General features: G+C 28.8%; 2 protein-coding genes and 3 long non-coding RNA genes across 7 annotated transcripts; 3 read left to right on the forward strand and 2 right to left on the reverse strand.

The window, feature by feature from the left end:
• Nucleotides 1-13,553: 13,553 nt before the first annotated feature.
• LOC113558547 (transcription factor glial cells missing-like) lies at nt 13,554-31,836 on the forward strand. 2 transcript variants are annotated; one of them, XM_026964037.1, is made up of 6 exons: nt 13,554-13,984; nt 15,146-15,266; nt 16,561-16,810; nt 18,629-18,879; nt 29,346-29,460; nt 30,392-31,836. In XM_026964037.1, exons 1-6 carry the CDS (start codon nt 13,971-13,973, stop codon nt 31,573-31,575), a joined length of 1,935 nt encoding a protein of 644 aa, XP_026819838.1. In that variant the 5' UTR covers nt 13,554-13,970; the 3' UTR covers nt 31,576-31,836. The 2 variants fall into 2 exon arrangements, with proteins under 2 accessions (XP_026819838.1, XP_026819839.1); XM_026964038.1 differs by lacking the exon at nt 13,554-13,984 and adding an exon at nt 14,085-14,158.
• On the reverse strand, nt 31,438-39,319 carry LOC113558548. The gene is made up of 6 exons (XR_003405654.2): nt 39,098-39,319; nt 37,712-37,856; nt 33,621-34,363; nt 33,270-33,559; nt 32,285-32,417; nt 31,438-31,721 (listed from the first exon to the last, which is right to left on the reverse strand). It is a non-coding gene; the product is annotated as an uncharacterized LOC113558548 (long non-coding RNA).
• Nucleotides 39,320-45,015: 5,696 nt separating this feature from the next.
• Nucleotides 45,016-48,608, forward strand: LOC113556202. Of its 2 annotated transcripts, XR_003405460.1 has the most exons (5): nt 45,016-45,152; nt 45,220-45,338; nt 46,618-46,724; nt 47,671-47,951; nt 48,036-48,608. It is a non-coding gene; the product is annotated as an uncharacterized LOC113556202 (long non-coding RNA). The 2 variants fall into 2 exon arrangements; XR_003405459.2 differs by lacking the exon at nt 47,671-47,951 and having other exon boundaries at nt 48,036-48,525.
• A 5-nt stretch (nt 48,609-48,613) lies between these two features.
• Nucleotides 48,614-51,805, forward strand: LOC113556201 (tigger transposable element-derived protein 4-like). Its single transcript, XM_026961011.1, has one exon. The coding sequence runs from the start codon at nt 49,707-49,709 to the stop codon at nt 51,240-51,242; it is 1,536 nt and encodes a 511-aa protein (XP_026816812.1). The 5' UTR covers nt 48,614-49,706; the 3' UTR covers nt 51,243-51,805.
• A 9,856-nt stretch (nt 51,806-61,661) lies between these two features.
• Nucleotides 61,662-65,217, reverse strand: LOC113557160. Its single transcript, XR_003405575.1, has 3 exons — nt 64,963-65,217; nt 64,700-64,806; nt 61,662-62,675 (listed from the first exon to the last, which is right to left on the reverse strand). It is a non-coding gene; the product is annotated as an uncharacterized LOC113557160 (long non-coding RNA).
• Between the last annotated feature and the right edge of the window lie 2,095 nt (nt 65,218-67,312).

A 67,312-nucleotide genomic window follows, 5' to 3' on the forward strand; every position in this document is an offset into this window, starting at 1 on the left:
ATGACATTTGTCACCATTCGATCAATAAAAAACCAATGAAATTCGAAACGTATGGATCACGAAAGAAATATCTTACAAAAATCAACCGGAAGTCCTGAAATGTATATAATATATTTTACAATACACTAACACATTTTTGTAAATATTTATAATATAGTTAAATTAATAAAATACTAAAATGATATCATTATACCTACAAAATAGTCACCATTTACTATTACATCTACTGCTTATATTACTACATTAAGCCATTATTATACTATATGTTCTATAGTCTACAATATAATATGCAATTAAATTATCTCTATATAATATTAAATGTTAATTTGATATAATATGCTATTAATTATAATAAATTACATAGTTCAAAATATTTAAATTTTATTATTTATAAGTATGTTAAGCTAGCACTATGATTACTTCTTTATTTATGCTACAACTTGTATATTTTTTTATTAATAAAATATGTAAATGAATAAGATCAATATGACAATATAGGGACTATAAGGATCATTGTTTTACCACATTATTTAGATCGCAAGTTTTTATAAAATCCACTGATCCTGTAACAATCAGTATTTTTTATCGTCCCTGCAACATTTAAAACCAAGTCCTGCATGTATTGACTCGCCGGGCATAATTTTAATGTGAAAAAAAAAATACTTAATTTACTATAGCGATTATGCTCAGTAGCAATACAAATTGTTCGAATAATATTCATGTAAATACAATTGCATATTTTAAAACGGTTTTAAATATCACATCAAATAGCCGTTGTTTGCAAGTCTGTGAACTGCTATAGTACATACGTCCTAGCTGGTACAACGGTGCATAATATATTATTATCTACAACCAAAAAACCCGTATAGCATTGGAAAATATGCCAAATTAACTCCAACAATACGTATTACTAACACAAACTGTAATATTCTCAGTGTACCGTACGCAATACCGAGCACACCATTCGTATGCGGTACGATATACTATTCATAAATATCATGTCGTACGGTCAACGTAAACACGACCAACGTCGGGCAACGCGGCCGCGTAGGTGTTTGTCGGTCGCCGTGTTTATATTTCTCCCCGCGCCGTCGTGTGTTGTCCGCTCGCTGTTGAAAATAATAATACGACCGTTTACGCGGTCCCGAGTGATTATTCATTTAAGCAAAACAGCCGTACGACAAAAATGACTAGTAGTTACAGTAACAGTACTTGGATAGAGTAAATTAAAACCAATAGACCGCGACTGTGATTTACTTTTACGGGTCCATGGGAACCAGCTGAACTGGCCGATGATTGATGCGCGCGGATAGATCTATCCGTCTCTCACTCTCTCTTTCTAGCGCGCGCGCCCTCTCCCGGTCACTGGCTCGCTCGCTCTCTCTCTCTCTCTCTCTCTCTGTCTCTCTCTGTCTCGTATAATAATAATAATTATTATTATTATATCATGATACAAAATACACCGCGTGTACATCAGTGTACGACGACCGCGACGGCGGCGGCGGCGGCGGCACGGCACACATAGTCAATCAAAACACAATGCTCCCGCCCCCGCAATCGGCGCAGCCACCGGTTTTGTATTATGTTATGCACACGACCCAGACGGGTTCGGCGATGTTAAACGGGCAAAGTCTACACCGCCACCACCGCCGCCGCCGACCCGGCACGAGCCGGATATGATTGTACACCTGAGGACATGTGCCACCGCCGCCGCACCGAAACTCATCCATCAGAAACGTACGTACGATATAGTGTGGTACCTACCCATATAAATACTATGAACACGCGCGCACGCGGCAGATGATACGCAATATTATATTTATTAGACATCATTTGAGTGTGTGTGGCGTATTAAATAATAAAAAAAAAAAAAAATCGTTAATAACCGTAAAACTACCGCAAGCATAGTTTACATGTTTCACAATGATTGCGGTCGTGTACAGCAAAATATTCACACGAGTATTTTACTCGGTTAACGATATAATAGGTAGTATGATATGTAGATGCCTATTTTAATCGTCAATCCGTCGGAGAATAAAATCATTGTCAAGAGTGTGGATTTGTTTCAAAAACCTGCGACAGAATTAAAAACTATTAAATTCGAAATCGTGCATTTCTTTTTTTTTTTAAATATAATTTTATTTGATTTAAAAAAAAATATAAACATTTTCACTTCTATTAAAGTACCAATCCAATTAATCTTACAAGCCAGCCCATTCCTACTTATAGTTTGTACACGATTCTGCCGACGAAGAATGATTTCAGGTGTATAAACAACGTCAATTTAATAAAACAAACAATACATTATTGAATAATATTTTTTAAGTGTACGTATATAAGCATAATATAATAATAGTATGCATGACCTAAAATAGGTAATACCGTAAATTACATTTTTACAGATTCACTTATGAGTCGTCAACGACAATCGAGGACCTTCAATTATAGCAATCCATATCGTAATAATTTATATTATGTGTACGGCATAAAATTTGAATAAAAAAAAAAAAAAAAAAAAACATTAAACAGCGTAAATTGATAGAAGACTACGCGTGTTTACCATAATTAAAGGATATGATAAACGACTCAACTACACTATGTAATAATAATATATATAGTATATATTATATTACACTCGTAGCGTGATGGTGTGTGTACGCCGACGACGACGATGATTCCGAAACGCATGCGTCCATTGTTTCCGGCGCGGCGTTGCGCTGTGTTCGGATACGCTCATTTAAATACGCATAATTATCGAGTTAAGTGCGTGGAGCACGTGCCTTGATATCATTTTATATTTTTTTTAAAACACTACCATACCCTTTTGCTTTTTATCTTGGACACAAGACTATAACAATAACATTAAAATATATATACGAAAACATTATGATAAACGGACCAAACATCCTGGTACACAAAACGGTCATTTAGCGGCACTTTATATAGAGTGTCATATTATAAGTAGATAGGTACTTTTGAAAATATACTCCATTTAAATGCTAGCGGATAGAAAAACGTTTTATTCCCGTACGACACGGAATTCAGTTGTGGGAAAAATAATTATTATTTTTTATGCCTAATGATTATGATAGGCACGTAGGATACGTTTCAGAAAATCTGAATATGACGCACAGCGGTTCGGAATTACAAAATACTGTTTTAAATATTTGACGTTTAAACCGGATCAAATAAAAAAAGTCAAAACGAATTTAATGGACTTACCTATTTTGGTCAATCAAACCTAAACTTCCAGTAAGTAGATACAAATAAAAGTAATGATTAAGTAAAATATAACGTAGCAATCATTTCTAATTTTAAATAAAATAGCTAATAGTATAAATTATTATTTATATTATTTATTATTTCCTATAATATATTACGATAATGTAAACACAATACTTTATAATAACATCTTATAAATAATAAATATTTTTAAAAGCACAAATCCGTTAAAAGTCGGGTTCCGTGGAAAAATTATAGAACAACTTCAGCACTTATATATATTTTTCATACAAAGTCCTCAACCCTCGATTAAACTTTAATATAGTTGGCTATATAATTGTTTCAACAAATTGAGGCAGGTTCTGAATAACTAGTTTGAATATATTTTAAACGCACTTAAAAGTACAGTTCTTCATCAAGATGATTTTACGGTACTAAACTACAATTTTCATATAGTTTCATTATACCGACGGTTTGGACGTTGTTCAAGGAGATGCTTTAAGAATTCTATTAATCATAACACATAATTGTGTGTACATACTGTTGTACACATTCTGTTAGACTCTTTTACGTTATGGGTAAAAATAAAAATTTACGAAAAAACGTAGGTACTGTACCCGACGTACAACCGTGTAATGTAGGTACCTGTTGTCGTCTTTTGGATTGTTTCATATAGCTAATAATCTTGTCAACACGACAGACTGAGTAATCAAACAACATTGTTTGAACGACTGAGTCTTACAGGACGACAGAAGAAGCGAATGTGAGTTTTAACACAGCTGACTCGCGTTCCGTTTTTCATGTCTTTTGTTACGAGGGGAAATTCGTGTATAGGTGTATACATATACTTAATATACGTTGATATGTATACACGGTTGTTTGATTTTGTTTGATTGCTTTTGAAAAGAGAACACGCATACGCGGTTCATGGGAAAAACGTCGTATGCAATTTGCCTTCGCCGTGTTTTGTCAGTGTCCAAATAAACCAGAGATTCCTCGGCTATATTTCGCTCCAATAATCACTAATTAGCCAGTAACGAGGGCCTCTTTGAAGAGTTTACAACAAAACTTTTTACTCTCGTCCCCGGCACTTTCATAATACGTATTTTCAACGACCGTTTAATATTATTATTCCACCCCTTGTGACATCAGTGCGTTATACAGATAAGAAATCGTATGCCACAACCGTCGCGCGTCGAGCGAGATATTGAAATACGTACAGCATTACAATAACGACTGTGATATTTTAATATTTGAAAAAAAAATAAAATAATAATCAATTTGCAAATTCGAAGATTTTAATATCCAGCACGTAGTTATTCGATCGTTTATTCCAAATTTAATAATAAATCTATTAACTGATTTATCGACAATATTATTATGTACTGCTACGTGGAATTTTATATAGAATATGATGCATAAACATGAACTATTTAGCTTGTCCGTCGTTCGAAGAAAGACAAACCGAATCAAAACTAATAAAATTATAATAGGTCGGCGAATTACGGAGATTTGCTTTTATCGTACCGGACGTACCGTGTGTCAATTTATACCACATATATAGTAATCTAATTATTACATACTTTTGTTAATATTAGATTTACAGATTTGTATAAAACTATAAAATATAATATAATATTACGCAATAATTAATAAGTCGATAAACGGTAAATTGGTACATAAATTAATGATAACAAGAATTGTGTACATTTACTATAAATACCTCTTTTCATGAAAATATACAAACATTCTATTAATTATGTTTCTGCATCTCAAAGTACATTGAAAACATCGTATCGTTCATACGAATGGAGTGTGACGTTGCGATGAATATACTGTAAAGATGTATTATCATTATTATTATTTTAATACGATGAAATTTAACTTTTTTACAAATCGTAAAAAGTACAACTAATCATTTACAGCTTAAATACATGTATTATAAAATCTCAGTTAAAAAAAAAATGCTGGTATTAATAACGTTCTCGTTTGCAAAACAACGTTTAAAATATTTTTAATATAACATTCTGTTCTTGGTAATCCAATAAAAATTGAACGACCTTTGTACCACTGGTACAAAGGTTATACAAAAGTCATTATGCAGTGCACTGCTTGTATAAAATGCCACTGCCCGATATTGTCGAATGCTAATAAGTAATAACAATAATAATAGGACCTGCCACGTATATCGTCCTGTTATTGTTGTAGATAGGGGTCAGTATACAAATTAGGGACCGCAATAATCGCCCGGGCGGTCAGCTTGTCACTCTGGATTTTGTCCATAGCCATCTGCCCGACGGTATTAGCTTTATCACAAAATATAGTTATTGAAAAGACTAAAAAAAAAAATATACACGTTTAATCGGTGCGAAATATCGTCGAGCACGTTGCACGTGCATATCCTTTTTAAATTTTGAACTAATGATATAATCAACCCCGTGTACATAAAAGACAGACACCGGCATAAAGTGATTGAATTGTAGAGTGCACACAGTAATATTATACATTATAAGTTTAGAGGGGAAATTAAATTGTTAAAGTCTAAACCATAAAATATAGATATTTAATTCAACGTTATAATCTATTTTAAACATACATCCTTATCCGATGTACAAATACTAGGCGTTTATAACCATCACATTTTAAAATCGATTTTGGGCGAAGTCTTTATTTATAGTCTCAAACATCTCATCTAATACAAAATAGATACCTAATTATATTTTATAAGTCATGTAGGTTACATTGAATAACATTAAGATTTAATTTAATTCACGATCAATTATACAATATACACTCACTTAAAAGTAAATAAATTTTGAATAGTCGAAAATAACTTACAAAAAAATATATTATATTATAAGGTATTTATTTATAGGTTGAGCATAAATTCTCAAGTGTATTAATCTTTATCATCATAGGTATTTCAATTCCGTTTTTATCGTTTATAATTGTTTCCAAATAATTAACTGTAAAATCATAATATTATAAACTTACCCTGTACTATATTATACACTTAAGTATACTATACTCAATATTTTGTATGTGATTTACTGACATGTATTAATACGTTATAATAACATATTAACAGTGTTTATAGTGTTTGTGTAGGCTGTAGGTACACACTGAATTTGAATAAAATTTAAATAAAAACATTAAACTTGATAGGTATATATTTTATAGGTTTAAATGTTTAATCGTGTTCTATGAGTTCTATAGTAATTATTATGGCTACCGTACGGCGTCAGTCAATCGCTGACACGGCACGAATAACGAATCACGAATAAACGTGTCGTGATTTGTTATTTATATCATATTATATTTTATTATTATTGATATCGAATATTATAATTTTTATTTACACGAGCGACTTTCGTTACAGTTACATTTTGGCTTCAAACTTTGCGCTAATATACAATGTCACCTGTAAAATGTAACACACTAAATATTTGGATAGCCGTTGCCAGTTTGGACACGGCGTGTGATCGATGATCGGGCTACCGCTTTTAAATAATCGTTTCGTCGACAAAAGAAGAAAAAAAATTGATACTTCTACCATGTATCATACAATATAATGTCATTATAGACATAAGTATATGCGCACTTATGTATAATGTTATTTTATATAACAATTGAAATGGCGTGTGGCGTGAGTCGAATTTGCATATCACCTTCGGACCACAAAGACACGTAAAAAAACATATATATATATATTATAATACACGCACGCGCCACGCCAGTTTTTTTAATTTTATTTTACACACAGGCCCTGGTTACACCTATATATACCTATAATATGCGTGCGTTTGTCGTGTGTGTGCGTTTCGTATAATATATAATATCTCTACCTACGCCACAATAACACCTATCGCTATTCCGCGCGCACTCGACTTACATACTATCCTATGTCAATTAGGCAGATGTTATCCACGGGTGCCTGGGCACGAGCCCTCTCGCTAAACACCGCACACACACACCTCATCGTCGTCATCATCATCATTATTATTATTACATAATATATAGTAATATACCACCTAAAGTAGGTATATATTAAAAATATATAACCTATACCTACGTCATGGTTTTAACGTTTATTTTGTGTTTGCTTAATGCGCCATGGCCGATGTGTTTTCATTGGCAAAAAATGCATTACAATGACGTAATCAAACTCGCGTCTGTGTTAATATCGTATACACATAGGTATATATATATATATATATATATATATATATATATTGTATAATTGTATATATGCACAATGTGTGTGTGGTACTATACATGACTACTGTGTTATTGAAATCCTTTATCACCCTAAAGCCTTGATCCCTTTCACCCTCTTTATCACTCGCTCACTCTCTCTTTATATATCTCTCTCTCGCACACACACACACACACACACACTCGACAACCGGTTGTACACACATCATTTTTTTCGTATAATATGAATATAAAAATAGGTAGGTACAGCAGACAAGACGGCCGGCGGACCGGACGGACTGTTTGCATTACTAAATAAATATAGTGTCTAATCGAGTACTGCAGTACAATTGTTATTATTAAAGTAGTCACGGCTAATTATTGTTAAATAGTATACGTAATTTACGTAAATACCTAACACGCATTTAATTTTTATTTAATAAATCATTTTGGTAATACAGTCATATTTTTTTTTTTATCAATTTTATAGATTATTCTACTTTATATAAGGACTTTTTATTCGTGTCCAAAATTTTTTTTAAAACCGAACATTCGATAAAAAAATCTTCACAAAATACCAATTATTCAATATTACTTTTAATAATAATATTAATAACAAATCATTTTGCTTACAAAACCACTATGTTACATGAAAGTACCTGTTTTTTCTTATTTCTAACCTGTATTGACATGCAATAAACTGCATAGATATTATACTTGAAAACTTTTTACTGCTTAGATTTATTTATAATATTAATATAACTTTATGTTTGACGCCTTGACGGTACTGCGGTAGGATGTTGAGTGAGTATATCATGAAAGCGCTAACGGCTAACCCCTAGTATAGTTAAACTTTACTGACTGCTGTTGTAGTCGTGACATTGTACTGGCTTTATGATTTATAACAAAGTTTAAAAATTCCAATTCCAAGGTGTCCAATAACTCGTTTGGGCAAGTCTATTTGGTGACGACATTTTTTAAACCGACGGCACAGCGTTTTATTATAGTTATGTATATTTTAATTAGTTTTTAAAAATTTTATTTCATTTTGTATTTTTATGATATTTTTAAATCATGTAATTTAAGTTAATTTAATAGACCACTTAAGTCATCAAGTTATAAGATTTTAATCTATAATATGTATTGGTTATTATCAATTTCATCATTATAGTCGGCTATACTATAATTTATAAGAGTTATACCTTATACATAATTTCATTTATCAATAGTTGTATTGTTCTATTTGTACTTTCTTCTTTAAATAATAATGCATAACATGATTTTATAAACCTAATGTTATCATACTATTATTAATAATATTAATAATTATTATTTGATATTACGTCATGACAGACGATAGTTAGATTAAAATAACTGTCTTCTAAATGTTTAAAATGTATACAAAACGTATATGTTTAGATAAAGTATAAAATATTCTATGCAACAAACATTTCCATCCACGTAGATCCTTACAGATTTTCAATTTGAATGTATATTAAATGCCATAGATTTATATTATACTTCAGTGATATCATTGATTGTAAAAATCACCATTTATAATCAAAAGTACATATGCATCAATGCATAATTATACATCATATGTTGTACGGTGTTTGGTTTTATATAAAAGCATCTTAGTACAATAAAGTATCAATGATTTTTTTAAACGCATGTAAGTATTATTATTTTTACTTATGTACGCTTATAATTTAATTATTCTAGGAACATAATATATTATTAGTTATTATAAAATCAACGAATAGTCATAATGCACATGTTATGAAAAATTATAATACAGCAACAAAATTAAAGTTAGCGGATTTTCCCACTGCCCAGTTCTCTAAAAGTCGAAATGTCTGACACACGTCAGTTGATACTCGGTAGTCAGTAAATAATAATAAATTGGTGTATTACAATTTATTTCAAACCTGTTAGGTACCAATATAATCCAATATAATGTGTATTTTATTCTTTATTGCCTGTGTAACGATTTATGGTTTATTTCATCTCAATAATAAATCCTTATATTGAACCTCTCACGGAGTTAACCAAATTACCAAAGAGAAACACAAGCAATAACAATATGTCTGTACAATATTATTATCAACAATACTGATAGTCTGACAATGCTTATTACTTATTAGTTATTGCATATATGTTAAACTATACGATAGGTATTATGTTTATGTACTATATTACGTAGTATGTACTGACTACTGGGGTACACCAGGGTGTCTATTTGGCTTATCGGGTTCAATTTCTGGTAACTTGACTGGAGACCGCCTCGTCTCTTGACGTTGAATCATTGGTCGCAAAGCATTTTATTATGTGCTAATATTGTTCAACTGTGAAAATGTAATTGATTATTGAACCACGCGTTATAAATCACTAAATAATTATCAGCAAATACGCAAACTAATTTTAGAGATTTACCCATTAAACGAATTATATAATGCATTAATATAGGCCTTCAATTGTAAATTGTGTACTATAGAGATACATATTTTGTAAGTAACCACAATATTTTTAATCATAAACGTAAAAATTAAAAGTTTTTATACGTATTTAAAGATTTTAATGCATTATTCATTAGGTAATAGGTATAATAAAATAAGGAAAAAATATTTTTTAATAATGATGAAGAGTATTCAGTCCCTCCAATTCAAGTACTGGACTTGTATCGTTTTAGTTTATTGAAATATTCTTATAATTTAAAATAGAATAGAAAAATAGAAAAAAGAAACAAATTAATTGGTACCTACTTATATCAGGTACCTACCTACTTCTTATTGTTAGCTCAAAAATCTAAAAATAATGTAGGTGTTTAAATATTATAAGAAAAAGCAGTGTAATCTATTGATAATGTCGGTGTAAAAGGGCTTATAAACAATAATGTTTCGACAAAAAAAATTTAACAATCCATTTTATTACGCGATGATAAACATCGGTATGCGGGTGATCACAGGAAGATGAGGTCTCACTTTGGCGCCACATTGTCACCCTGTAGACAACTTTATAAACACTCTATGGTATCAGGTTTTTATTTCTACCAATAAGATATCCATTTCACGTATAAGTTACTTGTAATCAAAGGGGTAACATACTTCATCTAAAACAATCAATGAAGATTATCAAAACTAGACTCTTTTGTTAAAGAAACAACTGGTCAGGTGTGCAAAATAAAAAAATGTTTAATAAAAAAACTAAAGTTACTGTTATAAGTTTATTATTTACATTGACTATATTTGATTCACTGTAAGTTTTAAACAAGTAAAATGAAATACTTATAAAGTTGAAAAATTAATTTAAAAAATAATATAATAAAATATAAGATTTATGATATGGATTTACGTACCACGCACAAAACTACAAAGTTATACAGTAAAATATTTTTATCATGATTTATATTTTATAGTAATATTGCTTAACTTGTACAACAAGCGTTTCCTAACCTAGTTCTCAATAAATAAATAGATATTTACCATAAAATATACGAAACAAATTATAGTGGCACGTTTATAATATTATCATAGTAGGTAGTAAAACATATACAATATATACTATATACTACCTATATGTCATAAACTTAAAAATGAGACAGAGAAAAAGGATAACTGAATAAAATACAGTGGTCGCGATAACTCGAAGTTGAAGGAAGATAAAAATTCGCTTCGAAATATGTATTTTTCGAGATATCTAACTCAAATTTATATTAATTTATAATTCTAGTTTTTCGAGTTATCGCGACTCGACTATATATAAGCGCAGTAATATCTTAGGGATAACTGAGATTTAATAGTTAATACAATATTGTATATAATATGCTTGTTGAGACTTTGTATTGTATACATATGGAAGGAGATATTTTTCCTATCATAGGCGAGAACAGAGAATATTCGTTCGACTTATAATGTGCACTGTACTATAGCTGATACATTTACCTATTACCTATATAAATTCTGTATGCCTGTACGTATAGAACTATAGATATTGTTGAAGTAGGTGCTAAGTGTTACTACGGCCTACGGGTGTCCTCCGATTTCGGCCAAAAGTAATCTTTTTTAATTTATTGTATCTCAATTGCAGTATTTACAAAATAGGTAGGAATTACTGTTTTCAGTGATTATTAAAACTAAATAAATACCCCGATTGGATCTTACATATTCAATGTAAATATAATACCGCGCATTCACACTTCGCACAAGCTAACAATATTCGGCGTGAGTGGTGCTTATGGTCAATTAAAGATACGAAAGCCAATAAACTGTAAGATTGCAAACAAAAAATATCTAAATTTTAGTTAATACAAAACAACATACACATTATAATTTGTAATACATATATAATATGCCTTTTATTAATTTGACTATATTTATTATAGTAAGTACTTGTGATGCGTTAGTGTATACCATTAAGGCCAGGCGCGTAGCTAGCACTTTTTATGGGGTGTTTTAATTATATATTTAAATATAACATGTGGAGAGGCTTTACACACTTAATACATTTTAGTCATCAATCTTCATAGTATTAAATATGCAATAGAACCATATGACAATATATTTTTTAAAAATCTAATTCATATACCTAATAAATATATTTTTTATATAAATACGGTCAATGAACGAAAATTAACACACTTAAAATATTCAAAACCTCTCTCCGGGCTACACCATTGATTAAGATATTTAAACATATGATATTATTATTGATTTGCTCCGTGAAAAGAACCATTTTTAAATATACTAAATACTAATTATACTACCATAGATTGACTGTACTATTAAGTTATATTATTAAAAGTTTCTAGCTATTTGTGAAATGATGTGTAAAAAAATTAATCGATGATAATATGTTTTTATTATTATAGGTAGCTATTATATTTATACGTAGATACGTTATTTTGAGAACCAACCTGTGTTCGGACGCAATAGAGATATTTACATTAGGGCTCTATACATGAATTCAAACTGCAATCGGACATCACCGCTCACTGCCACTCAATAAATATTTATTAAGAGTCTAAAATGTAAAATGTGTGTCCGTGATAAATCTTGATCTGTAGCGCATCAAAATACCTACCCTTTAACGATGTTTGTCAATCGCTCGTTTACACACATATTTATTTTTTTTATTGTAAATGTAGACGAATACACGATTAGCAAATGGGGGGGGGGAGATTTACGCGATCGCATTATTTTTACGATATCATCCGTGCTTCCCCCCCCCCCCCGTTAGGTGCAATATTACACTATATTATTATTCGACAACGTGAGCCTTTTTTTATCCTCGCTTCTAACCTGTATTATGTATGGATATAATATATTTTAATCGATAACGGCGGTATCTTTGTCGTACACTCGTACCTGCCCGCGTAAAAAAAATAAAAAAGACCCACCAAGAAGCGGCGCGTGGCGCACACACATCCATTGTGGCATTGTCCATACTCCATAATATTCACCTATATACCTTACGACTTGCGAGCGTATACCCAGTGCAGTCCACATTATCACGTAATAATATTATACACTCACTCGTCCGACGACGCGGTGTGGGTATAATAAATAACGCGATGTGTGTGGTAGTAGGGACACCTTTTTTTTTTTTCCTATAATATACCTTTGCGAGGCACAAGTCTTACCATACATCGTAATAATATCACGTACATATATATATATATATGTATAGATCGTACAGAATAATAACAATAATATATGATCTATAACTCGTCGTCGACGTCATAGATCATTACTATTGGATTCGATACGAAAAAAACTTAAAAAACACATTATACTAACGCGAGTACAACGTTTTACATATCATATATTAATAATAATGTTATAGAGGCACGATAATGACATAGGTACTACCCGTGCGACGCGTCGTCGGCGGCGGTAACGGATTAGCGGCGCCGCGCGCGTAACTACCGTTTTAAAATCGGTGGGTTCGGTCTGCGTTCCCATTGGCCGACGTGCGTACGGCCCAAAATGCAAAACCCGAGGGCCGCCGCCGCCGTCGACGCCGCCGCCGCCGCCGCCGTCGGTATAACTCCGTCCGGACCAGCAACAGGATCGACGCCGCGTCGCCGTCGATCAGTGATCGTTTCGCACGCATCGCGTCCGTTCGTCAGTCCGCGACCGCGCGCCTGCACGCCCGTCCACCGGTCTTTCTTTTTATATTTCATTTCTGCTCTCGTCTTCGTCCCGTTTTCGCTCGGACGACCGCCGCCCCGACACACGCACAGAGGCCGATCGCGAAAAAAAATAATAAAAATAGTACTTATCGGGACCGAACTGGCAATTATATTTATATGACGTGTACGCGATAAGAACGACACGGTGTGTCCGTCCGGCGACGTGTCTCATTATCGGCGGTAACGACCACTCCCGACAAACGACACTAACTATCACCGTCGTTTTGAATTTACACCTCGTGTTAGACAGGCGGGACCGTGTCCTATCTCTGTCCGCGATAACAAACAATAATTATCGGTACAGCCGCCGCGACGAGCAGCACGCGACCGCCGACGGAGGACAGCAGCAGACCGTACTTCGATTATGGTCGTCATTTTGTGAGTAAACCACATTGCATTGCTTCGGCGCGCTGTCGTCGTGACATCGTATTGTTTGTAGTGCGCTGTGCACTTAATAGTATATAATACAATATATTGCCGATCTTTTCGATTTATTTTTTCGTCTCATTTCTGGTGACTCGATGATAGCGTGTCTCGTGTATAGTATCACAAGTAGGTAGGCAGACTAATATTAATAATAATAATAATATGCTAATATTAGGTATATGTGTTGAGGACATTTGTGTGCCTAGGTATTTATAAATAAATAATATATATACACGTAATATCTATAATTATTAATAAGTAAATTTATAATGAGCTTGTTGTGGTAATAATAGTTTTATAGGTATTATTATAATATTAATATATATATATATATATATATACTATCGTTTATCATATTATACCGTAGCTCTATTAATTGTATATACAAATATATCGTCGTGCGTCTAGTACAATTATTTAGAGACGTTGGCATTATAAACGCGTTTACGTGTGCTTATAAATTAATATTAATCATTTTGAAAATATCGACACGCTATTTTTCGTGTAGGTAATCTCTATGCGAGATGCGTATGATCTACCAATATATATGTATATAGATTACCTACTTCCTACTTGTCTAGTTTTAAATATATATTATGTTTATATAAATTCTCTTAGTATAGCCATAGTTATAAATAGTTTATAAATATTAAATCGTTAGTTTTTAACAAATCTATAATTACAATTTACACCGTTTAACTGCCGATTTCCTATTATCGAGTAGGTATATACATTTTTGAAACTACCCATTAAATGTATTACATATATCACGTATTAAGTGTAATTCATAATAATTTGGCACATTTTCATTCCACGTTTTTTTCAGGCTAAACCTGAAAATTTCCTCTTAGCTATTGTTATATATTTAAACTGATATTCCCGAACCTCCGACTTGGATAATTATCGTTATAATAGTATAGCAGTAGATATTTAATACCTTATGGCTAATATTCTTCGAAGTCTATTAATATTTTGAAAACCTAAGATCTACAATATTACTATTACTCGTTAACAGTCTGAAATATAATATAATATTGTAAATTTGTACGACATATTTCTTGGACTTTTATAAATAACATATTAAATTATAAAGTTTTATTTGTGATATTTTAGTAAACAAGAATACGAAAATCAAAGCATGAGCAATGAATATAGTTACTCCCGCGGAAGACCTCCTGCAGAATCTATTTCTCGAATCGCAGATTGGGACATTAACGATTCGATTATTCCAAGGGTAAATTTGATATAATATATATTTTTTTATTAGTTATTAGTAAAAAATGTTGTTTTGCGTTATTTATTTGTATGCTTTTAAGTAAACTGTTGATCAATGTAGTCCAAACATATATGATATATAATACGTGATGTTTCTTATTTTTCATATTTATTTTAATTGTGACGTTTTAAGTTTTGAGAACTGATAAAATCTTAAATTTCTATAAAAACATATAATTTTATAATTTATATGTGTATTTGAACAAATATGTACGTTTATTATCAGATAAAAAAACCAATAGGTATAAATTATAATAAATAAATAAATTACCTATGTGTTGAAAAAAAAAAGTTTTAATTGATATTATTATTTTATAAGTATTATATTAAAAGCATATTTATTAATTTTAATCGATTATTAAATTATTTATTTGGCTATCAATTGCATTTAAAAATGAAAAAAATGATATTTTTATATTCAATCGGTAGCTTCGACTTTGAGAGCGTCCTTGTACAAAAACACGATTTTCAGAGCTTTAGGTTCTCCTTGAAACTATGTACATAAAACATATTATATGTGATATATCGTGTAATGTGTGCCGTATGTACATCGTACATATTTTGAAATTCTATAAATATTAAATATAATATCAACATTATTATCAATGAGTTAAACATTTGATTTTAAAAAAGTTTGTATCTTAATAAATGCTTTTTTAATTTAACTTTATACCTAATTAGCAAAAGCCCTGAAGTAGCTTTAACGATAAGTACTTATTACATCACTGTGTTTAATATTAATTATTGTCCAACAAGAGCAGTACATTAGTATAAATGTAGTTTTGTTGAATATTGTCGATTCAAAGAAAAATATCGATAAGGTATCGATGTATTATTTAAAATTAATTGATTAAAATATTTACATTGTAATTGAATAAACAGAATAGGTAGATTGATAATTACATATTAATAATAAGTAATTAATACTTTAATAATAATTAAAAATTAGTGCTTACTAATCATTCGTTTTGATAATGAACAATTATTTTTATGCCAATATAAATGGACATCTACTCGTATATCTTATTAAACTTGTGTATGTTTTATTATTTTAAAATCTGTTATAACTATAGGTACTTTATTATAATTTTTTTCTTCTATATTATATTATAGTGTTTACCTTATAATTATATAGTAATAATAAATTCATAAGATATTTTATCTTAATGTTTTTGAAATTTAATTTTAGGCGAGATTTTATCTTAACCGAAGTACATTTAAATTAGTAGTATTTTTTTTTTTTTTTTTTGTAGGTGAGTAACTTCAATTTATGGGAAGAATGGGCTGACGGGCATTGTCGCTTGGTATACCCACCTAATTGCGAAGAAGCAAAGAGACACGCTTCTGGATGGGCAATGAGAAACACCAACAATCACAATGTGCACATACTAAAGAAATCATGTTTGGGTGTTCTGCTATGCTCGAGAAGGTGTATACTTCCTTCGGGAGACACTGTTCACCTAAGACCTGCTATATGTGACAAGGCTCGAAAAAAACAACAAGGTAAATGAATATTATATTAATAAATATAAAATAAACAAACATTAAAAAAAAACTAATATGTACTAGAAAATCCTTCAATTTGTAGACTTTTTTATTCATTATCATTGTAGGTAAATTGTTTTTAAGTTAAAAATATTTAAATTTAACTATCATTAAGCACCCGTAGAAACGTTAACATGAGTTATAACTATTAAATATAGGTTATTATTTAAATGTATAATTTATCGGACATTTGGACATATGTGGACTTAAAGTATAATTATTAAGTTTAATAGGGCTAAATACATAATTTATGTTATATATCTATTTAAATTTTGGGTATTTATATTAATTTTTATTTTCTACACTTTTATGATTAGCTATTACTTGGTTATAACATTTGCAATATGCATACATAATATCACAACTTTTTTACATTGAGATTTCTACAGATCTATTAAGTTCGGACAGCGATTATCACAAATAACTATTCCGAATGTACGATGATAAAATATAATATATAGATACTTTTTTTTTTATTATTTAGAAAAAGAGAAACTATTCAATTTATACAAAAAGTTTCGTACAATAATCATATTGTGTTATGAAAGAAAAAAAATGTCAATGCTTTTAAGATAACCGTCCAATTGACTGAACCTCCCGTGACTAGTTAAGTTTAAGTTATGAGGTTTCTGCGCCATTTTTGTAGTAGTCGACGAGGTGGATTTTCAGGGAGATAATTGAAAACCAAGGATTAGAATATTCACGGAATCAACTCTGAATTTGATTACAAATAGGTATATAAATATACCTACTTAACATTTAAAAAAAACATTTGAATATAGTACAATTTATTTTTAAACTATTTATATATTAAAATATTTTAAAAAGGATGCTATAATGAGTTTTCAAACATAATGTTAGTTTTGTTTGAATACATCTCCACGTATTTTGTAGCTATGCATGAATGTCACAGTACCTAACAATGATAATTATACAAATTAATAGTGAGAAAATTCTCTTAATATTCAGACGAGCTTTTTAATTTATTTATTTTTAAATCGAATGGAAACCAAGTTTTTAATTACATACCACGTAATTTGACGATAAATTGTCATGCATAATATAATTTTATGATATAAAATATTTCGAAACCATTCTAATAAAGTGAAATGAGCATTATACTTATTTATTAAACTCAAAGACAAATAAGACCACTAATTATGTATGAACTAGTATTTAAATTAATCTTTTCCATTGTTTGATGACGCGAATTTTAGTTGAGATTATGAAGTTTATTTTAACAATGAAGGTTAGATTCCTAGATTAATTATAAATCAATATCATTATAATAATAATGTCACCTCGTCTGGTTAACGGTTGTCCGACGATAAAAACTATAACATAACTTCAGCCTACGACTACGGCCGGTTTCAATCAAACACGCTCTTTACTTTGTAGTACATCTAATTTGTTAACTCTAAAAATCCTTCTAGTATTACAATTTTAGCTTAACAATATTAATTGTATTATTCTATTGAATATCTGTTTTTATAAATTTCCATTTAAATTTTGTTGTTTCCATACTTTTAAATTATATTATGTTACTTAGTACTTCTTCTTCCAAAGAATTTTTGAGGGAGGAGGGGTTCATAATATTATATAATATAAACAACAATTAAAATAAATACTAAATACAATTTATCACTAGATATAAATCCTTAGTACGGCGCTAGAAAGAGGGCTAACGATCTGGGTATTAACCCGCTGGTGGTGCCACTATACCTATCTGACAATTTACAATTGTGCATATAATTTACCACTAATAATCATTTCTAGGTAAACCCTGCCCGAATAGACAGTGTCATGGTCACTTAGAAATAATGCCTTGTAGAGGACATTGTGGTTACCCTGTCACACATTTCTGGAGGCATACAGAGTATGCAATATTTTTTCAAGCCAAAGGTGTTCACGATCACCTGAGACCTGAAGCCAAGTCTACTTCAGAAGCACGAAGAAGCTTTGGCACCAGCCGCAAGATTCGAAACTTCGGCATGATCCTATCTCGTGATGTTCCTTTCAATAATAAAGTAAGATTTAATTACAAATTGCAATTTACAATTTAAGATATGCATTCAACTATCAATACTTATTCAGCATAATAATTTAATATTATTTATTATTTATTATTTTATAATATATATATATATATATATGATGTGCATTATACATAGCGATAAAATTCTTATTTATATTCAACAAAAATAATATATATAGCCTAGTAATTAATACAAACTATAAATTAATCTCAATAGTCATATGCTATCAAAACAGTTTTTGATGCATTTTACAATCTCGAATTCAATGAATTTTAAATTAATATCGTAATAATAATCTTATACAAATATTATGACAATTATTTATGTATATTAAAAAAAAAAATATTGAATAATAGTTGCTACTTTTAGTTTACATTTTATTTACTTTCAATTTAACTCATAAATAAAATATACCTAAGTATGCTTAATAATCATATAATATTTTGAAAGTAAAAGTATGCTTAGTAGTTAAAAATGCAAGTCCATCAAAACTTGTGCAATATCTTTGTATAATAATTACGTCTACATGGCTACAATGGTGGTGTTGATTATGATTTTTTCAATTGCTCTCGAAAATACGTTTAAATAAATTCTGACTGAACTATGTATTTAGTATGAATGTTTATGTTACTGTTAACAATAATAGCTTATTGATTAATGAAACAACAAAATATGTATTGTCGAAGATTTAGGAATACCTATTGTCAGTATATATATAAAAAAAGTAGTAATAAAAACCAAATATAATATTATGAGATACACACGGTATGTAATATATGTATATATAATATTATATAGTAGGTCTGCAAACGTGTACAGCGGTCATCAATAACATAAAATAACAATAATTATACGATATACAGTGGGCACGGACAGCATAATCTGTCTATTCAATAGCTTGATCATTATCATTTCAGGCTATGATTGTGTGTGTGTGTGTGTGTATAGTGTTGAGACGCGTTGTAAATCAATGATACACACAATGACGAAAGTGAAACCAATGTTCACAAAAAAAAAAAATAATGCTCGGTTTGTTGGGATGTTGGTTGTGTACGTTGAAGTTGTTTATGCACAAGTTCAACCGATTTTTCTCTTAATATCATTTTCGTAATGCGGATCGGACGTTAGTGTCACTAAAATTAATTAAAATGTTTTTATTTTTACGTAATATTCTAATATAAATTTATGCTCAAAATCAATAATAGAAAATATAATTCTGGAAATCCATCTCCATCGATAATATTAACGTTCTTGCACTAATTAACCGGAAATACACGTCCCTAGTGGTTAATAATAACAGCTTTATGTTATATTCGTTCGTATTGGTAAAGCAATTCTCCGGAATCGGTTGATATCACGGACATTTTCGTAACTAAACATTTTTCCATAAATGTAGGAAACATATTAAACACACTTATTTTAAATAATTGTCATTGCTGAAAACGGTATATTAGTATCTAAACTTATTCGCGCAATGTTTTCTGAGACGTCGACTCGATTATGTTAAGCCAATCGCCATGTGATATTATAAACTGGCGATATATTATAATAATTGTATAAGAACAAAATAATCTTATTAAACATACCAGAACGCCTATATGAAATACTTGTACCCAATTATGAAAACTCCTACAAAATTTTAACTTTTTTAAAAATAATCAAACTTTATAACCCTTTTATAGTTAATATGTTTTTTTTCTTTTTTGCTGTTTTCCTTTTCTACATTGTACATGCTAAGATTACCCATATCGTAATATTGTAAAATTCTACATAGTATCCTAATGTATTAGTAATATGTAAGCTAATAACCTTAGTTGTTGAGGCTTAAAAAAAAATAATTGTATACAGACATCGCACGTCATCTTTTTTCATAGGTTCGTGTTTTGCGTGTTCGTTTGAAAACGGTTTTCTCTCCGGTATGTTTATCTCGTCTCTGGCGTTATATCGCGTTGCAACCGCCGCCGCGTGCATTTAACAATAATTATTGTATTTTCTATAGTGCAGCAGCATCACAATATGGTGTTCATAATGCACGTAATAATCTGATGGATTTTTGAGCGAAATCCTGCGAATGAATTTTATGCAACGCGTACTCGACGACATAATATTTATTATCGCTCGACTGCGGCCTTTCGCGGAGACGCTATGTAATTATAGGGCGAACGCACGCGTAGCAGTAGTGGGTATGTTAATTCAATATTTGTATGTGCCGTATAAATCATTTCGACGAAAACTCAAGTCGTCGGTGCACTCGTGGTGGTTGTGGTGGGCGGGGTGTCCGTGTGATATGCAGAAAGGTAATACATATGTATTATTATATTATAGTTTTGTGTGCGCGATTATTTATACGATTTGGAGAATATCGCAACGCAAATAAAACGCTGTACACAATTTAATATTATTATATTATTAGATTGTTTATAAGTTATAACTTTCGATGATAATTGTCCGCGCAGTCCGCCCGAGGTGGTCTAATCATGTTGTCGACCGTCTAATTATTATCGTCGTGTACGTGTATTAATTGTTGTACTGAGTGCAATCGTTATAAATATATTATAAAAACCGTGATTGCGCACCGGCGACAACCAGAGATCCGTCCGATCGCGTCGATGGCAAATTATATTGTTTCACATACGTGTAATGAGTAATGATAATACGACTGTGTGTGCTGCTGATACCTGTAGATTTAAAGCGCTATGGGAGGTGTAGTGAATTGTCATTGCTAATAGGCGACTGCGCAATCCTTCGACGACGAATGTCCGTGTTGTGGTTTGTAGACGGAGATTGGTTGAAGAAATGGTTGATGAATGTCAGTATTGCATGATTTACACTAGTAATTAATTTAACAGAAAAAATATATTTTACATAACAAATATTTTAATAAGTTGGAAAATGAATTACTAAACAGTGGGAGAGTGAACTTGTGTGAGCTGCGATGCGGCTGTGACGAAAGTTCGCGCCTCGAATAAGCTTCTCTAAAGGTTGAGAGGATCTTGTTGTTTGTCATTGACATAATATTCGTATTAGAGTTAATCTTTTCGAAAATACGTATTTTTTTGTGAATCGGGTATCGGCCGCTGTTGCGTGATGCAGTTGCATTCGTTGTAATGCGGCAGTAGTGGGCGCGAGGGGATTGAAAAATGACGTTGTTACGTACTGTTGAATTGTGTGTGCATTCTAAGTATGCATTTTGAGTTACATTTAAATATTAAATTATTCTATGTAGTGTGCGTTTAACCCTCTTATAGACAAATCGGTTTTTCAAACGATACGTTTACGATGAGACCGATACCGTCGTTTCGGACAAATCTGATTGCGCGGCGGATATTAATATTTATTAAATGTTATCATGAGTGTGTGCCGCACATAATGTTATAAAAACAAAGCTGTGTTTTTATCCTCTTTTAAAATTCTGTCTGATGAACCCAAGTGATGTAAATAATATGTATAGGTAAACAATATAAAACAAAACTTTTATTGAAATGTTGTTTATTCCACTGACATCAATATTATGGTAACGGAGTTAAATTAACGATGCAATAATGTCACAGTAGAATAACGTTTTGATATTATAAAGTTGGCGAAACGTCATTGTTGTTATGTTGTTTGTTTATTGTATATCAGTAATTATGTAATGGGCAAAACACTCGAGATTTCAGTTTACCAGTCCCTGATATTTTTTAAAAATTATTTTAAATAGTATAACCCGCCAAAGTTTAGGAAAAACTGAGTAAGTCTCGATAAATATATTAAGGATGTTTTACTTTTAATGTGTATTGTTTGAGAGGAGGGTCTGGATGATTTGAAAGGGGGCAGTTTTTTTTAACTTCACACATTTGAGCCTCTAGAAGTCCAGAGCACCTCGTAAAGCAGAGGTCGACAAGTAATCTATTGTAGTCCGGAAGATACAATATAATAAACAAATGAGATTCAAACAAAAAAAAAAACTTTGTCAAATCATTATATTAGCATAATCTACTTGAAATATTTTGATGGTCCAGTTTTCTGTCTTGCAGTCCGCCAGTTGCCGACGATTACTATAAACTAAAATGTGGTAATTAAATTAAATCTTCTTTCACGTATTTAATTACTAGGGCCCAGAACTTGATGACCTAAAAATCTTTAAAAAAATGCACACAAAAAATGTTAAAATGACTATAATAACTTGACATTTTTAAAAATTTATGATTATACAATAAATTCGTTTTCCATAAATCGTAATTATTATCAATTCAATTTTAACACACGTGCGCACCGGGCCTCAAATAGAATATCTGCCTACAGTTTATTAAATTATCTTAGATCACGACAACGAATGATAATGATAATGAATGTCGGTAATCGACAAGCTAATGGAAACTGAATGCGTTACAATAAGATGTAACTTTCAACAAGAAAAATTCAAATATATGTAAAAAAAAAAAGTACAAAAATGAATATAATTCCAAAAAAATGACTGTTAAGTATAAAATTCCTTAAAAATGCAAAAATAGCAAAATAAAAATTGTACCATTCAATTTTATACTTACGAATCGAATTTCTGTAAAGACAAGCCTCGAATGCGAAAATTAGAAAAAAATATGAAAGTGCATTAAGTTCCGAGCCCTATAATAATTACCTAAATGCATTGTATATATTTTTAAGTTTATAAAAGTATTTAGTATTAAAGTCCTTATTATACATTAATTTAATTAATATCTTATTTTTTCATTAATATAACATATCTGACTGCCTAGGATATTTTTTATTTTATTATTTTTCTTGAATATTGAAATTAAATAATTAAAAAAATGGTACATTACTATTAGTACATTAACTATAATTGTTAAATATAATTATTATTTATTGTTTTTCTAATTAAAATTAAAAATACCGACTATAGTATACCCATTATACCGAAAAAAGTTTGGTCGTTCGTTATACCTATAATTTATTGGGCGTGTATCCATTCCGTCGGCTCATATATTATATTATTAAATTATTAAACAAGTAACTGATATCTGTAGTAAATTGTTAACAAAATAACGTTGACCGCTGTAACATTTATATATAATATATATATGTATATTCCAGTGGAGATCACGTATCGCATAGGATTCATATCGTTATCTGTATATTATACATATATGTTTGATCGAAAAAAGATTAATTAGACGTATATTCTTGTTATAAGAAATAAAAGTACGATTAGTATCGAATATCGATTATATTCTTAACATTTTCCAATATTATGTTCTCGTACCAACACATCACTTACTAATGCACATCCTAATATTCGTATATAATAGCAAGAGAATTAAACACACAAATTAAATCAATAAAACCTTTTTAGTTTTATAAATTGAAAAAAATATATATTACAAACTATACCTATTTATAATAATGTTTTAATTTTTGTTTTGTTTTTACCATGTATCATCCCCATCGTGGATGACAATATTTTACGGTAATTTAAATAAAAAAGCTAATAGTCACTGTCCTATATTGTAGACAAGTATAATATAATATAATATTATTTAATGTATATTCAAAATATGTGGGAGTATTTTAATATTAACATAGGTCAGGTCAGTGATGCCAAACGTTCTGAGACGGCAACAACAAATTTTGCTTTAAAAGATCGCCGCACGCGCAGGCAGGGGTTCCGTTGGCTCTGAGTGATTCGGTGAGAACCGAATAGGCACGACGGTCGGATTGTCACTTTAAAGTGACAATCGTAGTACGGGCCTAGTGTTTCAAATTAGTGTAAATTTTATGTTTGTTTAACACCTGAATAAGAGTGTTTCCGACCAATAAACCTGAGTTGGAGTTTTATTTCAGTCACTTTTACGTTCTTACTTTCGATGGAAACAGCGCTGGGATAATATACGTACAATGTGTCAATGGAGTTTTAAGAAAACTGAATAGTGCCAAGGTATATTTGTAATCTTTGAGTCATTCCAGCCGATAAGGAACGAACGTAGAAATCGAAAAGCGTGTTGTACCATTGTACAACTCGCGAGTTAACAGTGCCGTTCTAAATTATGTTAGAGAGCAGAGTACAAAGGTAAAGCGCAAGTGGTTTAATTGTGTGTGTCACTCTATAGCAGAGGTCGGCAAGTCATTTCTATTGGAGTCCTATAGATTAAAATAATAAATCAATGATCTATAGTTATTACAATTAATTTATATTAAAATTATACAATATTAGTAGTAAGAAAATGAAAATTATTATCTAATTATTACAATCAATTTAAATTAAAAAATAACGATATTAGGAAAATAATAATAATTTTGTGTAATAATAATAATAATAATAATAATAATTTATCCAGTAATTTAGTGCGAAAAGTTGCATTTATTTTCCTTAGCTAGTTTTTTGAAATCGAGAAATCGTGGAGAATAGCTTATGCGCAATGTGTCCTCAAGGTGAGAGTCTGATAATTTTGTCCGATATTTGTTTTTCAAAAAATTAATTTTATATGCTATATACCTACTAATTACTAACTAATTTTGCCTTCCGCGGTCCATCAGTTGCTGCCGACCCCTGCTCTATAGGGAGATACCACAGCACTAGAGTTATATTATTTTGTTTATTATACTGCCGGTGGAATCGACGTGTACAAATAAATAAATAATATTGTGATTTTAATATCACCGGCAGTGTACATATGAGTAAATCGCGTCCTGTATAGCCTCCCGATAACGTGGTTTCCGGAAAAAATCATTTTGAAATTTATAGTCATTTTTTACTGTAAATTACATAAGTGTGTGCGTGTTTTTTTATGGAAATTAAATTTTTATTAAATGACACACAAGTGGTTACTGGTTAACGTACGCGTCTCGTGTAGGATTGGATTCTGCTGTCCACAAGATTCAGCTGATCGAAATTTCTTATTTCGGAAATCACTGTGTGTGTGTGGAGTGTGAAGTCGCCTTTGGAACGGTTGAAACGAATACGGCTCACGGGTTTCTTTCACTCGGCATTTGTCGCACAGTAATAATATATACATGACACTACAACGCACGGTTAACTAACACGAAATGATATTATCGCCGTTGCCGAACCGGAATAATCGTATTTTCGCCGCCGCCCGTAATAATTACCTACCTACGACGGTGGTACTCATATGATACGATATCAACACGAGTGACTGCTGAGAGTTTCGGCCCATATGATATGATATTGTCTCGAGCGCGATTGTAAGACTCTCTTAAAAGGGTCCCGCGAAACGTACGTAGTTTAGTTATGCGGATAATAATAATAACGTGTCGGCGGCGTAGACAGCAGCCATACACACGCACGGCGAACAGTGTGCGAGTGCAAACGAGACGCGCTAATTTCATCCTCCGTCGCGCATCTTACGCGTGCGTGTAGTAACGCGATTATAGCGAAAACTCCGCCGTTTAAAAATAATAATATATTATATTATACAGGGTCCGGCAAATATCCTCCCTTATTTAGAAATAGTGTGAGTTGTGGTGGTGGTGGTACAACAGTGGAGAGGGGAGGGTATCGATGAATAGTGGTATACGTGCCAGTTTTAGTAGATGTAATATTGTAATGGCAAGGAAAAAAAACAAAATGAAATAAAAACCAACAAAAAATAATGAAAATAAAATGTGATTTTAAAAAAAATTTCTAAATTTAAATTTTTTAACGTGATCATCTGTGATTACGTTCTTTGAGGATATTTAAAGGCACAGTGTACGATCATCGCCCCTCGTCCCTACAAGCACTTAAGGAGCCAATCACCAGGCATTGACCTCCATCACACGAAGAGTTATGGAAAACTATCGAGAAACTTAACCGATATAATGTTTAAAATAAATAATTAAAAATGGCATAATATTTATAAGTATAACTAATAAAAGAATTTTTTCTATTTCTTTGTTTGTTTATTTGCAAGCTGCTTCTTATTGAAATATGGGAGGTTTTTTTGCCGGACTCTGTAGTATTATCGCCAATATTGTTTATGATCGTCGTTACGCGACCCACCACCGTCAGTGGGTGTAAGAGGTGTGGTGGGTGTCGAACGGGGCTGGCTGTACCCCGCCGGTAAATGGCACCTCGGGGGCAAACGAACGATTTGTGCGCCCTACCATCATACATAATTAATAATTATATTACACAAATATCGACAGTTTGATTTTCCCGCCGCCGTCGTTGTTGTTATCCGTTTCGATAATATTATAAATTAAATATCGATCACGAACGACCGCCAAAAACTTCGTCGTGTGTGCGATTTATAGATCAATCGGCGTACCGGACAGAAAATGTTATGTCTTATTTTAAATTATTATAATGTCGAGACGCCGCCGCCGGCTGGCTCTACCTGTTATTTGGTAATACGCCCGCCGTCGCTGTTGTTTTTGTCACGGCGATTTGAATGATTTTAATATAAATATTTCGTTTTTAAATATCCGTGCCGTTTCTTTGAATTTATATTCAACTCATACGCGTTCTAGATAATATTATATATGTTCAAAACGTATCACCGCGGTGTGGTGCTGTATAAATTGTGCCAAGAACGCGCGACGATTATTATTATTATTATAAAAAATCTAAACGCACTTAATCGACTTATCTTTGAAGTCTTTAAGACTTAAAAACCGTGGTAAATTCACTAACGGGTCCAACCTTAAAACAAAATGGATATATATATATATAAATACTTTTGTACTTGCACTCGATAATTTAGAGCAACGAGTGAGTTGTAGAACTTTTACAAAAAAAAAAAAAATAATAATAACAACATAAATTATTGCATACTGTTATTTTATACTTTGGTCAGCCCTGCCCGTACGACGTATACGAATTATAATAATTAAATCCGTTTGGTATTGTCTTTAAAAAAAAAAAAAAACCTTAATTGTAGGTTTTCATAGATAATAAACACTGGCACACGTACAAAAAAAAGAACGCCTAGTCTGTTGTCCATGAATCATAAAATATATTATATGAATATGAATGGTACGGACAACGTGAATGGATTTTGACAACATATATTGTAGGTCAAATCATAAATACTAAAACTCGATTTCTCTGTTGATTGTACCTTCTTATACAAACAAACCCGAGGCAAAAAACGTTCGACGGAATTCACAAGTTTGACTTTTAATCACTAGTTTTACATTTACAATATTTTAATATATAGTAAAATACAATATCTATAAATGTTGTGTGTGTACGGCGTGCTGCATAATATTATAATATGTTGGATGTTGTCCGCGATGGCGTACGTCGGATTAAAATATTAAAAATTACTGTGCTGTACGTTTTGGTTAACAAATTATTTTCTCTCATTTTAATTATGATTTACAGATAATAGTTTAAGTACATCTGGCCATTAATTGTTTATCGATTAAAAACTATATACGTATACTGACGATATATTATATTACATATGCAATGGTAACGCAAATAATTAATTATTCCTCTGACAGTTTTAAACTTTTTACGCGTCTAATATTTTCTTTGTTAGTCACTTATGTATTGTGTAATTTGAACTATGAAAATAGCATTTATTTCAAATAGAACGTAACAATCTGATAATAATATTATGTCTGCCGCACCAAGTTACACGTCTTTGAAGTCTTTGAACTCGAGTTCTTCGTCGAATAAAAATAAAAAACCATTTGTACCCTCAAAGAAGGCCGTTTTAAAAGATCAAATTGTTTCTTCGAAGTTTGTGGATGTTAAACAGTTTGTTCCTTCGTACATGAAAACTGAACCTAAACCTGACATTTACTCTCTCATGACGATGACTTACGGAAAAATTTGGCACGAGGAACACGAGTCGTACGAAAAGAGCGTAATTGAACAAAAATTAACAAAGAAAAAACCATTGAAACGTCCAACATTTCCATCCAAGTGCCCGCCTAAGGTGACGAAATTGGTGGATGTAGCAGGAGGAGGAGATGTGTTGCTGCCCACATTAGACAAGACAAAATGCCAAGCAGAGGCCAAAAATCCTAAACATTTAAACTCAAAACCAAAAACATGTTGGAAATAAATATATTTTAGACTGTAATACTGTATACCAATTCTTTGGTTACTATATTAAACACCATTATGTAATTTGGAATATTATAAAATAACGTGTTTTAAATACGATATTATTATTTATGTAAAAACTATAATTATACTATGCTGTAAGATAGATATAGTGTTCGAACTATGACAAACGTTTCAATTACTCTCCTAAAACATTTTTTTCCAGTTCCGTATGATTAAAATAAGTTGTTTAATTACTAACAAACATCGTACGAGAGCACCTTGACATTATATTATCTTAAATAATAACATAATATAAATTAAATGTATGCATATAAAGACTAATAATATAGATAATGTTAAAAAAAACATTAAAAGAATCATGGAATTATTTAAAAAAATTTAGATATAATTTTATAAAATCTGATAATTTAAACAATAATGTGTTTTCAATGAAATTAATTAACATATTTTTTTTCAGGTATTAAATTTAAAAAATCAAAAACAGAAAGCTACTATTAGTAATGCAAGTCGCAAACAGCAGTATTTAAGTACACAATTGTCTCAAGAGTTGATTGCAGAGAACCGAAGTATAAGTAAGTTGATAGTATTTATTATTTTAATAGATGACATTATGGACATTACGTGGTTTCAAATATATAAGTCTTTTTAAACTTTATATAAAACATAATAATATTAATAAATCATTTTCATTCGTCAAGTATGTTTTGAAACGATATCGACACTATAATGATATTTTCAGGTGTGGATTTAAAATAATATTACCTACTTGACCACCCTAGTCAATATCACATAAATCAATAATCAATTCAAACATTAAAATTTGTATTGTTTATTCTAAATTATTAAAACAAAATTATGAATGGTTCGGTAAACATAATAAAAATATTTACAATATTTAGCGATGTAGTATACACTTAAAAAACGTATTTTGTAACTTGTAACTACTACAGATATTAAAATATGTTTAATATTTTAAGCTAGCAACACTGGGTCCATTTATAAAAACCTGTAGGAATACATGAAAATACTATTATAATACCGTGGTTTCCTGTTTTATATTCTATTAAGAGTAATGAATGGATTAATATTTCAACGATTTATGCTTTTATTTATATATCTATAATCCTGTTTTGTAGATGGAACTTTCTTTTGTCGTATAGAACAAATTGAATATTATTGACACACTGGGAGGCTAAAATCAAAAAAAAAAAACTAAAAATTAGGAATCTTAAGAGTTTAAATTGGAAGCAGTAATATGTATTTAAATAATTATTCAATTATTTATGAATAAAAAAAATCAGTAATTGTTTTTTGTGCTCATTTTTATTTAAAAAAAAATTATAACAATTTTGAACAATAGATACATTATGATCTCATAGTATTTATTTATCTTTTTACACCAATAATTATTAATTTTTTTAAAACAACTAGTATACTATTATTAACATCGATTTATCTAAAATACAGTGACTAATAATTTGTTTATTTTATAACTTTTTATAGACTCTTCCGGTTGCTCGTGTCTTCCTTATTATTGCGTTTGCAACAATAATAATCGCCTAGCTCCCGGGCCAGAACCAGCGACGGCCATCCTCCAGCATCAGCAAGCCGCTTATCCCTCTCACCACCACCACCATCATCGTCATCATCATAACAACAACAACAACAACAATAGTAGCAGCAGTAGCAGTAGCGACGATGATCTACACCCTCATAGTCATCAAGACTGGACGTCGGGACTGCAAAACAACTACCACGTCCTGCAACAGTTGCAGTCCGCCGAACTTCCGTCATCGTCGTCTTCCTCGTCGGCGATCGTCCAAAACATGTCTGCCGCGGACTTCGGGTTCGTGACGGGGCCGCAACCCGCGTCAGCAGTTTACTGTCAACCGATGCAGCCGACGTCCGCCGCGGCCGACGACGACGACGTGTTCCAGTTGCAGCACATGGACGGGCGTTCGTCGGACGCGGCCGTCGCTTCTTCCGGTTACCACAAGTGTTCGCCGACGACCATGTTGGACTTGGGCAGCGGTACCATCCACAAGAGTCCCGGGCAGTGCGGTGACAACGGTGGCGGCGGCGGCGGATGGCAACACTACCAGTCGGCCGCCGACTACCATCACCAGCCGGCCGCCGCGGCGGTGCTGCACCATAACAACCACCACAACGACCAGCAACAGTGCTACCAGCAGATGCTGCAGCAACAGAGTTGCGGTGACGGCGTCGGCTACCACCATCACGTCGGCCAGCAGTTGCAACAGCAGCAGCAGCACTACACCGCCACCGCCATCAAGACCGAGGACTGTCCGGACTCGTTGGATCTGATGGCGTACTCGTCGATGGCACCACACGACGTGGACTACTACGGACAGCTGTCTTCGTCTTCGGCCGACGCGGCGGTTTGCTTGAAGGGCGGCATGCACGGCGACGGGTCCTCCTCCGCCGTCGTCGCGGACTTTATCGGCGCGGACGCGTCCGCTTCTCACGTGGTCGACTACATGGTCCTCGATCCCGGCAAACTGTTGTTGGCCAACAACAATTTTTACATGGACTCGGCATACTGCGGCGGCGGCGGCGGCGCGGAGACCAACAACAACAACAACGATGTCGACGACGCCGCTGCGTTCAGCGAATTCCAGTTGAACGCCGCTGACATGCATTCCTGGTCGCAGGCCATCAATCAATGAACGCGCGGACCGCCGGTGATCGTCTCAATCGAAACTGTATATATGAATACTATGTATGGGGCGATCCGAAGCGTCTGGCTTGTGTGAAGAGGCACTTCACTGTTATTTTTTTAAATTTTCGCCGCGCGTTATGTGTACTGCTTCGCCTGTGAACAGTGTGTGTAAATATAAATAAGAATGTTTTAAAAAAAAGGTGTTATTAAAAATTGTTTGCGAGCTTGAAATTTTTTTTGAAATGTTTACATAATATTAGAAATTTGAGATCAGTAGCGTATTTTTATTTTGTTTCTTATTTTTTATTCCCCAAATTTATTTGATTGTACTTTACATTTTTTTTTATATATAATTTTTTTTTTTTTTTATATATATTTATAATGTATTTAATCCACGGGTGATGGATTGTTCTCGGTTGATAAATTTTTTTTAAACTTGAAAACGTCACCAATTTTACCGGTTATAACCTTGTTTTGTCATACGTGTTACTACTTCGAGACATAGATATGCTGCTTTTTCACTCTACAGTTAGACTTCTACGATGAAATTAATTTAAAATGACTATATTATCCGTTACTATTTATAAAGTATTCACTTTTTGTCTCTTCTTTTTTTTCACTTGTCAAAATGCATACACGTAAGCTTTGTGGCTTTTTTTTTATTATTCATATGCGTACAGATTATTGTTAGTTGAAAGTTAAATTATAATACGTACATGGCTTGATTGCGTTTTTTTCGATTCTTTGACTACGTGTACTTGTTGGTTGGTGGTTTTATTTCATTTTTATTCCACTGCACGTTAGCTATTCGTGCGATATTGAAATAAGTACGAACAGTACGGTTGAACTCTGTTAAATAAAAAGTGGATACTTTAATAATTACCAATTACAGTTATTAAATTATCAATTTTTTAAAAAAGGAAAAACCGTTACCTTTAGATTTTTTTTTTAACTTTTTCAAAAAAAAATGTTTGTATAAGTGACCACCCAAATTTGTTTTTAAAATTACACGTTTAGTAGGCTTTAAAAGTTTTCAATTAATTTAATTAGACGAGTCTTGAAAACTTAATTTTTTCTAAGTAGGTAATAAGTTTTCATAACTTGATAACCTAAAAATGATGAACAAAGCTGCACCTGTAATTTAATATATTTAGTACTTATAAATATCTTATGTATTGTAATAATATTGTTTTTATGTTTTGATTATCTATTTTATAATATTGTTATATGACTGGTTAGTTTTAAAAGTGTAACTCGCGAGAAGCATACTAACTTATATAGAAATACACACCATGCTCGTCAGACTCGAGTTACTTATAAATTTATAGTTAAACTTAAAACCATTGTTCTACGTTTTAAATTTTATAATTACGCTTGTACTAAAAACAGAGAATTTTAAATTGTATTATTATGGTCATAAAGTACCTATTAAGTAGTAAACATATTTAAAAACTATTTTATTTGGTAATTTATTTCGTAACTAGACTCCTTTAAAAAATGAATTATTTACCAGGTTGGCATGTAGGTATATACATTTGTATGTCGGTAAAGTTAAAATAACTAACGTTTAAATTACTGTGACAAATATAAATGTACTCCTGAATAAAAAATATTTAATTAAATATTTATTAAATATTAAATTATATATATTATATTTTGACAACATAATGTTTATAATATGTTCTAAAAAAACATACTAACTATTATAGTAACATTTTCCACTGTAATAATTTATGTTTATTTTCGAAAAATCCAAACAAAACTTAATGATTGATCATCGTGTGACGTAGTCCAGTATCTAAGAAAATTGGCCATTTTTTAATTGTTGATGTGTTTGAACTGGGGTGCCAAATTAGAGCCTAGGGATGCTTCAGCATCCTCTTAATAGCACATATGTACTCATATTGGTTGGTTGGCGTTTGATTTTTAAGCCAGCGCATGAAAATTATTTGTGCGATACTGAAATAAGTACCAATTAGTACGGTTGGCCTCTGTAAAATAAAAATCGGATACATTAAAAAAAATTTTATAAAAAAAGAAAACCAAACGAACCTTTAAACAAAATCCCGGAACCTTTATACATTTGGGTCGCTGTAAATTGCGCCCTATTTTTAATTTTTTATGTAAATTGTGGCCCGGGTATAATTTTATATGTATGCTTACCTAAATACTTTTTATTCATATGTAAGTTACATCTAAGCATTTTTTAATTCAGAATGAATAATTTTAGATGGCCCGGTAAACATCGACGGTTTTTTTTTTTTTAAATTGTCAAGTTTCTGTCGATTTATTATTTGTTTCGAAATTTGTTGTAAGTGTGCAACACCAACGTTAAATATCATTTTTTAGCAATTTTTAATAACGAAGTTTGAAACCGTCAACTATTTTTCAAAGTTTTATTACTTACGCTTTTCATAATGTACATATTATCAATCAAAAATTAATACTTATAATTAAATTGTACAGTCGACTGGAAATCGGAATATTCCTGACCGCAGTGTACGTACATTCCAAATATAACCGGGACGCAATTTACGTATGTTTTAAGAGTACATGGGCCGCAATTTACATAGTAGATGAATATGCCCTTTTTTGGGGAACGCAATTCACCGACTCCGATACATTTTGATCACAAAATGTTTATAATAACCAATCGTTTTTTATTCATAACACATGTTTAAGCACTCATATTTTTTATTTAACTGGTCTTGAGCTATAGAGATTTAATTCTCTATAATAGTAAACAATGTATATGTTTCCACCACCAAACTTGAAAATGGTAAACAAAACTGCATCTGTAATTAAAATATGCTTAGTACTTATAAATACTTGATTTTTAATAATATTGTTTTTTATTTTTATTTTATGGTTATTGTTATTGTAAGATACCGTCTTGCGGCTGATTAGGTTAAAAGTGACTCGATAGAAGCATTTTTATATAGAAATGCACACACACTATAATATTTGTCAAGTTACTTATAATTGTTTTGTTAAAAACAAAACTTATCGTTTCAAATTTTAAATTTAATGAAAATAAAAGAAAGCATCTTTAGCATTTTAAAGAAAAACCACTTGTTGTACAACGGCAGTCCTTGTCATTGTAGTATCTATATAATTTATTTTCCTATTATCCGTAAACTATTGTACGATAATTTGAAAAAAAATTTACAGAAATCGTGTAAAATATGAAAAATGTAAAAATTGTGGATTTTTATGATAAAAAAAAAGGGTGGACAAGTGAGTATCGTTCTGCAGTGTAGTAGAGATGGAGAGTAGGTCACTATAATGGATGTGTTAATTTTGAATGCAATGACAGGTATCATTGTATACGAAAAACGATTCGACGGAGATAATTTGTCAGTCTAGGATAATTACTAGGATACATTATATTGTTAGCTATATCTAAATTGTGATATATCGTTATTTTATGGGATTTCGTAAAAAATTTAATTTCATACACTCATAAATTTTTTTTTATATCTATTGATGCTAGAATTTTTTTCAGTTATTTGAAGAGCTGCATACTAGTTGCGGTCATGGATGATTTTTGAGATCAGCACATATAACAGCTGCGGTTGCTGTAATTGTAGGTAATGTCTGTAAGTTGCGGTTACAGCAAAGACTGAGCTTTTACACTGATAATAAAATGAGTTAAACATTTAGAATTGAAATTATATATTAGTAGTATGATATTATAACGAGTACCAAAAAAATTTAATTTAAAGTTTAAAATTTGAGTTTAATTAATAATCCAATCTGGAAATTTTGTTGGTATGTACAAGTTCCATGCTTTTATATTAGAGTTGACTTTAGAGCTATTAAATACCATTTTATGTAAGTTTATTCTATATAATATACTGAATAGTAATCTTAAATGAGTATTAACCGTCACCGTAGTTTGTTAACTGAAATCGATCACTGTTGTTTTTGAAATACAAAAATACTATACATTTAAGAAATATTTATATATTTTTGTGCTTTTATCCCACTATTGAGTTATTAAAGCGCAAACAGTGACCGCAATTAGTAGAAAGTTTTAAAGATTTTACACAGAAATTAAATATTTTTTTGATATCCATTTTTAGATCTATTATAAAATTTATAAAAACAAACAAAACTTGGATACAACATACCTGTTTTTATCAATATATTTATTGTTTATTTATTTTATTCTTTTTAATTTTAAAAAATAAATTATTATTACAAATTTAAAATAACAAAAGCTTTACACCATTAGATTTAACACCAAATTACAGTCGGAATTATTATGAAACATGATTTTCGTATAAAAAATTATAAATAATGAACATCAGCATAATTCTTATTTCTGAATTGAAGTAATGAAGTGAGTCTGCCCAACACACTTCATATTATACCGATACTATATATTCTGATATTCACAAGAATTTCGTTTATAAGTTAAGTAATTAATATTTAGTTTATTTATTTATGTTCGGTGGTAACTTTTAGTTTTTGGTTACCGGCTATATATTTTATGTACGTGTAGTAGTATATTATCACCAAACGATAATAATTAACCCACCTTCCGTACCAGGTAAAATGCCTTCAATTTCCGAGTTAGAAAATGTATTAATCATCGAGATAGCGAAAACCGAAACGAAGCGACTGGAAATCAAATAAAATCTACCGTTTCTCCGTAGCCTTTGCAAGATGTAGCGTCTAACGTCAACTTTGGTTCGGACACAGTAGTTCCACTGATTGACACTGTAAGAAAACTGCACTTTAAAGCTTCATTCCCAAGTCTTGGCCATGGTAACGCAGTCCTTAATAGTTGCAAGTACAATGTGCAAGCATCGTAGCGAATGCTGAATCGTTTACTAATTACCTACCTACAATACGACACAATAAGATGGAACGGAGGATCGCGTCGCATACGATGTACTGTCTACGGCAAAGGTCTTGTATGTTTTTATATGTGTAACTATTTCACACCACATGTCCACGTCTATGGTGATATTATATTTGTACAATTATTGACGCGCATCCCAATAAATGTCGGTAAATGTAACACAAATCAAAGAAACTAAAAGCGTATGTTGACAAATTAGGTATACCTACAGTTGTCGGAATGCTTTGTAAACAAGTTAATTGTCCATTTGGTATTATTGGAGTACTAATTAACAAGTAAACTAATTGTGGGAATCCGACCGATCGAAGTTGTTTAAAAATAGACAAATTTACTTTAATTTTCTTATACCGTTTTATATGTTGTCACGAGTGTAACTACACTACTGTCTACTACTTAATACTTAGCAATAGGCAATAGCATAGTTTTAAGGAGACCTGAGTGGGCCGCAGCCTCTCCGCTAAATTTAAAGTAAATTTAAAAATTATAAATAGTAGTAAGTTATCTATATGACTATATATTAGTCTATGGGAACTGCGGCTGTAAAAGTCTTCAACCATACCAATTTAATTAATAGGTTTTGTTTATTTTTTTTTCAAATGTTAAATTGTATTTAATTTAAAAAAAATCGTTAATACTTTCCCTCAAAAAAAATTATTTTAGGTACATCAATTATAAGTATATTATTAAACCATGGGTTAAGGTTACTAATATAGACTAGGATGATAAAGTATATTTTAAAGACAAATTTGTGTAGCCGTATAGGAACTAAAACCTAATATAAAACTTGATAAACTTCTGAGAGACCCTAGCCAGTTAAACCCCCTGCCCTCCTCAAAAAAATCTCGGCTACACCATTACTACTCAATGAACGTTGAGTGATAATTAATTTAAAAATATTAACACCCGATGATGTATTTGACGTCCGGCGCCCCTTTAAAACAGATTTTAATATAATAGCCATATAATGATAGTATGTATGTATGATAGTCATATAATAGGCATATATCATCGTAAACACTTATTGTAATTTGTGAATATATTTGTATACATAGGTGTTTCAACCTAATTTAATGAGGTAGAATATTTTTTCTTTTAATATTACTCCTCTACAACAACTTATCAGTGTCTCAGATAATGACGATGTAATTCAGTGATGATATACTGTTGGTTGGATCATTGTATGCGACTCATACCCGTCTTTAATATAATCCCAAGTCCTAACTGGTATGAAGTGACAAAAACATATTTTTTATAACGCAGATAATATTCTTACCTTTAAGTTTTATAATAGCCGAGTTCACTCTAATATTTAAGCTTACAACATAAAGTTGAAGATACTAAATAAGTTTTGGTATGTTAAGCGTTAGTAAGACCAAGACAACACATGCGGGTACTACGACAGTCTCAGGATCGTTCATCTGAAAAAAAAATTTTAATGAAGTCCTCGATTGTGGTTCATCATGTAGGTATAATCTTAAATTGAAAAAATTGATGCACAAATCTACTAATAATTTAAATACAGCGTTTAATCACTTTATGTTTTAAAAAACTCATTCTCAAAAAGGGGGAAAGTAAACTGCTCTGCTGTTATAGGTGTCTATAGCATACTACTGTAATGTATGTATTTAATTTAAATTAAATGATAAATTATTGTATTTGAAAAACCGTGCTGAATGAAAATTGTCTGTCAGCTTATATTACTAAGTATATTTTATGATGTATTTATATTACCTAAACTATAAAAGTATTTAATTTTACTGTTATAGCAACACAGTATATGTATATAGGTTGAATTAATTTTTACCAAAAACATTGTATTTAAAATATAATAAAAGAAAACCCTATGATAATATATTTTTAGATTTTTTTGGTTTCAATTAAAATTATTTATGAAAAACAAAACAACAATTAAAAAAAATTAATATATTTATAATTTTATAAGTTTTGAATTTTTTTGAATGACAACATACATTTTTAAATTCATATTCTGGAGCAGAGAATTTTTCGAAGTATTTTGATACTTTCAAATCTAAATTCGATTGAATATAGTTTATGAGTTATAAGTATATTTAAAGTTTATATGAGATATGCTTAGTTTTAGCTGCTAATTTTAAAATTTTAAATATTTTAGAATTTTAATTTTTAAATGATTTTAGCTCTCCCCACTAACGTTTATTATGTACTCTACATGTATAAGTATAAATATACAATTTATTATAAATTGCCAATATTCCAAATAATATTTTTCTTCAGCGTTGAAGAAAAAAAAATTGAGGGCGGATTCGGATCTGGTTGATGCATGGGCAGTTAAAAATAAAAACAAACAAATAGGTACATATTTTAAATGCATATAGATATTTATAATATCATGTCGAATTATGTTCTACAAAATAACAACTTCGTCGATAGTAATACGTATCTACGCGTTAAATGTTCTTCGCTCGACTTAATTATATTATTATAACGCGCATGGCACCTAAGTCGAAATTAACGCAATGGCAAACACGCATAATAAAATATAATAGTGTCATCACTGTCATTGTTCAATAATTATTTCTACGTCGATAACAATATCGTAACAATAATATAATATGTGGATAATGTGTAACGTATAATTTATTAGTATAAATACCTACCATTACAATAATATGTTACTCACTTTAGTATTGTGCGTAGAAACGCGTAGGCATGGTTATAATATGTCCATCCGGCTTGGTGCGCATTTAATATTATGCCGTATATGTATGCGATTGGTGTTTTCTCAAGAAATTCTCTTTAGAGATGTTTCCGGGATCGTCGAACGACGAATAACGAAATTGTCGTAGAAAATTTGAAACAAATGCCGGATTGCCGGTGGTCTAGGACCGGAGCGGCGTGGCGACCGGACGTTCGTCTAAGAAACATTAAACAAAACTAGGATGTTTAATCAGTAAACGGAATGGAAATTAAATTTTTTTTTCGACAACAACTCGCGAACACCAATGACAATGTATATTATTATTAATAGGTATGATATTATCAATAATATTGTCGATCGAACGAGCACTGATCACACTATATTGGCATGGTTCAGCTACAGCTATTTAGATAAAATGTACAAATGTATAGGTATCTATGAGTATTGCGATGTCTAATATATAAAATTACTAATTGGTCGTATATTGTAGGTATTTCTATCTATTTTTACAATACTTTCCAACGGGATACTTTTAGGTACAATTTATTGTTCGTACCTATATAATATAACTTAAATACTTCGTATTTTAAACAGTGAATATTTTTCTCACTTTCCAATTTCCAGGATATATTCTCATGGAGATTATTGCTGGAGAGAATAATATATTTTTATAGTGAAATTGATTTTTATTTTTTATATTATCACCAAAGAATACGGGGTGATTATTTTATCATGAACTCATTATTTCAAAAATTATCATGTTTTTGAAAACATTTTTTTACATAGTTTCATGTTGTTAAAAAATCAACGTTTTCATTAAAAAATTATATTTTTAAATATTTTTTATCCTTTTATTATTTTTAAGTTTTTTACTTTTTTGAATGACAAAATAGAGTTTTAATTTCATATTCCAAAGTAGAATAATTTTTTGAGTATTTTGGTACATAAAAATCGAATTTAGGGTGAGTAGCTTATGAGATATATGTATTTAAAGTTTAGACAAACAGAGTAGTGGACAAACATTTTGCGGGGCAACCCCGTACCACTTCACTCCGAGCATCGTAGAAAATTTGAAATATAATTTTTTAAGAAAAACGTTGATTTTTTAACAACTTGAAACTATGTGAAAAAATAATTTCAAAAACATGAATACTTAATGAAATAATGAGTGGTTCACGATAAAAGAATCACTCTGTATATCTAAGGTAAAATAATTGTATATTAACTATATTTTCTATTTAAGTATATTAAAAAAAAAAAAATGATAACATTTTATAGGCAAGTACTCGAAATCGATAAAAAAAGAAATTGACTGTTGGTATATATTCCTATGTTACGTAATCAAATTTTTATATTTATAGGAGTGGATTTATGGGTATGTATATTTAAGCTTTTACAAATTATTATGGTCACCAAATAAAAAGATTACGTGAACATTTATTTTAGTAATTCCTATTTACTCAATTAATTTTTAGTTTTTACAAGTATTTCAAATAATTAAATAAATCAATTTCAATTTGTATTTATATAATATATTTTTATAAAATAAGTCATTAATCATTATTACACTGTAAGTCTGTAAAGATTAATTATTTGAAGTGTCTATTAGTATACATATCTATAATGTATCTAATAATTCTTTAGTAATTATATTTCGACACGATCCTATTGATATTTGAAATCATGATTGACGGAATCATCACTGAAACATCAAGATAATAAAATGACCAGTTGAAATTAAAAATAAATCAATACGAGTAAACGAATAATATGGAGTGATATAATGTAATAACTAATAAGCTTAAAAGTTTAGTTTAACAATGTGTTACAATATTAATGATTAATTATTCATTTTATGAATTAACCAGAATTATACTTAATCGACTAGTATAACTAATATATTAACATATATATATATATAGGTAGGCTCCTATACTTACCAATAATATAATCTTAATCTTATCTTTTCAAGATATGGAAATTATCATAATTTAATTTCAATTTGTAGTATCTAAATTTATATATATGTACATATATTATATTCTAAGAGTTTTTGAGTGTATCACAATGAGCTGACACATTCAAATGTAATTTTAATGTAAAATTGTCTTATCTATATATGATACACAGTGTATATTATACATTATACAAACTTTATAGAAAACATTTTCTAAAGGCACCTAATCGAGATATGATTAAATTAATAAAAATCTTTAATATGCCCGATATGATACCTATTAAGTATTAATTACAACGAATCTTGTCTTAATAATAAAAAATATGAGTTTAAACAAAAAATTATTTTATTTTACCGGAAAAAAGTGAAAATTTAATACAAGGTTAGGTTTAACCTTATATTAATGAGTTGTTAATAAAAAAATCTAACATACAATAACGAAAATCTACGATGACTTTTATGATTGCTTGATGTTGAAGTCAAAATCAAATAAATTCATAAAATTTTAGATTTTGAGAAGAGCGATGAAGATATGGATTTTATAATAATGATTGTTCTTTTTTCTGCGCATTATCATTCATAGCCTTTTAAACTTTCAAAGTTGTCATTAAACGATTATATGGGTAATTCAAAATGTAATAATCGTATAGTAACATGAAACATGCCACTAAAAATTAAATTACCGTTTTCTATGCTCAATGAAATTTCTAAGATATTTAGACCTGTAATATATAGTATTTAAGCTATTTATTGGCATTTCAAATATGTGTTAATATAATTTTTATAGTCTTGGTCAATACGTTAAAATGTTTGATTGTATTTGTTTTTAAATTCGTCTTCATGAAAATAAACAATTATTTTGTAATTAATTAAAACTTAGATTTAAATAACTAAGGCTTGAACATTTTATTATAAAATTTTCCTCACTTTAAAGAAATTATAAAAATTTAAATTAAAGCCATAGCCGTTCATATTATTAGTATATCTTGATAAAAATAAATATTTAAACATATAAAACAACAGGTGTCTTCATTTAACGATGTTATAATATTTTTCTTATTATAATTAAAACAATTTACCCAAATCATATAAATAGTATACAGACTTGAAGCTCCCGACATTATTTATATTATGATTTATTATACATACAAATCTTTAGAAAATTTTAATGTTAATATTAAATAATTTAGTATAAATATTACAAAATATAGTCTAATACATTTTTTTTTTAAACATTAGATATGTATAACAATATAGAAAAATAAGAAGTATGTACTTTTCTCTAAAATTGATTAAATATACAAAACAAATTTATTTAAAATTTTATTTTTTAATTTCGTCATTATATTATAAATAAGTTTCTTAACTTGGTTATTTAAATAAAACGCAAGAACATAGGAAAATATGCAACCCTTACAACTTCTGAACTCTAATAATCATGAATCACTTTTTTCATGTTTTTTTGTCTTCGTAGTTTATTTCAACATCTATAAGGACCAAGATTATCTATTTGAGTATAATTTGCTATCCTTACAGACTGAAACTGTTCGATAAAACATTATCATTTATTCTTTTTTATTCTTTTATGCTTAAAGACGAAAAGTTATAATGATTTTTATTTATCTCTGCTATTTTTTTAATTTTAATTAAAGGGTTATTTAGTTCCTAATGTAATTATATATACAAGGTGATTCTTTTATTATTGTTCACTCATTATTTTAAAAAGCATTCATGTTTTTGAAAACATTTTTTTACATAGTTTCAAAAAAGTAAAAACTTAAAAAAAATAAAAGGATAAAAAATATTTAAAAATATAATTTTTTAATAAAAATGTTGTTATTTTAACAACTAAAAAATACGTAAAAAACTGTTTTTAAAAACACGAATAGTTTTTGAAATAATGAGTGTACAATGATAAAAGAATCTCCTTGTATATATATATATATATATGTATATTATATTATAATTATTAATTACTTTGGTAGTTCCTACTAAAAAATATATTTGAAATAATATAACGACTTTTATTATAATTGTTATAATCAAGCAAATTATGGTAATATAGTCGAATAGCGGCGTCCTCGTGTAGTGGAATCCTCATACAAAGGTCGAGGAACCGATGAACAACAATACAACATACACACAGGTATTTTTATTGACACATCAACTTTGTACGTCTCGATAAAGGGGCTACGTTGTTATGTTAGTCCGGAATTGAATTAAGGTTCACAAATAAATATGTTCTATATAGAGGCGCATTTAAGGTTGGTGGTGAAACCCCCTCCAAAGTTTCAATGAATATTTTTAAAAATCGAATTAGTATTTTATATCATTGAAGTTAAAATATTTTATTTCTATTATTTTAATGTAAATATAGTAGGTATTTGTTAACACTTTTTTTCGTAGAAAAAATGGTCAAAACTATAACCGATACATTGTAGAACATATACCTAATATATTTCTTTATTCCTACATACCTATTATAAATTTTATCAGGAAATTTGATTTAATAAATAATAATAATAAACAACAAGTAATGTCAAGTATAATTGACTATTAATAATACGAATTGATAATATAAGAGGTCGGAGACCAACATGTCTATAGGTTTAATAATAATAATAAAAAGTAAAATTAGGGAATTAATTTAAGGTAAGTTTATTCACTCATCACGTAGTAGGCAGTAGTGTAGTACTACTTATTGCGTTTTTTTTATATTCAGTTTTAAGTTTGAAAATATTGATTAAAAAAAAAAAATAGAATTTTTTTTACTACATTTTTATATGATAAATCCATAATAAAAATGATTTTATTTATTAGTCGTATAAAGTTTATTATGAGACAAATATTTAAAATTCAATTTAAAATGTACTATGAACTCATTATTAATGTTCAGAACTATTTTATACCTATGTATTAAAGGCTATAAACAATATATTAATATACTATAATATGTCTACACAAGTACAGTAAATTAAAATATTAAAATATCAAAATTATTTTCATCGATACTGAGTCAAATGCACTCGTGGAAATTATAGCGCTAGAATGAGCATCATAACGAACAACAAGGAAATAAATAAGTAAATGCCTAATATTATTATAAAAATAAAAATGGGTAGGTAAGTAACTTACGATTATCGGATTATCTACATGGCTATTAGCTACATCTAAGATTTTTCTTGAGCATTTACCGGCATTATAACTTATAAGTATGGTGACCAGATATGAAAATTTAAAAAAAAGTATTAAAAGTATATTTTAAAACTTAGCTCCTTCTCTGTCGTAATTGCCCAATGCGTATACTATTCTACCCGTTTTACCAATATTTCCATAGGGTCATAAAAATTGTTTTTTTTTTTTTTTTCATCTGATTACTCTATTTATTTTATTATTATTATCAATTATAAAAAACAATTTTTTGAAATTATAATGTCAACTCGTTTAATTTTTCAATGCGTGTCTTTATGATAAAAATACTTTGATATTGAAGAATTTAAAGTAAACTTAAACTAAAGTATAAATTATGCTTTAAAGATAAAAATACCAAGTGTAAAATTTAAATACATACGATTTAGTATATCTTAAATCGTGCTACCAACCAATAAGAATGCTTTAGGTCGAACCATAAAATACAAATTAATAATCAAATTATATGAATCAGTAGGTAAAACACATAAACACGTACTAGCCCATAATAATTTTAAAAAAAAGAGTACAATATCATGTACTTAACACTATTGTTAAGGACACTAGGACACACGTCAAAAAAGAGAACTGTCCTACGAAAAACAGTACGTCTGGTCACCATAATTATAAGGCCCACATTTTGTGGCAGTGATTAGCATCAGAGTGATAACTGATAACAAATATCTATGGCTGATATTCTGATAGCAGTGATTGTACATAATAATACTTATTTAATCAATGATAATATTATTACTCTGTAGTTAATTTATTTCTTTTAAATTTAAATTAACTATTAAAGTTTAATGGACGTTTTGATCTCAAATTCTTGTATAAGATTTATCTTTTTTTGTTTACTCTTTGTGTGGTCAACAATCAGAATAATGTAAACCAGTAGGTATACAATATTAATGAGTACTTAACTACTTAAGTAATCTTAATTTTTATTTTTTTTTTACAGGTATTGACTTTCAAAGCTATCAATTATATCAAGTGTTTATTCAGTTTTCGATGGATATAAAATGAGTTTGATTCTTTGCCCCCAGTGATTAATATCAAATTTATCAATTTTGAATACGAGTAAGATTTATACCACTTTATTAATTGTAAAATAATATATCTGAATATTGTAAATAATGTCATGTTTCTCTGGAATTTTATATTTACAATGATCCAGATAAAATAATTGTTATAAGTTAAAACTAGAGCTGGGATTTAAGTGCAATTAAAAATGGTAAAAATATACATTTGATTATTGAAAACATGCAAAAATATGACGGTTGAGAAACAAAAACTAAATTTTAAGTTTTGCTGAGCGACTTGAATTTGCTGATTGTTTTGGACTAAATGGTCACAAATACTACATAATTCTGTTTTTTTCATCAGTTTATTTTACATAATTCTTCTATATTATATTGCTAAAGTTTTGTGTTGGTGTTAAGTATATTTGGCATTTATAATGATAAAAGTCAAAATTAATTCGATTCACAAACAACAAACAACACACTTATAAAGCGCATGGCATAATGTATAACGTATAATTTATTAGTATAAATACCTACTACTACAATAATATGTTACTCACTTTAGTATTGTGCGTAGAAATGCGTAGACATGATTATAACGTCCATCCAGCTTGGTGCACTATATGCCGTATACGTATGCGATTGGTGTTTTCTTGAGAATTTCTCTTTAGAGATGTTTCCAAGACCATCAAACGACGAATAACGAAATTGTTGTAGAAAATTTGAAACGAATGCCAGATTGCCATTGGTCTATAGCATTAAATAAATTAGGCATTTATAATGATAAAATTCTAAATTAATTCAATTCACAAACAACACACAACACACTTATAATACACAATGACGATTGTATCAAAACACAAATGCTGTAGTTGCAGAATAATCTGTTCCAGTTATACAAGTTTATGATAATTAAGATAAGATATAAATTAAATTACTATATCTTCATACCTATATCATAACTAGTATTTTTTGGATAGATAATGTTCTATTGTTTTCTTTTACCAACAACCACTGCTTAAATCAATATAGCACATGCATTTACACGTTAATAGTTGAAACATGCAATATTATGCATTTTATTCATAATATTATGTAGAATAAAATAACCACTGTCATAACGTCATGATATGTGGACATAAATAAATTAATAAAAGCAGTAATCAGAAATTGTAAAAAACAAAAATTCCAATGTATGTAAATCTTTGCCCTAGTTATAACTTATAATTATTTAAACTCTAATAAAAAGTCAAATACAACATTTAAGAATTAAATTTAAAATTAATAATTTAAAAATTATGAATAACATTTTGTTATGTATTTTATTTTCACAGTTTACCTGGCAAAAATATAGTAATACAATAACTGTATTTTTTTAAGAAATGCAACAGTATAAAATATATATTTATGTTGTTTATGAAACAAGTGATTTTGAACTCAAGTAAGATTTAATAAATTATCTGAATAATGCCATGACACCTTAATTTGTATTTTTTCTTCATATTTACTTTTAAGGCAATCAATTATGTTCAGATTTTGATAAAGAAAAAATGAATTGACTTTAATTGAATTGATTTTTTATGTATTTTTAAATTCTCTGTAATCCAAAAAAACAACAACATTAATTTCAATTAAGAGGACGTCAACCCATGTGTTGTCTCTGTCTTATGAATGTAAGACATAGCAAATTTGCATTCATAAGATTCAATTTTATGCTGTTAGCTTTAATATTAGAGTCAATTTACCTGTTATCAAACTTAAAGGTAATAATATTATCTAGGGCATCTCATAGGCTTTTATAGATATTTTAATTTATAAGCGAGTTACAAGCATTTTAAAGTTTTAATATTTTACATAACTATAACTCACTACTTTAATACTTTTAATAAAAATAAAAATTTCAATAAAAGCCTATGAGATGTCCAGATAATATTATTACCTTTAAGTTTGATTATAGATAAATTGACTCTAATATTAAAGCTAACAGCATAAAATTGATTCGGTTGAAAGACGGAGATAATTTATACGGGCATAACGTCCTCTTAATATTCTGATTTACCACAAAAGATAATAATTGTATTTATTAAGCCTGTTCAAATTGTTATGAAATTGGCAGATTGAGTCACAATTGTTTTATTATTACATTAATAAATTATCTTTACATTGTAAATGAAATAACTGTAATAGAACATTGTGTTTGTAAGAAGGAAGCAACATGTAGGACCTACATTATAGGTATAATGTTTTCTTAATCTTGACGATTTTTTTCCATTTCTGGAGGACGTTAAATCAATAAATTATTGTAAATAAATATTTTTTTTTTTTTGTATTTTGAGTTTTGATTTGAATTATCTTAAAGTTTTTAAATGTTATAATATATGTTACAGTTAAAACTCAAAATCTGCCAAAACTATTTTTAATTAGTCAGCACTATACTCTATTCGGAATGAGATCGTACCTCGGCGACCAGCTTGTGCGTATGTGCGTGGCTTTACTACACAGCAGGCCTACAGATAGTTGACTTGGTAGGGTGGACAAACGGGTATTGTCTGTCTGCCGCTCGACAAAAACCTGGTTACCGCTGAGGTACAATCTCATTCCGAATAGAGTATAGTTAAATTTTTAAAGTAAATGCTTTAGATGGAATTTTAAACAAACTTAATTGCAGGTGCGTTAATTATCATCTTCTATTTCCTTAAATAAAATAAAATAAAACAAATTATTAGTTAATAATCAACAAAAATTGTTTCAGGTTTCAATTTATTTCACAGAAGTATTCATTACTATAAATCAAGTTCCAGACAATAATCTTTACCTCTGCACAGCCACAACAAAAGCATTGACGGGGACAGAAAAAGGCTTTGTGAGGTGCACTTACAAAAAACCATAGGCAGAAAATCACGGTTTATGTGAAAAAAAAACATTAGATACTTTATAACTTTAAATACTATGATAGTTTTTCCTTACTAAAACAAATAACAAAATTAGATTATTCATTTCTATACTTATTTTAATATGTAATTATTTCTACTCTTCCCTAGTACTATAGTACTATAGTAGTATTTTCACCAATGTATTTCAGATAAAATTTATTCTAACTAAAAGAAGTAAGTTAAAATTAGTTTATATCTCGAGGGTCTTAATTATTTCTAAAAGAGGGTTGTAAAAACTAGTATTGACTAATTATTAAAAATAGTTATAACTGATTATAGGTTTTAATTGCAACATAATATATACTTAAAACATTTTAATGTTTGATTTTATTTTAAAATATTAATTTTTTATTATTATTATTTTTATCATTGATATTGTATAAAACAAGGTATATAATAGGTTGCGAGTAGTAGTAGTTTGTATACTTTATCAATGTTACTTTATTTTTTATGAAGAAAAATGTACAATCTATATTTATTTAACACAAAAAGTAAATAAGATCATAGTACAATTAACAGTATACATAATAAATGATACATAATACATGATAAGAAATCCATGCTTTAGATGTGTATTGTTTTGAGCTTGTTAATTTCATCAAACTTAATCATGTAGACTTCAATATTTGTTTCACATTAAGATGTATTATGTATAGTATAATTTCTAATATTTATTTTTTTAAGTATATGTATCATAATTAACTTAACCATAAGGGACTTTTAAAGACTTTTGACTGATCCAATATAATGAATACTGGAAAGGTTATTTTGTTACTAATTAGATTGTGTGATTTGATTATGTGTTAACACAAAAACAAAATTGTATGATTTGGGAATAAGGGTACTGTGGACACCATGTATAAGAGAGCTCAAAGTATAGATTTTTCAGATGTACTATTATTATAGGTACTGAGTTTCCAAGAATCATCACACTAGAGTTATTGAACATTATTATTATATTTAGAAGTTTTTATATCATAACAATATATTATGAAGATGTGTTTATTTAAATATAGAGTGGATTCCATCTAATGTGGGCACCGGTTAATATGAGCATTCGCTTAATATGGGCAAAATCGCAAAATGATCTGATCCCAATACAAATGTACATTAACAAGGTTAAAAAAAATCATGTAATGTGTGCAATTTTTATTTTATCACAACATTTTTAACGTAAGAATATACGAGTGATAAGTACTTGTCCGAAAAATAATAGTGCTAGGGTAGGTAATATGCATGTTTATACGGTGGTTACCCAATGATCCACTTGAGCTGATGTTGCTAGTAAGTCAAGGTATATTTTCGTTTTTCGTGTCCGAGCGAGCGAGTAGCGACGCCGGCATCATTGTAATAACTTTTTATTTCACATTGGTGTCATTATTGGATCACTGGTAACTGTGGTATCAGATGTGTTTTCGATTTTCGACAGACGCGTGGTCTAACGCGCAATACCCGCATTTCAGTTTTAACGTGATTTTTAATGTGACAATATGTTTCGAAACGATCTCTCACTGAAGGAAAAAATCGCGATTTTGGACAAAGTGCAATTGTTACCTCTAGGCACTTCACTACGTAAAATTGCTGAAGAATTATGCGTTCCGAAATCAACGATGACAAAACTGCTTAAAGACGAAGTCATTTTACGCGAAAACTTCAATTCAACTCAAACTAGTAATCGAAAACGTGCACGGAAAGGGAAATGTCCTGAAGTTGACGAGGCTTTAAGTGAATGGTTTTCATTGATAACAAGTCGTGGTGATCCCGTTTCTGGGCCAATGTTGAAATTAAAAGCCGAAGAATTATCCCAGAAATTAGGTAACAATCAGTTTATTGCTTCTAATGGTTGGTTAAGCAGGTGGAAAAATAGACACGAAATCAAATTAAAACGTGTGCATGATGAAAAAGCAAGTGCTAATGCATCCACCTCTAATGATTGGAAAGTAAACAGGCTAAAAATAATTTTGAACGACTTTTCCCCAGATAATATATTTAATGCAGATGAAACTGGATTGTATTATCGAGCGACACCTGACGGTTCTTTATGTTTCAAAAAGGAAGTGCTATCCGATTCGAAAAAAGCAATGGATAGGATTACAGTTTTATTATGTGTCAATATGACCGGGAGTGATAAAAGAAAGTTGCTAGTAGTGGGGAAAAGCTTAAAACCTCGATGCTTTAAAAATATGTCTATAAATAAAATTCCAGTGCATTATCATGCGAATAAAAATGCATGGATGACTTCATCTATATTTTTAAACTGGCTGTGTGAATGGGATAAGGAATTGCAAGCAAAATCTAGGTCCATACTTCTTCTAATTGATAACTGTGCTGCACATCCAAAAAACGTTGAACTCAAAAACATCACTTTAGAATTCTTGTCACCAAATACGACATCCTTAATCCAACCCTTAAATATGGGTATTATAAAAAACCTCAAGATGAGGTATAGAATGAAGCTAGTTAATTTTATTCTAGAAAAGATTGAAGAAAAACTATTTGATTCATCTGCAACTGCTAGCCAAATTAGTAGAAAAATAAACATATTGCAAGCCATACAGTTTATATCCGAAAGCTGGCGAGAAATTAGTTGCACAACTATTATGAATTGTTTCGCTTATTGTGGATTTTCTAATCTTGTTGTTCCACAATCTGAGTTTATTGAATTGAATGAACAATTTTTACTTATTCAAAACCATAAAGAGTTTGAAAACATTGATGAAAATGCTCCTTGTTTTGATAATAATGAAGACATTTGTGATGTTGTAGTAGAAAATATTCTTAAAAAAAGGAAGTTGAAAGAAGGAGAAGAAGAAGACGACTACGATGGCGATATTGAACCACCAGTTACAACCAGAGAGGCTAAAAAATGCATTGATTTGTTGCAGAAGTTCTTCATGCAAGAGGGTAACGAAAATAGTCCGTCTGATAAACTTGAAGCGTGTGCCCACTTTGTCAACCAGATTCACACTGAACAGCTTAGACAACAAACAATTACAACGTTTTGTTTACCTTCAACATCCAAATAGTAATTTTATTTAGTTTTATTTGTATAGTAATTATTTAACATTTTTTTTTAATTGTATGATTCACGTGTATAATAACAACTTTTTTCGATATTATAATTTTTATTTTTATTTTTTAACTATTTTTGGTTTTTATGGGCAACTGCTTTAACGTACCCACATTAAGCGGAATCCACTGTATTATTTCAACTCTAATCTAAGTATTTATGGTCTAATATTATTTAATCTTTACTTCCTGTTAACATCATATGTTAGTGGTTTGTCTGTTGAGCATTCAGTACACAATAGTACAACATAGTTTAATTTCCTGTATAATAAATTAGTTAAATTTCGTAATTTACATGTAAATATGTATATTTTTAAGTAATTTTTTACATAAGTTTATTTCCTATACAATTACCTGAATAATATACATGTCATTTTGTGAAATAATCAATTGAATCTTATATTCAGTTTTTGTTAGAGATAAAATAAGATTGATTTCTTTAATGGCATAAATATTGGCCAGAGAAGAGAAATTTCACAGGAAATAAAAATTAATATTAAAATGCCAAAAATGAAATATAAATACATGATGAAATCTGTAAGAGTAATTTAATAAAATGTAATATTTATAAAATGTGATATAATCATGAAATAAATAAATAAATAATAATTATTATTATTATAAATTTATTTATTCAATATCTAAAAAATTATCTGAATAATATAATATAGGTATGGCATATCAAGTTTTTTCCTAAATAATGTACTAGCTAATATAGTTATAACTAAATAATTTTCAAGTTATTGAATGATGATGGTATCAAATGTTTATGAATTTTTACAAAATTGGAATTTTTTTAAAATCATATATAATTGTATAATAAATTTACTTATTAAATTAGTAACATTAATGAAAATATTAGATACCTATATTTGTATTTTTCTTTAACACTGGACATAAAAAGTAAATAATAATATTAAACTATTATCAAGTTACTAGTTTAATTCATAAGTGAGATAATTTTACATTTATTATAAATTCATTGCAAAAAAAATTCACGAGCATTGCAAATGGAATTTTAATATATATTCTTACCTTTCAGTGACTAGTGACCAGGGCTCAAAACTTTGTGCACTTGCATATTTTTTAGGAAGCTGCATATTAAAAATCTGATTTGATACACATTCGTTTAATAGTACGTACAATTTTAATACGAAAATAGATGTAGCATATTTTTGCATACTTGGCAAAATTTACATGATTTTGAATACTTAAAGATTTTAAGCATATTTATGCATATTATTATTATATTAGTAAATCATTGATTTAACGAATTTTAAAATAAATAGCTGTCACACATCGTCGCATTGTCTATATTTTGAATTATTCTATACCAATAATTGCGATTTGTCGGCCCAGTAAAAAAGTTTATTTTTATATAGTAAAAATTTGTTTGTTGTTTTACAGTTTTTGATAAAAATAAACTTTTTATTGGGTCGATAAATTGCAATCAATTATTGGTATAGTATAATTTAAAATATAGACAATGTGACAATGTGTGTGGCGGCTCTTTATTTTAAAACTGTGTATACGACAAACGGTTGTATGACTGAATAATCGAAAAATGTTTTAAGATATCCAAACTAAAAATAAAAAATTATACCTAAATTTGATTAATTTTTTTTTTTTAAATAATTAGACATTTTTTTTAGTTTATTCGTATATAAATACATGTTTTTTATAAAAAGTAACTGCACATTGTACTGTATAATATTGTATATTTAAGCTTTTTTTAGTGTATGTGTATGTACATATTATTTTATTATTTTTTAGCGCATTAAGTTCTTAGCCCTGCTAGTGACTAACAAATACTTGAAGTTCACAATAGCTTCAAATAATATCCAATATCAGCTTTTCTTTAACGTGCTATGATTATTTAGCAATTATTGTTCTTATTTCTTCAATGAAATTTGAAATGTATAAACTTATCTCAATATTGTAAGTGGCAAGTTAAATTTTTATTTTACTTTCTTAGTGTACTTGCAGTGTAATTCTAAGTGTGATTCTATTATGTCTAAATTTATATTATAAATTTGAATTAATGAATTAACATTATACATTTTTTTAATATAATAGACTATCAACTTTTTTATATTTGCTTCATACTTCATTGTTTTTACTGTATATATTATATAACACAATAGACACTATGTTGTCTATGGTTGAATGTGTATATATTAATATGTATTTTAAGCACCTACAAATATTTATAAAAAAGAGTTAACCATTTTTTTAAAAATAAAATGATGCACGTTTAATTATTCGAATATTTAAAAATAAGTTGATGTAAAGAATTTTGGTTTCTTCATTCAAACATTAAATGTACATAATATACAAAAATGTATGACTACATTTTATGTTGGAATTTTTTATAATCATATTATATTTTGAAAATTTTTAATATTTAGAAATTGATAATATTATTTTATTCATATAAACAATTCTAGAAATTAACTTAAAATTTATTGTCTGCATTTTAATAAAATAAATAAATAAATTAAAAAATTATTTTAATATGATTAAATAATTTTGCTATGTTATTTTGTACTGTAATATTGGTTGCTTACCATTTTCTTTCCTGCATCTTATAATATTGTAATTTTTTTATAAAGGGTATATTAATAATTACTATTAAATATGATTTAAACACTTAAATATATCACTTTAGTTCTAATTATTAATTGTTGATTAAATAATTAATTACAATAGAAATTTATTAAATTTGATTAAAATTTCATGGTTTTAAAATAAAATAAAATAAAAAGAAAGGAAGTCATGTTATAGTATACATGAGTTCTATCATTAATTACATCACAGTAATGGATAACATGTTAAATTTAAATTTGATAATAAATCATAGTATGCGATGAAAAAACATTCTCGCAGGTATGGTCTATCAGTCAATGTTTCTAAAGATATTTTATCATGTATTTGTATTGCAATTAGAAATTTTTCTGTTATTAATATGATAGGTTGAACTAATTTTTGCCAAAACAAATTGTGTATGTTATTTACTAATTATTTAACTATTTCACATAATATTAGTTAAAAGTCAATATTGACGTACCATAGACAGGTATAAATAGGTCTGTGATATTGCTTAAAATTAATCTTAGTATTTTGAAAATTTCATAGTGTCAAGTAAATAATTTTATAGGTACTAGATATGAAAAAAATTAAAATTCCCACCATTAATAATTTTTTGAATGACTTCCTAACCAAAATCACTCATTTCATTATTTAATATTTTAAAATCCAATTTAAATTGACATTTGAACTTAAAATGACTGTAAACAAAATTTGTGTATTTGTATTTCTGAGATTTTTGTTTTTCAAGGAACAACTTTGGATAAAGTTAGTATCTAATTTTTAAGCATTTATAGCTACTTGGAACTGAAAATATTTTCTGCTATAAAATGTACACAAATAAAACCATATTGTAAAATCACTATATTTGTTACTCCACTCAAAATTTAAAATTCTATTAATAATGAAATCAAAATTGTTTTATAATCTGCAACAGATTGAGTGGTTAAGTCAACTGATATACTATTTTTTTATACATCTCAAACTTTTAAAATAGAACAAACAATTTGAATATACTTAATCAACTTGATTTAATTTGTTTATAATAATCTATTACTCCATTGAATGTAAATGTAATAATATAAATACACTTGTAATAACATTCAATATGCTGAAACATTTTAAAATGTAATAAAAAAAAAAATAACTCAATTTAATGTAAAGGAGGGTAAATACATGATTTATTATTGTTTAGCTTACAACTGATTGTGCACATAAATACAAATTTTTTTAGCAATCATAACATAATATTATACACATTAATTAATTATTTTACATACAGATTTTATTAACAATAATGAATAACATAACAAATGTTTAACCTTTTGGTAAATTAACAAATATTTTGTTTTTTTTTTATTGAAATTGAACAACATTTTTAATTTTTAACTTTTATAATCTATTATATTTACTAAATGACTTAACTTAATTGTAAATTTATAGTAAAAATAAATAATAATAATACTAATTAAAGTAAGTACACAGCAATAATTTTACATAGGTAATAGACTTTGAAATTTTAAATAATTAATAATAATCATTGCAACAATATAAGGTGCCTATTTATGCATATTATGTATAAAAGTTTATTTCTTATCGATCAAATGTCTCAAATTATGTATTTGAAATACTTTAAAATTGTATTAGCAATAATTTGATAGGTAGGTATATTTGTTACATATAATGATGTTTTTTTTTTACATTTTCCTGTATAATTATTATCTAAGTAATTAAAATGTAGGTAAGTAATCACTAAGAGTAGTGTTGACTTTATTGCATATAACGTATTGATATTTTTTTATAATATATCATAATACTTTTAAGTTATAAGTATTGGACATGTGTACATATACAAATTCGTGTATATGGATTTAATATTATATGTGTATACTTATGTAGGTATTGAATTAATGGCTCTTGTTTTATTAGTTGATGTGAATCCTTTATGTCCAATATTAACAATGTTGATACCAGCATTTATTTTGTATAATATAATTGATCAATACTTGCTTACCAATAAGTACCTTATTGTTGTAGTATAGGTACCATCCAATTTAAATTGAGGATAGTTGTTTGATAATTTGTTAAGATTTGAATTCAAAACAAATTATAACCTTTACTTTTTTTTGCATTTATTGTTTTCTTAAACTTTTTAACATTTTTATATTTTCAATCAAACCAACCATTATTATAATGCTATCAAACAAGCACAAGGTACACATACCTTATTTAAATGCATTTAATTGTCCAAACTTATATTACCTATATGATTTACATATACAAACTATATTACAGTATATACTTTTCGTATAAGTACAACACATATATTCTATTGCCCCACTCAAATATTTTCAGTGAGGCATATTTTGTTGTTTTTTTTTTAAAAACACACATATTATTTATTTATTTTTGCCTATATATAATATGTGTAGATGTGTAACTAAATATGTTTTATTTATATACCTACCTATCGAATATTGCATAATAATTAACACAACTGAATTCAGTTAAAAAGCTCAAAATTTAATATAGAAACAAATTTCTAATATTTACAATAATGTCTATAGGCACTTATAATACTTAAAACTAATTAGGTACATACATTAATTATTAATCCAAGTTTGTATCGTATACAATTATGATTTAAAACAATTTATTTTTATCGATTTACATTTAAAAAAATATATAATTCATACAATATACAAACAAACTATTTACAACAATTTATTATAAGTTAAAACTTATTAAATGTATAACTATAGTACCCACCAATCGACGTTTTTTTTTTTTTAAATGCAATGAACATGATTTTTCTTCGTATAGGTAAAATACATTTATAGGCAATAAACCAAAATAAATACGAATTACGTACTTATTGTTATATTATTTTAATGCAGAGACTGGTATCTTATGATTTTTTTTTGTTTTTGTTTTAATTTTAGCATGGTCTCTAAAAGAACAGGGATTCGGTTCGGGTATTAGAAATTAAAAATATAAGTTTTTGTAATAGTATCGAAGTACTAGGTAGGTATTCGTTTTATTGCTTGATGATTCCATTGCCAGTAGAAGCACTGTTTAGATACTAAGATACCTATAAGATATTTTGTTAAAACTGTATCTACAATGAAAAGAATTCAAAGCCACATTTAAAGTGATGACAGCAGTTGACGTTTTTGGATGTAGCAGTTTGTGAAACGAAATTTTCCTGCTTAAACTGAGTTTTTTAAAATAAAATTCTTATTGCAAGCTCTCATTAAAAATTTAGTTATATTGAGTTATAATGAGATTGTTATTAATGGATTTCAGTATTAACAGTATAAATAAAATAAAAATAGTATTAATATTGTTTTTTTCTAATATCCCCCTAAAATTTGGTTTGTTCCACCCACTGGCGGTGGCACATTTTGTTTAGAATGCTTGTTTAAAACATCAGAAACAATATATTGATTTTGTTTTAAAACAATATTTTTAGTAAATTTTAAATTAAAATAATCTATGGATTTTTTCTACTCTGCAGGATAATATTTTTAAGGACTTTTTTTTTGTTGAAAATTAACAATTTTAACGATTTCAAAATTAAAAACAATGCCATACAAAAAAATTGGGCCAATTGTTGTATGTAGACAAAACTCCATAACTGTAAATAAGCATTTTTTTTTAACACCTGATGATTTGGTTTGGCTACGGGCCTGGTTTAATTTATTTAGGTGAATTCTGTATCATGTATTTAGTTTTTGGGGCTAGGTAAATTGAATCCGAAATACTGTTTTTGTGGTAAACTAAGTTCCGGATTTGAAAAGGTATAAGATAAACTGAGTCCCTAGTTATAATAGGTTTAGTTTCCAAAACAGCACATTTTTCTTCTCACTTTTACAGGCTTAGTACTATCTGTTATGTTAACACAACTGGCATGGTCAAAAATGACAAAAATATGGTTTTTTGCTTTTAATATCTAATATAATTTCACATCGTTGTACATAAAAATCACAATTAATTAAATATATAATAAACAAATTCAAGTCAAAAATTTTTTTTTTATTCATTACTATTTATTGTTATTATGTACATGGTAAAAATTTATTTGATATATTCTTAACGAATTCAAACCTTGAAATATATTTTTTTTATATTTCAACATTTCTTGTCTCAAAAAAAGATTGTTTTCTATTGTTATTTTTTTTTATTTTAATTACGTACCTACCTCTTTGCTACGCTACATATTTTTATATATAATATATCTATTTGAATGTATTTAAGTAAGCAAATCGGTAATAAATGATGACTAATTGGTGACTTTAATGTAGAGACTTCATTTTTAAGTAGGTACATCGTCGTTATTTATAAATTATTCTTTCGAAAAATATTACTCGGGACTTAATTTACCTAGCCCCAATATTCACCCAATTATTTGGGATTCAGTTTACCATTCCCGTTGGTTTTTAATTAATGTAACAAGTACAAGTGCCACAACATTTTTTCGATACTTCAGCTACGTGTACCTATTGGTCAATTGAAGTAACGTAGTAAAAATATAGGTATTTTTCATACGTCACCAGACTCAAGTTACTTATAAATTTATAGAAAAAATCATTATTCCTTAATATAGAAAAGTTTAAAGTAAGTCATATGTTATGTGTAGATATAATATGTATTTATACAAAAATATTTTTAAATTAAAATCTGATAATCGTTGGTATCCACAATATCCCTTTTAATAGATATCTAGGTGGTTAAGTATGTATATATCTCAAGTGAATTACACACGGGCAATTGTAAATTCCGATGAATTTTAGGTAGTGGAGTTTAGGGTAAGATTTATAAATACAAATTTTATTAGTTCTTACGTTTTTCTAAAAAAAATGTAATCCTCGGATGGTAAATTCCACCGATTACAACTTTTTTGACCCACATGTTATGTTTCCTTGGAACATTTTACGTCATCCAATAGACCTTAAGTTGAAAATCAAATTATTTTTATTGTTCCAAAAAGTGAGGTCGGACAAAAAAAATTAAATTAAAAAAAAACATCATTGTAAAATTAATAGATTCGTCACTCTGCTCAGAAACATGATTTTGCATACTTATGCATAGATGTGATGAGGATAAGCTGGTATGTTTCATTCCTGAGTTTTGGTTATTAGCGTGATATCGAAATAAGTACGAACAGTGCGAATGAACCTATAATCTCGAAAATACAAATATTAGCCTTTTTGATTTTTAAATTCTAGTGATGTCAAGACTTGGCATACACGTTTCCAAATTTTTCAAATTCGTCACCCGTTGATATTAGTGGGATACTGAAATAAGTACGAACAGTGCGAAAGAATCTATGATCTCAAAAAAAAAAAAAAAAATCGAGCATTAACTTCTTTAACTTTTGAATTCAAATGATGTAAAGTCTTGGCATACACGTTTCCAAATTTTTCAAAGCCATCACCCGTTGATATTAGTGGGATATTGAAATAAGTACGAACAGCGCGGAAGAACCGATAATAAGGAAAATCATTTTTAAACGAAAAGAGATGTACCTAATAAGGAATTGTATCTCCTGTATGAAAAACTCAATATTCTCATATATGTAAGATGTAAAAGATTGGAATTGTTGAGACATATATATATAGGTAATTAATATATATTTTGTAAAGAGGGCTTTAAGTTTTTAACAAAAAAATAAATGGGCGACGGCCATTAGATAATCAAACGGCACATAAACCAAGAAAAAACGCAGTAGAAAAATATTCCTATGCATCATGAAAACAAGAATACAACAAACGGACATTGAATAGAGAAAAATGGAAAAGCTTATTAGTAGCAGTGAATGTATTCCACGCAGGGCCGTAGAGAGAAAAGTTCAGGCCCGGGAGGAAAATGCACCCTCCTTCCCACAACTCAACATACCGTCAGCTAAAATTTGTAAATAAGCAAAAAAAAATTGTTCAAATTATATAATTAATTACTGTGCCTCTTTTTTCGGGCTCCTTAAAACGTCCGGGCCCAGGAGGAATCCTACATTCCTCCCCCTCCCCTATCGATGGAACTGATTCCTTGGAATACTGTTGAAAAAAAAAATTAAAATTCAAAACACAGAATATTCATATTTTTTGTTATTTGGGTAAATATATATCAGAATAATCTAGTGATAAAAATATAGTCAAAATGATGTTGGGAGCCCTAGAAAAAAAATTATATTGAATCAATACAATCATAGTGTATTTTTCCAAATAAAAATACAAAATAAAATGGAATGTTAAAAAATTTAAGTGAAAGAAAGATTATGAACAAAATACGAATTTATGTGTACAAAGCCAACTCGACGGATCGATAGATCGTTATTGTAACAAATGGATACATAAAAACGATTAAAAAAGCTACAACAAAGTTTATTTGTTAAATAAGTCCTGTTATACGATCAGTCAAATGAAACTTCTAATTTTTTGTCTAATATACTTTTTTATTTAACCACATGCAAATGTGCAATGCTTTAATATTTGTAATAAAGTTAGAAACTCAATTTATATGGCTTTGAAATAATAGTAAACCGATAAATTTTTCGAAAAAAAAAAACAGAAATTATTGCGTAATCATAGTGTAATACCTTACCTCACTGTGAGCTATAGTGAATAATGTTCACTATATGCAGTAACAAACATAAAATACTATAGCTAATAATGACCTGAGTTGACAAAGTTTAATTTAAAAAAAATGAATATGATTTTTTTTTAAGAATAATGTGCAATAAGATTAATGCAAAGAAAAATAAATAAAGCAGATAGGTACAATCTCACAGTTTAAATCATATATATTATAGTTTTATAAATTAAAAAAAAAGGTTAAAAGTTTCATCGAAATATTGAAATATATATAATTGACTATAAAATAATTTGCAAAATTTCATGAATTTGACGAATTTTGTCAACATTTGATAGGTACTAAAAAAATTGTAAACAACTTATAACGAACTAGCTGTCCCCGTCCACTTAGTCGCCCGAACAAAAGGGTGGTGGTCATTTGGGCGAAGTTAATAATTTTGACTAAAAAAATAATAGTCCGTTTGGACGAGTGAAATTATTTTTACCTATATGCGAGGTAAAGACCTGGTGACAGATACAGATAGTATTATTAATCATTATTATCGAAAATTTAAATAATTTATTGTTGAATGTATATTATGAGCATTTTCATACAAATATTGTAATAGAAATTCAAGCTTTTTTTACTTTGCGAAAAATGTTTTATTTATACAATAATTTTTTATGCCTAAATAACTTAAAAGGGAGTCAAAATATTCTAAAAACTGTATAAAAAGTTACCATATAAATACTTAGTAATAACTTAGTCTACAATTTGTCCTTGAATTAGGTATAACAAAATATCAAAAATCATTTGAGGAGAATATTAATTAATTTATAATGAATATTCAATATATACAATTAATTTGACTTTCTGGTTAACTTTTTTTCTATATAGGTGGAAAAATTTATGAAAAGTTTTGTATTACATTTTCAAATCTTAGATATAAAAAGGAAAAAAAATGTATAAATATCAAACTACAAAATAATTTGCAAATTTTTCAGATTTTACGAATTTTGTCAAAATTTAAAATTTAAGCGCTCATAAAAATATATTGTAAATACGAATTTTACTATTTTATAATTAGTTGTTTTACAACTTATAACGAACATTGTATTACGTTTTTAAGTAATAATTCGAATTAGCGAAAATGTTCTATCGATAATTAAAGAAAAAAAAAACAAAAACTTGAAATTTTCAAATGTCTATAGATAGCTTGAAGAGTCAAAATATTTTGAAAAGTTTATATTAGGTATATAGAAAATGTGAATTTAAACATTTAGTAAAAATGTTAAGTAACTATAGTTATTTTCTTTTTTGAGTTACGCCAAATTGATTTTACTGAACACCTACTAGTTTTACGTTTAATTTATAATCTTCACTTCCCTGAAAGTACCCGAATAGATTTAATTTGCTACCAGAAACAATCTCAAAGTTTGAATTCTTTTTGCTGTCTTAGCAGTTGACGACAGACAGAGTATAAAACACATATTTTTGTAAAATTAATACGTTTATCACTGCGCCGAGAATCTAAAACAATACGCTGTCAAAAAACCACGATTTTGCGTAAATATTTCAGTTTTTCTGGTTTTTTTGGTTGTTAGTTTTTCCCAACTCTTAAGAAAACTATTGATACAATTTTTTTGAGAGGGCAGAAAGTATGGTTGTGAAAAAATAAGCAATTCGACGAGTCTTAAAATAATGTCCGGGACATCTCGCGACGACTTTTGGAAATATTATTATTGTTGTTGTTACACTGTTGATCTAGTAGACATTGTATAGTGGCGCAGTAATTACTTAAACACGTGTTCTCGTGGACATTACACAGCACCGTAATCATACACTGACGATAATATCATATACAAAATATAGCCAACTATCAAGTAATAGCGTTGAGTGACATTGAAATAAACATTATAGACATTTAATATGGGCTGTGGACAATCGCAAGAAATAAGATACCTGTGTCGGAAAACATATTGGTGAACCCTTAATAATACACCGTTAGCTAATATTAGTTTTATTATACGAATTATCTATACCTGTATTGTGACTTATACGATGAGTTATGAACACATTGAACACAAATACATAATAATGTATTATGAATATATTCATACAAGAGAATTCAATACCGAATTTGTCTGTCTCTGTCTGATACACGCAGTTCATAGAAATGCGGACGTGTTCTTTGCCAAACGTACCGATCGATCTACAGTGAAGTGATAGTAAATCTGCAAACATAGACCATTCCAAATTTTCAAAATCCCCTTAATGGTTATAATTTAAAAACGGCTCGTGATAACGATGACCGTCATGACACGTATACGTGTAATAAAATTAAATGTTAATTCTCATATAATATTATGAACTAGCCACTGTAGGAGACTTGTGAATATGTTTTGTACATTTTAGTGATTAAATTTTATAATTCGTATTCATTAAATCTGTAGTGCAAACGATTTTAATAATAATAAATTAATCTACTTTCTATACCCACTTACTCATAAAATAAAATATTTTTTTTTCAATAACAATGTATCAATAAAGAGTAAATAATTTTTAAAATTATACTACTTAACATATTAATTTATTTATTTCTAAGTCTATATTATATTATGTATAAGTTTACCTAACGATATAAAATTAATTTAAATGTTTATAAAAATACAAAAAGTACATGAACATTTATTGAGAAATACATTTAAAATTAAATAATTAATATTAAATAACACAAATATTACATTAAAATAAAAAATTAATTTATAGGTTTATTAAAAAAGTTATTTTTTTTTAAATTTTTTATTCAATAATTAAAATAATATATTTACATGTTACTTGTTTTGTTAAACGAATATTATGACTATAGAGTTCATTTTATGATTATGGCTTTATTGTATACACACAACTATTAAGTCTATAATTATTGACATGAATGACTGTAGAGTGTATGACACAAATACAATTCTCCATAAATTTCAGATCTTAATCGTATTTTGTGTGCAATTCTATACACAATACACAGATAATTTATAATTTTTATATTTAGTTTACTGAAACTTTGAATTTTAATATATATTTCAGTTTGAAAATGTTGACCCGGGAGAGTTTACTGTTTTTAAAAATCGGGAGAGTTTACCACCACCCGATAAAATTATATAATAATATATATAAGGTATAACTAGGGATCGAATTTTATTGCTCTAAAAACTGGAATAAATATGCAATTATGAATTAGGTACCTCATAAATCTAAAATATTAAAAATATGCAATCAAAAATTTAAAACATTACATAATCGACTAGTCGTATTTAAAATTGTTTGATTTAGAAAACACTTTGTCTTATACGTTATCAGAAAATTTCCTATACGAATGGAATAAAAAAAAAATATTTTAATACAAAAAATAATACATAATATTATATATATTTAATGCATATAAAAATATATTAATACGCAGTTAAAATAGCAATAATTTAATAATTAAAGTAATAGAATACTATACAAAACCCTAGAAAATTCTTGTTAGGTACCTTTTTTTTTCAATTATTACTATAGTTATACATTTTACAATAATTTTTATACACATATAGCAAGGCGTGTGCTGAATTTTTTCACAGAGTATGATGTACACACGTGTATTTTTTTTTAAGGGGGCTTACATAATCAAAATAAGCTTTTAATTTGCGTATTGAATGTCAATTTTAGTATTGGTGGTTTTTCGATTGAACAATAATTTACTTTATAACTCCGATAGTTAAGAAAATTTAAACATGCATAAAAAAGTTGTTCAACTGAGAAAAAAAATAATAACAATGTAAATGGGAAGTGTATACACTATACATACCATAGGGGTCATCAATTGGTGCGCCGCCGTCTTCTTTATCTGGCTCTGACATTTATTTTTAAATTATTAATTTTAACGGCGAATTAAACGAGGATTTTGAAATGAGTTATCATTTTATTCACTGTTCTAAGCAGTTTTGGATGTGGTTTCACAAACCCCACGTTTCTCGAGCACACGCTTTTATATATTAAATTTATATGCCATGTGTTACAACGCAAATATAAACAATTAACGTAAATAGTAACGATAATTGTTTTTTATTCTTGGAACAAATTTCTTTAGGAGAACATTATCGAAAATAATAAACAATAGCGTAAATCATTATCGTTATATTATTGTTTGATGTAAGTATTTGTCCACAGTTGTTTGTGTTTGGTTTTGTACACTTATAGAATTAAATGGTTAATTTACCTCCGACCAACAGTTGATAATTTCTTTTCGCATAGTTTCATATTTTTTATTGACAGAAATCGATGGCCGGAAAAATGATTCTTGACAACGGTGGAAAAAAAAAACATCTAAATAAATCAAAATACATTTTAAAACAGTGTTTAATAATGTATTGTATAATTTTATTCGTTGAAAACTTATAATGGAACTCCTTTTAAGTTAATAATTTTTTTTTTTTTTTAATCGCGATCCCGCCGGTTAACGATAATGAAACAACGACTTACTTCGTCACCGGAGAGTCGTAGACGAAACGCGTGTTACGAGGCTGCGTTTCGGGGCACAGGGTACTCCGCGAATAGTTTGACGACGAAAACAATTTACACGCTTCCGCATAAAACACAACGAGCCGACGGACCGACCGTGTAACGCGTGGATCCGCTGCCAATGCCGTACGGCATCGATAGGTGCCGACGGCGGATTTTCTGCACGTGGTCGACCGTCCGGGTGCGGATCGCGTTGATCTGCACGCGTGCAGCAGCGGAGTGTGCCTACTGAGCGTCGTGCCGCGCCGCGCCGTCGCACGATGGCGGATCGCGGAATATTTATTTTTTTTTTTTTTTTTTACCGCACATCGTTCACACCCATAGCAGATAAATATAAACACTGGCCGAAAGTTCCCAGTCGTTTCAGAATTTCAGATTATAGTCACCGCCTGACAGAAACCATAAATATCGGGGCTGTAACAATATTGTATATCTCACGTGCGTCCGATGTCCGTGTAATCTGATGTGCATGTACCTACGTGTTCTGTATATATATATATATGTATACAATAACCATGTTATATGCCGATAATTGGAAAATAACTTCTCGCGTGATATATATATTTATATAATATATAATATATAAACACGGCATGCCGCCTGCATATCAATACAATTACGAAACATAATATTATGTTTTGCTCCGATTGCTATATATACATATATATATATATATATTATATTATGATATTACCTGCAGTCAAAATGCGTAAGAAATTCACAATACATCATTATATTATATTATATAATCAAATATTCTAAAAAACCACTGTGAATATTTTCAAAGTCGCGTAAATAATTAATTTACATTATTCCGTCATTCCGTGATTGATACCTTAGTATTTGTAAAAAATTGTTTTAGTTGTGGAGAAGTAATCGATTATTTATAGATTGTTTATACAACGCGTGTGACTTTTTCTGTCTAACCATTGTGTCTTAGAGCACATAAAATGCTTCAGTCCTCAACTTTTTGGTGGTTTATGGTAAAAATTTATGTCTAGCTAGTTCGTCAGTTAAATGCAAAATATAACCACATCGATTTTTAAATAATAAATAAAAACTAATAAAAAACGGGACTTTATGTACTATGTATAACATCAGCAGTTGATAAAACCGATTTCGTTGTTTAGTATTAGTTTAAAAATTAATGACCGTAGAGATTTTTTTAAATATTTATATTAATATTTTCTAAACGTAAAAATTATGTTCATTTCGAGCTATTTATAAACATAATTTTAAATTTTCAGTTTTTTTTTCAATTTAGGTTGATCGAATTGTTACTGTTGATGATATAATACGATAAGATATCAAACGACATTTTTTAAATTAAGCTGCTTATGCTATGATATGCATGAAAACTTATAGTCATAATAACCATGAAAGAAAAACAAAAACTTGTTATAGGTACTTATTTTAAACACCAGCTGGAAATTAGTTTCATACATAAGTTCCAATAACTAATTCTATTTTTCCTAAACAGCCAAGTTCCGGCACTGCGTCAATTCGGTGCCTTTGGTAATCCGCTAGATTTTTTCTACATCAAACTATAATTTTATTTTTGGATTATTGCTTTAATAACTCAATGTACTCGAATCTTTCAATAATATTTTTGGCATTTCGACAAAATTGAGTAGCTTTTCGGTGATATTAATTACATTTTCATACACAATTTGATAAAAGTACAATGAAAAAAAATTAATTTAAATTTTTACCCGATTTCTGTTTTAATATCTAGTTTTTACTATGGTTCTATTAGTGTCGGATTAATAAGATTCTGTTGTTTGTATTTTGGTAGACAGCACTTACATAATCCGTATCTTATGCATGCAAGTCACTTTAACATCATCACTAAAGGATTTTTGAGCAGCCAACACTCGAACAATTTTTTATTAAAATTCCAAAAAGTGCCGAAAAGTGCAAAAACATGCAAAATAATATTTTTGTTTTATAAGATATTATAGAAAACAAGAATTTTTTCAATAAAATGTATCATTATTTTTTATTTATTTGATTTTATATTTAGTAGTTACTAGTTATATTCTATAATAATATGGTAGAGGATTTCTAGTATTTATACATTAATTTTGCGTAATCGTAAGCCAACTAGATACTTTCAAATTTGTTTCATGTTACGATAAATTCAAATTTCTAAATTTATATTCTTTTTCAATATTTAGTAGACTTTGATTTTTGAGACATATTTAATTCTTTATTTTGTGCTTTGTATTACACATTTTTTTTAATAACCTTAATTTTAAAAAAGTCATTTATTTATGGTTTTATTATTTAATTTAAAGGCACAAACCCACAA

Source organism: Rhopalosiphum maidis, chromosome 3 (genome assembly GCF_003676215.2).
Source record: "Rhopalosiphum maidis isolate BTI-1 chromosome 3, ASM367621v3, whole genome shotgun sequence".
Classification (NCBI taxonomy): domain Eukaryota; kingdom Metazoa; phylum Arthropoda; class Insecta; order Hemiptera; family Aphididae; genus Rhopalosiphum; species Rhopalosiphum maidis.

Excerpts from the sequence above, each read along its gene's own strand:
- LOC113558547 (XM_026964037.1), top strand. Across the intron at positions 16,811-18,628 it reads GGCTCGAAAAAAACAACAAG|GTAAACCCTGCCCGAATAGA; the intron begins GTAAATGAATAT and ends AATCATTTCTAG. Across the intron at positions 29,461-30,391 it reads TGCAGAGAACCGAAGTATAA|ACTCTTCCGGTTGCTCGTGT; the intron begins GTAAGTTGATAG and ends AACTTTTTATAG.
- LOC113556201 (XM_026961011.1), top strand. The coding sequence starts at position 49,707 with ATGTTTCGAAACGATCTCTCACTGAAGGAAAAAATCGCGATTTTGGAC.